General features: G+C 54.6%; 1 protein-coding gene, 1 long non-coding RNA gene and 1 other non-coding gene across 15 annotated transcripts; 1 reads left to right on the forward strand and 2 right to left on the reverse strand.

Moving 5' to 3' along the window:
• Nucleotides 1-5,751: 5,751 nt before the first annotated feature.
• Nucleotides 5,752-7,540, reverse strand: LOC140699492 (uncharacterized). Its single transcript, XR_012077714.1, has 2 exons — nucleotides 7,120-7,540; nucleotides 5,752-6,502 (listed from the first exon to the last, which is right to left on the reverse strand). It is a non-coding gene; the product is annotated as an uncharacterized lncRNA (long non-coding RNA).
• Nucleotides 7,541-9,005: 1,465 nt separating this feature from the next.
• Nucleotides 9,006-38,429, forward strand: LOC102542137 (uncharacterized). 11 transcript variants are annotated; one of them, XR_012077709.1, is made up of 7 exons: nucleotides 9,006-9,329; nucleotides 15,476-15,965; nucleotides 21,419-21,515; nucleotides 27,251-27,416; nucleotides 27,809-27,921; nucleotides 30,780-30,850; nucleotides 37,751-38,429. It is a non-coding gene; the product is annotated as an uncharacterized protein (transcript). The 11 variants fall into 11 exon arrangements; XR_012077712.1 differs by having other exon boundaries at nucleotides 37,810-38,429; XR_012077705.1 differs by lacking the exon at nucleotides 37,751-38,429 and adding an exon at nucleotides 34,861-36,688.
• Nucleotides 38,430-43,300: 4,871 nt separating this feature from the next.
• On the reverse strand, nucleotides 43,301-54,070 carry BNIP3 (BCL2 interacting protein 3). 3 transcript variants are annotated; one of them, XM_072972134.1, is made up of 6 exons: nucleotides 53,863-54,070; nucleotides 47,287-47,437; nucleotides 46,856-46,940; nucleotides 45,768-45,907; nucleotides 45,546-45,695; nucleotides 43,301-44,285 (listed from the first exon to the last, which is right to left on the reverse strand). In XM_072972134.1, exons 1-6 carry the CDS (start codon nucleotides 53,906-53,908, stop codon nucleotides 44,240-44,242), a joined length of 618 nt encoding a protein of 205 aa, XP_072828235.1. In that variant the 5' UTR covers nucleotides 53,909-54,070; the 3' UTR covers nucleotides 43,301-44,239. The 3 variants fall into 3 exon arrangements, with proteins under 3 accessions (XP_072828235.1, XP_072828236.1, XP_072828237.1); XM_072972135.1 differs by having other exon boundaries at nucleotides 45,768-45,874; nucleotides 53,863-54,066; XM_072972136.1 differs by lacking the exon at nucleotides 53,863-54,070 and adding an exon at nucleotides 52,211-52,411.
• Between the last annotated feature and the right edge of the window lie 15,178 nt (nucleotides 54,071-69,248).

Here is a 69,248-nt window from a genome sequence, read left to right on the forward strand (position 1 = left end):
CTGCGCTCCATTTCTGCCGAGCCCCTCTGTCGGTTTCTTTATTACAGCGTGCCTCTCCGGATGTCCCTGGAGTGGATACGTGTGTCCATTCCCCGCCAGATCGGGCCCAGCTCCTTGAGGGTGGAGACCCCTCCCCACCCGTGGGCTCCAGTGCAGAGCTCGGGCTCAGGTCATGGCAGGGCTGAGCTGCTGTTTGAAAATTCCCGCCACCGCCACAGAGTCACCCAGGGAAGGACCCGCCTCTGTCTTGCACGGTGGGCTGCTCGGGGGAGAGGAGGAGTCTGGGCTGGGGGGAAGAGCAGAGCTGGCACAGAAGTTGAGTGGCTCTGCAAGAAGGGCCTGGGAGAGGCGGGGTGGGGTGTACGCAGCCCCAGGCGAGGCTGGCACTTTGCAGGGAGAGCAGACCAGCCGGGAAGCCCGTGGTCCTCAGCAATCTGCTGCCTCCGAGGGAGGTGACACCCCACCACAGACACACACATACATATACACACACACACTCCCACTGTCACCCCAGCCCACCCTCTGAGGCTGGGAGGACACCACACAGGGGTGCCACCCCATCCACCCAGGAGCCCGGTTACCACCCTGGACCCAACCGTCCCTGCCTTGTGAGCTTTGGCCACATGAGGCCATCAGCTCCTCCCTCCCTGGCCCCAGCTGGCCCAGGGGTGTTGGTCCCCGAGGGTCCTGGTCAGGTCACCCGTGTCCCAACCCTCCCTGCAGCCCTGTCTCGTGATAGGAGCTCACCTGCACCCTCCTTAGTTTTTATGACTTCTCAAATGGTTTTTCAAATACATCCTCATCTTCAAGGTGTCCAAGTTCCACACTGCATGTAATAGAAATGCAGCAAAGAAAAGGGGCTGACATACAAAAGGAATTTTTTTTAACTTAAAATCTTCACTGAAGATGCTCAGAAAGCATCATGGAGGCCCATGCCGCATGGGAATCCTCTCTGCCTGCCTCCCCACTGCCCAGGGCGCCTCTTTCCAAGCTTCACCCAGATTCACACACTCTGCCGGGGTAGCTGCGGTCCACCGGCTTCCTCCTCTGTGTCCAGATCCACCCGTTTCTCTGGATGTTGATCCTTCCCACAGCTGACTCTGGTCAGTTCACAACAGGTCCCAGAGATACAGGACCAGGTCCTAATCCCTGGAACCTGTGACGTGAGCTTATTTGGAAAAAGGGATTTTGCAGGTGTGTTTAAGCTAAGGCTCTTGAGATGAGTCCATCCTGGGTTACTGGGTGGGTCTTAAATGCCATCGCAAGTGTCCATGTTGGGGAGAAGCCGAGGGAGACAGACGCACAGGGGAGGCTGTGGGGGACAGAGGCAGAGATGGAGGTGGGCAGCCCCTGGAGCTGGGAAAAGAGCAGATTTTCCCCTCCAGCCTCCAGAGGGAGCAGGGCCCTAGCGGCACGTGATTTTGTCCCAGTGGCACTGATTTTGGACTTCTGGCCTCCAGAGGCATGGCAGAACAAACCCCTCCCGCTGTAAGCCCCCAGGCTTGTGGCGGTTTGTTCTGGGGCCACAGGACACTCACACACCAACCTGCCTAATGTCTCTGGGCTCCTTCGTGTATTTTGGATACAAGTCCTTGCAGACATGTTCTCCCAGTCTGCAACTCGCCTTTTCTGTTCTCCGAACAGCGTTTTTTCACAGAGTAGAATTTTTTTTTTATTCCAGTGAAGCCTGACTTACACACTTTGCTTTCATGGATTGTGTCTCTGGTGCAGAATCTAGAGACTTGTCAGCAAACCAAGGTCTCCTGCCTCCTCTTCTACGTTATTTTCTGGGAGTTTTGCAGTTTCGTGTTTTGCATTAAGGTCTGTGATCCACATCGAGTTCATTTTGTGAGAGTGTCAGGTCTGTGTTGAGATTCATCCTTTCGCATGTGGATGTGCAGGTGTCTGAGCAACATCAGGCGAACACCGTCTCTGCTCCATGGGTTGACTGCTTTTGCTCCTCCATCAAAGATCAGTCAGCTATGGCTGCGAGTCTAGTTCTGGGCTCTCGGGTCGTTTCCACGGACACATTTGTCTTTTCTCTCACCAGTGCTGCACAGTCCCGACTACTCCAGCTTTATTTTCAGTCTTGAAGTCGAGCAGAATCAGTCCTCCAACTTTGTTCTCCTTCAGTGTCGTTCTGGCTGCTCTGGGTCCTTTTCCTCTACATATAAACTTTAGAGTCAGTTTGTCGATGTCCACACAACAACTCAACAGGACTTTGAATGAGCTTACGTTGAATCTATAGATTAAGTTGGGAAGAACTGACATCTTGACAATACTGACTCTCCCTATCCATGAACATGGACTATCTCTCCATTTATTTAGGGCTTCTGGGACTCCAGTCATCAGAGTTTTGTCATTTTCCTCATGTAGCTCTTGGATATATTTTTTAGATTTATACCTAAGTAGTTCCCCTCCCCCCTCTGGTGCTAATGTAAACAGTGTTTGCTTGTCATCTCAAATCCCACTTGTCATTAATGGTTTACAAGAAAGCAACTGACTTTTGTATGTTAACTTTGTATCCTGCAGCCTGGCTGTAATCGCTTAATATTTTATTTGCTTAATAATACCAAGAGTTTTTTGGTGAATCCTTTCAAGTTCTCTACATAGACAATCGTGCCGTCTAGGAACAAGAAGAGTTTTGTTTCTTCCTTCCCAATCTGTATCCCTTTATCTCCTTTTCTTGGCTTTCTGTGCTAGCTAGGACTTTCACAACGATGTTGAAAGGAGTGATGAGCAGGGCATTCTTGCTTGTTCCTAATCTCAGGGGGATATTTTCTTGTTTCTCACTATTGAATGTGACATTGTCTGTAAGGTCTTTGTAGATGGCCTTTATCAAGTTGGGGAAGTTCCACTGTATTGAATATACACTAAGTTATGATTAGAAGTTCCCATTTTTAGGGGGGAGGGTGTAGCTCAGTGGTAGAGCATGTGCTTAGCATGCATGAGGTCCTGGATCCAAGCCCCAGTACCTCCATTTAAAAAAACAAAAATAATAAATTTTTAAAAAGAAGTTCCCATCCTTTAAATTGATTTTTAAAGTTATTTTCCAGAATTCCTGGTGGAGGCAAGTTTTAGGAAGCACGTCTCCCCACGTTCCCTTACCTCTGCAGATGCTTAGGGACCTGTCCTCACTCCAGGCAGACCCCAGCTCCCGCCCACGAGCCCCCTCCCATTCCCCACAGCCCGCCCTCCACCGCTGGTGCCTTTTCTCTCAGGGCGCCTCTCCAGTACCGCCTGCCACTTGAGCATTTTCTTCAGTCTGGAAAAGCTGTCAGGCCCCTGGAGAAGCACAGGTGGATTTAATCAAACCATCTTTTTTTAAAAGGAAAAGAAAACATTTCCTTTCTAAAGTGGATTTTAAAAATTACGCAGCGTGCTGGGCGTTGTAACGCCTCATCAGGCGCCGACACAAAGGGCTCTGAACTTGCTGCCGCCCGGCCGCGGGGCCCCCCCACCCAACTCGCTGAGCCTCCCGCGTGGCCCTGCCCTGGGGTCCTGAGGGGCCCGTGACACACACGTCCGCACGGGCCACTCAGATGGGCCTCCCACTTGCAAGATGCTTTTGTGGGCACAGTGACCGGCCCCCTGGAGCATCCCTTCTGTCCCTGCGGCGCCCTCCCGTGTCCCCTGCGCGGCCAGCAGAGGGCAGCAGCTGATGAGGAAAGGCGGGCAGGGCCGCCAGTGCCCTTCTGCAGGGCCTCCATGCTCTCTTCCACTCAGACAGTAAGGGCTGGGGGCCCGAACACCATCCCCCACCTCTCTAAAGCTCAGTGATAAAAATTGTTCACATTTAGACACAGGTGACAGTTTTCAGAGCCGTGTGTCTTTCTTTGTGACCTCATAACCCCTCTCTGCTAAGGATGGAAGACCACCCTAGACAGGCCGGGGCCCCTCCGAGGGCCTACACTGGAGGAGCAGAGCGAGGTGTGGAGCCCTGTGACCCACAGTCCCAGCGCCCCGTCCCCACGTGCCCAGGAGGGACATGCGGTCACCAGCACCCACTCTGGACCAAGCACCCTGGTCACCACGCTCCCCAGACAGGGGCTGCCTGGGGTGCACGTTCACCCCAACCGGGCCTCCAGTTTTAAAGTAATTCCCCAGAATTGCCCCAAGTTCATGCCCAGACGCAGGGACGGTTTTTAGAGCTCAGACTGATCTCCTGTGAACGAGCACCACCCGGGCTCGTGGCAGGTGGGGAAGGACATGCCTCGTGCTTTGTGTCTTCAGGTGATTCTGGAGCCTATTTGTCTGCACGTGTGGGCGGGGGACCTGGCAGTGTGCCCCTGAGAGTGAGCCGCTCCGTGTGATGGGTGTTTTGTAGGTGGTGAGGGCACATGCATCCGTGATAAAGGCTCATCAGAACAGTGTCCCGCATGGAAGGGAGATCTGAGCTGAGGACAGAGACAAGAGGAGGTGCCGGTTCTGGGGCGCGGTTGGGCGAGGGGTCCCTTTCTCCCTGGAGAGCCTCCCGCAGCTTCTCAGCGTCACCTGATCAACCAGGCTGACACCTTCTCCCACAGGAGAGAAGGCTCACATTGTCAAGGAGACTTTAAAGAACAAAGCTCTCTCTCAGTGAACTGGGATAAGTGGGGGGATATTTCACATTCCCTGCACGTGATTCAAAACTCAAACCAGCTCCCAGGAAAGGAAAATCACAGCATATTCTGAACTGCGTGCCTTCATACTTTTGCTGACGAAAGGCTCTAAACCGCTTCAGATCCGCCTTCGTATGTATAATCCAGAGAACAAAACTGCGTCGTGGGACATCGTGGCACTTAACGTTTGATTTTTGAAAGGAAGTTATCCCCATCTGTGAATTACTTCTTAAAAAAAAAAAGCTTAAAATGAGCAAGTGTCTTTCTCACTTTTAAATATCCGGTTCGAAAATAAGAAACATCACATCGCTGGTGTTCCAGAACGCAGGGGACCGCCAGCGAATGTCGGGTGCCGGCGAGTATCAAATTTAGGGAAAAAGACTTTCCCCAGGGGTGTGTGAAGGTTTCTTCCAGATTCTACTGCTCACGGATGTGTCTGGATGCCCACAACCTCACCCTGTTGCTCCACAAGTTCAAAGGACAGAGAAGCCCCCGAGTACTTCTGTGCAGGACCATGGGGTTGGGGGGGGAGTCCCCTGCCGTCTCCGAGCCCGGGGGCCCCCGCATGTGGGCTGGATGGACGGGCTGATCCCCAGCGAGCAGGTGCCACGTCTGCCTCCTCCCTCTGCCCCAGGGATGAAAGGGAGAGAGCGGTTCGAGCTCCTGCCAGGGCACTGCCGGGGCTTGGGGGCGCCCCAGGTAGGTCGAGCTAAGGGAAGAGTTTTCTCCTGTGAACTCTTGCTTCGGGGGACCTGGAAGAGCTAAGGAACCCGAGGAGAGAAGAGAGCCATTAATTCCGGCTGTGAGCAGGATGCTGCGGGGTGAGGCCGAGGGCACAGGTGTGAACCCGCTCAGAGGAGAGGCCAGGAGCCCTCACCTGAACAAGTTTCTAAATCTGGTGTATTGCACTCTGACCAGCAGGGTACACTGATGACAATTCTGAGCCGGCTGCTACAGCTGAACGTGAAAACAATCCACATTTAAATGGTATTCAGTCACTGAGCTCTAAATAAATCCAAGAAATTGTTTCTAAAAACTACAGGTCTGCAGGGAAGAACAATTAACAGGGCCTGTTCCTCTGTGACTTCTTCCAAACTTCCAAGACATAAAGTCCTCTTTGGGCTTGGTGAAAAATTAGATATATGGTAAGTCAGGTGTTTAAAATATCAGTTTTATTGAGCTATAACTCATGGACAATAAAATGGAATCTCAACGTTCAACGGTTCGGTGTTGGATGAGTTTTGACAGCAGTATGCACTTGCGTAATCACTTCTCCAACAAGATACAGAACACTCCGTCACCCCAGAATGTTCTCTCTTGCTCTCTCCCAGTCAGTCCCCGCCCCACCCCACAACCACCCCCCACCACCATCAGTACAGAGTCCTTTAGCCTGTTTTAGAACTTCAGGGTTCTCCAGAGAAACAGAGACAATTGAATGTATGTGTATATGTTAAGAGACTTATTTTAAGAAATTGGCTCATGTGATTGTGGGAGATGGCAAGTCTGAAATCCACATGGCAGGCCAGGAACTCGGGCAACAGCTGGAGTTACAGGTTGAGGCAGAATTCCTTCTCCGAGCAACTTCAGTACTTGCTCACAAAGCTTTCAGCTGATGGGGTGAGGTCCACCCACATGGTCAGGGGTCATCTCCTTCCCTTAAGGTCAACTGATCACAGATGTCAATCGAAACTGCAAAATACCTTCACAGCAACACCTAGATTCATCTGAGCTTTAATAACTGTACTGCACCCTAGTCAAGCTGACAAAGACTCACAGTCTTCATGCACTTGGAATCACACAGTCACCCAAGTCGTTTGTATCAGCGAGTAGCAGTCTCTCGTATAAGGACAGTAGACTAGACCCCAATACACACCAGGCATTTCACAGTTTGGCCATGAGATCTGAAAATAATAAAACAAGAAAATTGCCTTTCAATACCCAGGGACTTGTAAACACCAGTTCAAATCCAGAGTAACTCACTGAGATTTCAATTCCCTAGCATCCTTAAAATGGAATAGTTAAAAAATCTCTGGATACCAGTTGATGCCCAGTGGGACACAAGGAAAACAGCTCACTATTTTCAGGAATATGTTACTTTTGTGCTGTTTTAAAGTTTTAACTTAATGGTAGCTAATTAACCAAAGAACACAGTCTAAACTAAAACTGATTATTTTGCTGTCACTTCAAAAGACTTATGGTTAACATAAATTAAAGCAATTGCATAGGAAAGTCTGAGGCCAACTCAGGTTTTCAACTGCTCAGGGAAAGACTAGCCAAATCTATCAGTAAAAAAGGGAAATTATAGCCCCACTTCTCCGCTCCTCTTGAAAACAACGGATTGTTGTTACTACCTCCATTCATCTCCTCTTACTCTTTTTTTTAAAGTAAATTTTATTTTTGTTTTATCTGTTTTTAATTCTATTCTTTTAATGGCAGTACTGAGAGGACTGATCCCAGGACCTTGTGCATGCTAAGCACGTGCTCTTCCACTGAGCTATACCCTCCCCGCCCCTCCTACCTTCTCTTAAACTCTCTCAAAGCAGGTTGGCACTGGCCACTCCACGGTGACTGTTTCTGCCCAGGTCAGTAACGGCATCCCAACTGCTACAACCAAGCGGTCCATCCTCAAGGCTCCTCGTGCAGAGTTTGAAAGCAGACCCCTCCCGCCTGTCTTCCGGGGCGGGGCTCGGGACTCCCTGTGCTCCTGGTTCTCCAGCCCACCTCCCACGTTGCCCCTCCTATGACTCCTTCCGGCTGTGTCCAGGAGCTCTTCCCCATCCGCCCCGCCTCCGGGGGTGAGCTCATCCAGTCTCTTCTGGCTTGAAATGCCTCCAGCTGCTGGCGCCTCTGACTCTACACCCCCAGGCCCGACTTGCCCACGTGCACCTGCCTTAGCAACTGCTCCACGCTGTCACAACTAACCAATCAATCAGCGTGCAGGCCAACTCCGCCCAGCCGTTCCCCCGCGGCGCCCCACCTCGGGCGCAGAAACTCCCTGGTGCCAGGTGCTCAGACCACCAGAGCGCAGGGGTCCCTGAGTCCCTGCTCTTCCCAGGGCATCCACTCCAACGGTCAGTCCCAGGGCGCTCAGCCTTCCAGACTGGCATCTCTGAAACCCGACCGGTTCTCAAGCCCGCTTCCCAGGACCACCTCATCCAGGACCACTCAGCCCTCATCCCTTTCTCTGGATGACCTCAGCTCCTTGCGGTCTATTCTCAGCAGAGCAGCCACAGTGGCCCCGTTAACGGCCAAGTCAGCTGCGACCCTTCTCTGCTTATGACCCCACTGCTTCCTATCGCGCCGGGAGACCATCCCACTTCCTGGCACAGCCTCCTGCAGACGTCCCCACGGCTTGCCCCCTCGTCTTCTTGAGGTCTTCTTCAGTCGCCGTGTTCAAACTGCAACCCTCCCAGTACACGCTGCCTTTCCCTCCTTCCCTGCTTTACTTCTCTACCCGACTCCATCTGACTTACGACATACTCCGCTTTATGCCTGATTTTTACTGAGATGTAAGCTCTGTGAGGGCAGGCATTTTGCTGTTTACCCCGCACCTGCGGGGCCGTGAACAGCATGTGACACATAGCAGGAGCTGACAAAAAAATAGCACTCGTGGAGTGGACAAATGTTCCTGATTTGAACCGATCGTCTTCCAGTGGTGCGATACGGTCACCATCAACTTCGCAATAGCCCTGAAAGAAGTTATGATTTCCCACAAAGGAATAATCCCCTCGTTGGCCACAGAAACCACACCCTCGTATGAAAGGGCGCTGGGCCACATGTATTTCAACACTATTTCCCTAAGATTGTATACTGGGACTCAAGGAACCCCTGAACTAGCAATCTGGTCGACAACGGGAGTTCTGTGCAGGGATGCCTGAGCTCCGGGGCCTGGAGCGGTGTGGGAGGAGAGTGATTTCCAGTGCGGCCACTGGCGGTGGGCGGCAAGGACGCTCTCAGGTGCTGCGCGCTCCAGCTGCGGCCGCGGCCGGGAAGCTCCGCCCTCCAGCCGCCCAGCGCGGTCTCCATTGGCTGCTCCCCTGAAGGACCGCGCCCCCATTGGCCGAAGACGCTGGAGGCGGGCCCCGCTCGGGAATGGGGCGAAGGCCGTCTCCCGCCCTCCAAAACTCCCCAGAAGGGCGGGCAGTTGGCCCGCAGCAGCAGCGCTGCTGATCCTCAGGGGAGCACTAGGCTCCAGGCCCACAGCCGCCCTCCGTCCGCGCGTCCCCCAACGCGACCATCTTTTCCAGGGGGCGGGGCGCGGCGCGGCGCGGCTTTGCTCGCGCAGGCGCAGTAGGCGCGCCCCGGCGGCCCCCACCCTCGGCCGTGCGCCCGGCCCCGCCCAGCGCAGAGGAGCCTCCCAGCGGCCCCGCCCCCGCCCGCGGCCCGCGGGGGCGGAGAGAGATGACGTCATCAAGCGGGGCGACGGGCTTTGGGCGCCATTTTGAAAAGGGAAAAAAAGTCTGGTGGTGGCGGCGGCCTGGCTGAGGTGCTTGGGCGGCAGCAGTGCGGCGGCTGCGTTCTTGCTCAGCCGCCTTCTCGGCGCCCGCCCGCGCCCGCCGGCCCGCCGGCCGGCCATGGCAGGTGAGGAGCAGAGGTCGGGCGGGGCGCGGGCCTGACGCGCCCGGGGTGTCCGCGGGAGCCGGAGGCGGCGGCTGCCCCGCGGGCCCAGCGACTTGCAGCGGTGCTTCTCGCAGGTCAAGGCGGCCGTCGACGAGGACGTGGCCGAAGGTGAGGCCGCGCAGCGGGGCGCGGGGCCGGCCCTGGGGCCTATGGAAGGAGCCCGGTCCGCGCAGGGAGGCGGCCCCGGGGCTGTGGAAGGAGCCCCGGTCACGCAGCCTGCGGCTCTCGGGGCTCCCTGCTCCGCAGGCGGCTGCCTCCTGCGTTCGCTGGGACTACGGAGACGGCCGCGGGAACTGGGGACTCGGGAGGCACACAGCTGGGCTGCTGCAGACTGGCGGGAGTGGAGGGAGCTCGCACAGGCCCGCGTCGCGAGGCTCTGGTCACCTGGCGATGGGGGCAGCCTGCTGTGCCTCAGTTTCTTCTTTGAAAGCAGGGCTGGAGCACTCGATCCTCTGACGTTCTTCAGCTTCACGTCAGTTCTTGCTCCCTTCTCCAGTGATGTATTTTAAAGTTCCTGCTCCAGATTTTACTCTTGAACTTTACGGCGTTGCTTGAAGTAGGTGGATGTTTCCCTTAGTCACAGTCTCAGGTGAGCCACGGCGCAGACTCCAAGGGCGTCGCCTGCCCCAGCTTCCCACGGCGCCGCTGTCATCTCAAAGTCGAGCACTTAGAGGCTTTCCCTCACACACACGAAGGTGGACTCAGAAGTTTAATTAGAATCACATGTGGGTTTTTGTTACTGTTCTGCCGTCTTACTGAACATTGTGAACCTTTCTCCTTCTCTTGAAATTGTCTGTACGTGAAATACACCTTTCTTGCCCCCAATAACTAACAGCCTCTGGCCAGGTGTGTTACACCCTTCCTCCACCTGCCCCCTCCTTCACCCTGCACCTCTCCCTGGCAGTGTGACACCTGGAGATCCTTGGCCCTGAGAGTCGAACAGCGCCCAGGTTATTAAGCAAGTAAAACTGTGCTTTAAGAAGTTTGTAAAGATGTTCATGATTTGAGGTTGAATTCTGTTTCTTTTATATTCAAGATCCTTTTTTTTTTTTAAACTTTGCAGTGCCAAGTCGGTGACCATTCACCTTACTCAAAATTAATGTCAGGACTAAATCAAAACCCGTTTATTTAGAGGAAGGGAGCTGGGAGAGCTTAATGCCTGTCTCAATTTCTGGTTTCTCTCTTTTTAGAAGAGACGTTTTGTTGGCAAGCTGAATGACTTAAAATTTAAGGCCTACTGAAATGTATTTTAAGTGTGATGTTACGTTTTGAAAATGGTGTTCTTTTTAAAAAAATCTTGGCAGAAATAGTCTATTCTCTAAACTGGAACTTTTTGCAATTTTAAACCCCTACTTTAAGTAAAAATTTGAATGTATCTGAGGGTTGGTATTTTAAACTTTTTTGTAAGATGGCTTTGCGGTAGTTACCCGCATACTTTTTGATCGTTGTGTGCATTCCAGGCCTGCTGTCTTACCGCACGGAATGCTCTGGCTTTAGTAATTCACCTTACAACGTTTGTTATGCCGTCACGTAGTTGTGATAGCATTTGTTCGAGATGTGTCATTACCGTGGACGCCTGCCGTAAAGGAGGAGGAAGTAGTTGTTCACAGCTAGTGATTGTTCAGCAAGGATTAGAAAGAAACTGGTCATGGAGCTGGTTGTGCCCCGACTCCACCTTCGTGAAGAAACGTGGATGAGAGGGAGCTAGGGTGTGGGTAGCTTGAGGCTGGTTCCTGTACCCGAATACTCGGATGTAGAACTGAAGTCGTGGTCCGGGGTTGGTTTAGGTTCGTGGCTGGGGAGGTGTTTTGTTCTCGAAGGTTCGTGGTGGCCCAAGCTCTGCCTTGGAGAGCGCCCTGGTGACCCTGAGCTTTGGGCCACCTCTCTGGTTCCCGCTGCGATTGATCAGAAGATGACTGGGATCGCGTGGGCCTCTCCGCCCCTGAGGAAGGACAGCACGTGGCGAGCGTGAGGGTGTGAGGGTGCGCGTGGTCTCCCCGGCTTTGAAGGGTGAGGCGTGAGTACGGTGGAAAGTGGCTTTTGATTTCCTTTTTGTTTTTAAAACTAATAGTTTTGGGAAACTCCTGAAGAAAGTATAGTAGTGTGTAAAATTTGATGATTTTTTTTTAAACAGCAGGGTTTTGCTTGTGGGTCAGGCCAGCCATAGAGCTGCCGGGGAGTCCCATCTCCCTGCAGGTGGGCAGAGAGGTGGGCTCAGAAGGAGATGACTCATTGTCCTCTGGTGACAAGATGTGTACGTGACAGTCACTGGTGACTTGCCCCTTTCTCCGCCCCTGCAGCAAGCTGTTGTGCTGGTAGGGTGGACTAGTCCTGAAGGTGGACTAGGTGAGCTTTTATGCCTAGATGAGCAGAAGTCAAAGTAGCCAAACCAGGCGGAGGCTTCCAGAAGGAAGTGAGAAAGGAGCTGTTAGCGTGTACCTCCAGACACTGAACGCTCTAGCTGCAACTACTCTTTGGAAGTTGTTAACCATTTGTGCAGATTTTTCATGTGTGATGTTTAGCCACCATCACTCAGCCCCTGCTCTCTTTCCTTGGACAGCTTTCACCACGTGAACCTCTTTTACACGACAGTCCTTTGCTTGTCTGTCTTCGGTGGAGTGTGAGCTCTGTTTTAAGCTCGAAGGCTCGGTGCCCCGCCCCCAGCCCCACCACCTCATAGAAGACCCAGCCTGGAGGTAAAGATGCCGACAGTTGTTGTGTGTTCCGGTGTTCCGGAGATTGCTTCAAGTTGTGCCCATTAATTCAGTCTTCAGACAACCCTCGGAGGGAGGAACTCTTGTTCTTCCCAGTTTTAGATGCAGAAGCCAAGGTACACAAGGCAGGTAACTTGGCTGGCGGCCGCTCTGCGGCAGAGCCAGGGTTTGAAGCGGGGCGGGAGTGCATCAGGGACCCTTTGTGGCCAGGCTGAAGAAGCCCCACCATGGCACATGGCTGACCAGCCTTGGGCCTGCTCTGTCCTTGCAGAGCTCGGGAGAGGGCTCACCACCAGGAATTGTCGGACATTACCTCTGAAAGAAGTGAAACTGAGATGTCTTTAAAGGAAGTGCCCGTCAAAACCGTGTAAGACTAGTAACAAGGGAGGAGGGTGTAGCTCAGGGGTAGAGCATGTGCTTAGCAGGCATGAGGTCCTGGGTTCAATCCTCAGGACCCCCTCTAAAAATAAACAAGTAAATCTAATTACCTCCTCCAAAATTTTTTTTTAATTAAAAAAAATTTTTAAATTGGTAACAAGATTTAAGAATTGCCATTCTCAACATATCTGAAGAGTAGATGACACAGAAATGATAAGCACCTGGAACAGCCGCGTGCAGACAAGCGATGTCTGACGGGAAGAGGCTGCCCTCCTGCAGGGAGGCTTTGGGTCTGCTGCTGCTGTTCACTCGTTGCCTTCCCTGGTTTCCTGGAGTCACGATGGGGAGGGGCCGGCCAGAGAGGGGGGTTGTCGTGGACGGTTACCTGGTTTTGCATGCTCCTTTGTACGGGTTGATCAGAGCTGGTCCTTTTAGCTCAGGATATGTAGCTTCAAGTGTCTAGGCTTTTCCTTTGATGATTTTGTTTTCATCAGTTTTTTAGTCCAGGATCTAATCTTTTGCTTTGAATTAGACATTAATCTTTTTCTAACAAAAGAATGTTTAACAAAGCTAAAGGTTGATCTGCTTAACTCAAGCTTGAGTCTGGGGAATTGTATAAATAATGTGGTATCTGGGTAATGGTATGGCCAGCCTTTTTGAAAGAGTTTACGTAGATACCATGAAAGAACGAAACGTTTAAATCAGGTGAGGATAAGAGAAATTCAGAGCACTTGGGCACCAACAGCAGTCGTGTTTCATTGAATATGAGATACAAGTGATTTCAGAGCTGTTAAAATGAGGGAAATGTGCTCTTTGGAATCACTGAAATACCAGATTTGTGAATGCAAAGCTTTCCAGTGTAGTCATTATTTTTAGAGTGCTGTGATAGATTTTTCTGTGTGTAGAAAATGGGCACCCCGTGTTCATCACTGGCCTTTTCAGTGAGGGCGGTGGGGCTCTGTGTCGGGCGTTTGGATTTTGTCCGGTCGGATGCTTACCTGCTAGTGTAGCATTCCCGCTTACTTCCTGTTTATCCCTGTGCTGCCGGAGAGAGCCTTCAGGACGGCATCTTCTGGGGAGGGCCATCAAACACGAAAAGGATCTGGAGACATCCTTGCAGTTTAATTAGAGGAGAGCTTCCTGGGGAGATTCTGCCTTGAGGAAATCAGGTGTGTGTGGCTTTCTGAAGATGAATGTGTTCAGTGTGCCTGCTGAGCCCAGCTGCACTGTGGTGTCTCTGAAGTCAGACTGTCCATTGGAGAAGCGGGACTGATGTTACTTTATACTCAGATGATTTTTTTATTCCTTGATTTTAAAACATCTGTTGTTTCAGTGGGGAACTTGGGGTTCAGTTCGTGTCTGCTCTTTACCATCTGAAGGCCCTTTCTGAACCTCAGCTTGCTTATCTAGCAGTTACGTTATGAGATTTTCACTGAGATAAAGCAGGGTCGGGGCTTCTGCACCTGTAAGGTGGTGGTGAAGTGTCCGCGAATTCTCATGTGTTTTACGGTGTTTGGGCTTGGTTGTAGCTGTATTTAAATATGAAAACAGCAGTTGCTTGTTTTTCCTGACCTCCCCCCAGTCTCTCTGCTCACCCCAGATCCCTTGCGTAGGGCCTGACCTGTTGGTTTTTCCATGCCTGTTCAGCGATCTTTCCCCTCCCCTGATCTTTGCTCACACTTCTTTCCCAGCTTAGAACGCAGGTTTCCCCTGCTGTCTGGAAGCAGAGCACTCCTACAGAACCTTCCTTTTGTGAGCTGAAATGGTGGAAAGGGAGGAAGCAGTTACCTTAGGACACGTCCTGCTGGCAGACGCTCAGCTGAGACGAAGCACAGGCGCTCACAGGCGCAGTTGAGCGCTCTGGTGGCTGGATGCTGAGACGGCTGCGCACTGCCTGTGCAACGGATTCCTGCAAAACACACTGAAGGCTTTTTTCGCATTTCGTTTGTTTGCTTGTTTTGGTTTTGGTTTTTGGTTTTTGGTTTTTGCAAAAGTGAAAATCTTTGGATTTCTTCCAGTTAGCAAAAACAGGTTACTGGTATAGGTCTTTTGTAAAAATGAAGTGGCATAAAGCAGACTTTCAACAAGTGGAGAATTCCTGTGTTTTCGCCTCCTGCCCACCTTCCACCCCTACTCATTGTCTGAATCTGTCTCAGATCCCAAATCCCACTGTCTTTCTGAGCCGCGGCTCAGCCGCTCAGCACCCAGCCCGCCTTAGGACTTGACCTTCCCTCCCGCCCAGCGCACCGTGGGGTCGGCAGTCGCCTGCGCCCAGCTTGCGCTCCAGGCTCAGCGAGCGGCTTAGGTTGTCCCTTCAACTTGCTGAAAATCAAGATACAGTAAGGTTTAGTACAGGTTCCATTTCAACCCTCTTACTAGCTGTGTGTTAACTTGGCAGGTTGCTTACCTTCTCTTCCTTGGCTGTAAAACAGGGTGCTGTTCCCTGTGACCATCACAGGGTTGTTAGGAAGATTCCAGATAACGCCAGGAGGCTTGGCCAGAGTGCTCACAGTAACTGAAAACTGTTAAAGTGCCGGTGTCTTTTTTTTTAATTAAAAAATGTTTACATAATTTTAAAGGTTACTTTCCATTTCCAGTTACTACAAAATAGTGTCTGGGTTCTCTGTGTTGTACGTACATCCTTGAGCCTGTCTTACACCCGGGAGTTGTACCTCCCATTCCTCCACCCCTGTGTTCCCCTCCCCCTGATGGTAACCACTAGTTTGTTCTCTGTATCTGTGAGTCTGCTTTTTTGTTATATTCACTAATTTGCTGTGTTCTTTAGATTCCACCTGTAAGTGATGCCGTACAGTATTTGTCTTTCTAGGGCTGGCTTCATTTAGCATAATGCCCTTGAAGTCCACCCACGTTGCTGCAAATGGCAAACTTTTCATTCTTTTTTACGGCTGAGTAGTACTGTGTTGTGTATATACACCATGTCTTCTTTATCCGTTCATCTGTTCATAGACACTTAGGTTGTTTCCATGTCCTGTGTACTCACGTGGCTTCTACAGTCTCCATCCCACCCCGTCTTCCCCTAAATTCCTGCGTCCATTGCACAACTGTTAGTGATTTTTTCCTTTGATGGTACACAGTAAACGTGGGGGCATTTGAGAGGCTCGTGGAGTTGACTCCCTCTCGCTTTCTTGACTTTTTCCACAGAGTCTCGAGTAATTCATTCCGTCTCAGTGGGACTTCTGCCGGCCAGAACCCACGCATCACTCCAGGGAGCCAGCTAAGGAAAGGGAAGAGTGTCACAGGGGCTGGCTCTCAGCTTAGTTCCTCTGAGTGTGGACAACAGTGTCCTGAAGGGCTGCTGGCGCCGGATGTTGGAACAGAGAAACCCAGCACTGCCTCTCGAGACCCCCAGTTACACAGAGACTGGCAAGCATGTGGGCCATGGCAGCGGCTTGAGAGCGGCACACGTGGACATGGAGGAGCACCCAGGACGCGGACGGCGAGGGGAGAAGGGAAGGAAGTCGGGGCGGGGGGTAGTGTTCCAGATTGAGGGGCTTGGAGTGGAGATTGGAGAGAGCCCGGTGCATCCGGAAAACCAGTCCTGGTGTGCTGGTCTGGCAAAGAAGGGAGTGCCGTGGTGAGGGCAGACTGGCAGGCCAGAGGGAGGAACCAACGCCTTGAATTGTGGTTCGAAGTAAGTGCTCACACGTTTTAGGAGTCTAAGTAGAGGAGTGACGTCGGCGTCACAGTTTTTAGGAAGGTCCCTCTGGCCTTTGTGGGGGGGGGGCTGGGGTGAGAGTGGGGGCAGAAGCGCCCGCTCCGAAGTCACTGCAGTGATAAAGGCTGGGGATGTGAGCTTGCGCCACATCAAATCTACTATGTGTTAACATAACGTTTTTAACGAAAAACACCTTTCCCCAACAAAAAGGCTAAGTGGCATTGTTTTGCACTTTGCAGACCTTCTCAGTGTAGGGCTTGAAGGAGACAGTTGGATTCTCACACCTGCTTCTGCCTTCAGTCTGTTACGACTGTTTTATCAAAATACACAAAGAAAATTTCGCCTCGTACTTACATGCAGTTAGAGAAGGGAGGGCCAGTGTAATAGCCTTTTCATGCAATTATGGATGTTCTTCCTACAGCAGAATTAGACACATGGTGGTTTCTTCAAGTTTTGTTGCACTTTGGAGTCTGAAACCATATTGCTGAATTTTCTACCCCTGTTGACATTAAAATCCGTAGTTCTGTCTTGCGCTTTGAGTGTGTCTCTTGCAAATGCAGGTGACTTGGCGGCATCACACTTGGGGCACTTGGACGTACGTGTTGGCACACAGAGTCACTCAGATCTTCTGAACGCCGATTCGTTTCTTCACACGAGGTCAGGAAAGACCAGTGCTGATCTCATCAGAGAAGCCCTGGTGGAAAACTGCCGGGGTAATAGCGGTAGGAAAGGCTCCCCCAGTCCTGGTCTCTCTTGAAAGCTTGAACTTCATCGTTGGCAGCAAATGCGCTCAGTCAACTGGTTTTCTGTGTAGTAAGGGCTCCATGTGTTCATTTTTAAGAAAATTTTTGCAAATGTCGACATCTAAACAGCTGTAATTGGTCAGTTGTTCTTTCAAATAAAAGTGGCATTCCGTGAGGGAGGGTGTGCTGGGCTGCAGCGCAGGTGGCTGCACGAGCCCGTCCTTGAGATGGCGGGGTCCCTGCGGGGGGCGGGGGGTGCGCTGCGCCAGCCTCGCCACGAGCACGTCGGGGGCACATGGAAGGCTTGGGACTGGGTAACAGTAATTCGTGTGGCTGTTCGTTGAGGCTATTCCTAAGCAGAACTGGCGTTTTTCCGTCTTGTCTCCCTGCACACGCGTGGTATGAGCAGCGGGGCTGCGGGCGCGGTTTGAGCTGCGGGCTTTGTGCTGAGACACCAGCAGCTTCAGCCCCCGTTGCCTTTGCTCATCCACGCAGGTGGCAGCGCAGTGACATTGGCAGGTGAGGTATTGGCAGGTGAAGTAGCGTTAACCTCGTGGACCTCTGCGTGGTTCTTGAGAGTCCCCAGGGGTCTACAGACCACACTCAGAGAACTGCTTTAAGGCGCGCTGTTAGCAACAAGAATGCAGAGCAGGGCAGATCTCGGGATGAACTGTCCCCTCTCATCTTTACTGGATTTCATTGTTTTTGTCTCAAAAAGCAAAAGGAGAGCGTTTATTATTTAAGTCGAACGGTGAGACATGAAGAGAGTGGCAGTGGGAGCCCTCCTCAGGCAGCTGCTCCTAGCGGCTTGTGTGTGTTTTCTAGACCGTTTCCTATTCATTTATCTGTGTGTTTTTGCTTTAAAATTTAGCTTGTGTATAAGCAGCGGTTTCTGAGTTCCTTGCACAGCATGAGCACACTGAACACCGCTTTGCAGCTCGCTCGCCCGCATCACCGTGCAGGATTGGAGGCGTGCGGTGGCCCGGCCTTCCGCTGAGCTGGGCGGCTGCTTGAGCCCAGCTGCCCCTCGCCTTGGGCCCTTGGGGTACAAGTGCCACGGTTACTTTTGTTTACAAAGGAGAGCTTGAGTCTCAGGGAGAGGGAGTCCCTTGTCCAAGCACGTGGAGCTGGTGGTGCTGCAGGCAGGTCTCCTGGCCGCGGGGCCGCTGGGCTCTGGTCTTGGGACTTCCCTCACCGTTGCCAGGATGTCAGATCCCCTGTCGTCTTTTCTCTTGGTTTGTTCTCATCTTGCCAAATTGTATCTTCCAGTTTGAACCCACAAAAGGGTTTTTTGTGGTCATTCTTGCTCTTTGCATGTATGAAAACGTCTTTACTCTACCCTCAAGCTTGACTGAGAATTTGGCTGGCTATAGAATTTCAGGTTGAAAATTACTTTTCCTGCGTCTTACGTGATGCCGTCTAAGTCCTTCTGCGTGTGTGTGACCTGTTTGTTCTTTCCCTTCTGCCCTCAGCCCCGTGGGTCAGAGCGCTGCTCTGGGGCGGGGCCTCTTCCTTAGGGGTGCTGGGCCCCTTGTGCCCAGACAGCCTCGATACGCTCGTGTCCATTCTGGGAGATGTGTCCTACCCTGTGATGGCTTTTCCCTTCCTTTCTTCTGTCATCTTGCTGGAACCTGTTACCGGGGGATGGGCGGCCTGGTCCTGCCCTCTGATGATTCTGGCCCTCCTGTTGCCCGCCTCTTTGTCATTTTCTTCTACCCTTTGGAAGAGGTCTTGAGGTTTTAAATTACCACTGTTACCCTTTGAATTTCGAAGAGCACTCCTTGTTTGTGCTTGCTCGCGCCCTGCTGCTGTCCCCTAAGGGTGTTGCTGGGCGCGATAGCTTCCTGCCCCCATGGCCAAGCTGAGTGTGTGCCGCGCCCAGCGCCCGCTCCGTGGGCTGCAGTGGGGCTCACTGGTCAACACCGCGGCGTGCTTGCTCAGGACAGCAGCTGGCAGGTGCGCAGGCCTCGGCCGACACTGGTGGCACCGTCACTCATTAGGGGTCAGCTCCCTGCAAACAGCAGGCGTCCTGTCTGTGACTTTGCTGGTGCGCTGCCCCCTTCCGTCCAGGTTCCTGCTCAGTGCTGGGTCTTCTGTCCTGGGCCTTTAGATCCTGAGCTGTTGGTTCTTGTTGAAGTTGGAGCCACGTTGGAGCAGAGAGGCAGTTCTGTGGGCAGGGGTTTTTCAGTGGAGGGCTTTCCTGTGGTGGGTCCTTTCCTTGGACCTCAAGTGTTTGACTCCTGAGGCCTTTTCTCCTGGCTCTGGGCATTTTGGAGAGGACCCCTTGTGGAAACATCCACTCCTAGCAGCCAGCGTTCAGGAAGCCATAGTGGAGGAGCAGTGTGTGCCCCGGCCTGACAGGACGGGGCCTGGCTTGGGGGCCCAGCAGTTCTGGGAACAGACTTCCCGCCATCCCCAGGCCCCACAGCTGGCACGGAGCTTGCCCAAGGCCGTTGGTGCGTTGAGACGTTGGCCCCGTGCACACCCAGACTCTCCCCAGTCAGTCTCCACTCTCCAGCCCCTTGCCGTCATCCACAGCGTCCACTGAAGCCTGCTCACACTTGCTGCCTTGTGGACAGATGCCCTTTCAGTCTCCTGACCCCTTAGCGAGCAGGATGGGAAGGGAAGGAGTGGGCCCTGGGCGCCGTCCCACGCATGGCTGAGAGGCTGGGATGTTCCCGGGGGCTGCTAAGCATTCCTCACAGGCTTTCGAGGAGGATCTGAGTGGGCAGTGGTGGGCTCTGCATCAGCCAGGGACCAGCTTGCAGCAGAGTGCTTCATGGCGGGCGGTTCGCACCAGGAGAAGGCGTCTCACTCTGGTGACACGGGCACCCGGTGCCAGCAGCACGGCTGGAGGGGTGGTCTGTGCTGTGCGTAGGGCACCAGGCTCTTGGGCAGGACAGAGGGCAGAACTGGGTTACGCTCTGTCCTTGGTGCTTGTGAAACCCAGCTCAGTGTCCTCTGTCAGCACCACATTTATGCTCCGGCATCCACAGTACTGCCAGATGAAATTCATGCTGGTCGTTTTAATGCTCTTCATCTTGTAGTTTTGTTGGTATTTGGCTTGTATATTTTGATTTCAAAGCTCTTCTAAACTCTACAGAGGGCTTTCTAATTTTAGTTTCATACATACTTACGTAGCTAATGAAAAAAATTTCTCACCACTGGCACTCATAGAGTTTCTCTTTTAAAAGATTCACTCCATTTTAATTAAGTGTGAAAATCACTGACAGCTAGAATTCCATTAATTATATAATATTGTGCACCCCTTGGGTATAAATGACACAGATTTTTAGTCCCTTTTAGTCCAATACAGAATAGTTTCACTTAAGCAAATAGGTTATTTCAGGTAATTTAATTTAAAAAGTGACACTTGTAGCAAGAAGCCTAATTGTTTTCCCAAGGCTAACAGAAGACTAAGAGAAAAAGAAGTCCCAGGCTGTAGAATTTTACAGTGTTTTTAAATGTCAGTAAACAGTACCAGGGCAGTAAGAACTTCATTTGCAGGAGGGATATCATACATTAACCAATAAATGTTTGTGCAGACCTTTGCGAATGGCGTTATATTATGGCCGCTTTTCTGGGGAGTCCTTCAGGTGGTTACAACTTTTGGATCCATTTCTTATTAGTAGGTAAGTTGTTCATAGTAGCCATTTAGCAGTATTTGTCTTAACACTTCCGACCTCAGTGGCACTGTGGCCTGCGCACCACAGAGAGGTCACTCTCGTGTGCCAGTAGGACCCGCCCTTTGAGCCGGGGCGCAGTGACGATGGGTTTGTAATGATCCGTCCCTTCCTTGGAGCAGCCAGAGAGATTTTCTGCGGCAGCTGACTAAGGATGAGAGTCCAGTTGTGGTCAGAAAACCGGCTGCACCAGCCCTTTGGGAAACCAGACCCGTGCCTTTGTTCCATCAGTGCTCAGCGAAGCTGAGCTATCGAGAAAGCAGGTTTCCTCTGAAGTCTGTCGCGGGGTACTTGTCTCTGTCGTAAATCCAGCTCCGGTTCCCCTAACTGAAGTGTTAGCCTTAGGACGACTGAGGACGTTTCCAGGCTTGGCTTTGTTCTTTGAGCCCTGTGGCCTCTGCCCCCAGCGAGCTGACGTCCGGATCTTTGTGCTGCTGGTGTCAGGGATCTCGAGTGTCTGACCGGCAGTGCCCCGCTAGGTAGCAGTGTCATTGTCAGTGACGGTGACGTTATCCAGACAGTGAGGTAGAACTTGTACTGTCTGTGATGTTATTTTGTACAGAAGCCAACCAGTTACCACACTGAATAAAACGTTTCTGCTGATATTATGTAAGAATCAGGTTTATTTTTAAAGGTCTATCAGGCATGCGTTATAAAATGAGGCAGCAGTCTTATTGAGCCAAGTTTTTTTGTTTTTTTTTCCGAAGTTAATTTCTGAGTTTCAGCCCCGTTTCCTTGTCCCCGGACGCCCCAGTCTGGGTGACTCCGAGTGCCAGGGGCTGGGCTTTAGCTCAGTGACCCACGAACCCACGTGGGCTCTCGGCTCCAGAACCAGCAGGCGGCTGCTTCGTAATTACAGGTTTTCCGTGAAAATTTTGCTTCATCCAGGGAGAAAATTTTGTATGTGTTTATCTTTTTTTTGATCCTTTCTGTTGATTTTTTATGTTTGTTGTAAATCCTCTCAAAAATCATAACCTGGTAAGTTGCTTCTGTGTTTTGACAGCTGATACCATCTCAACCGTCGAGTTTAATGACCCTGGGGATCTTCTTGCGACAGGAGACAAGGGCAGCAGAATTGTTATCTTCCACGGGAACCGGAGGTCAGTGATGTGCAGCCCACAGCCAGGCGGGGCCGTTCGGCTGGTCTGTCGCTTAGGAGGAAGGAGCCCAGGTCTCTCTCAGTCTGTGGTTCGGTTTGGAGTCTGTTACGTATGTTAACCACGTGGAACCTTCTGGGATTTATCTCTGGTGAGCGGGAAGACCTGTGTTTCAGCTCACGGACATCCCAGCAGCAAGCCTGCTCAGGTCCCCCGGGCCTCCTCTGTGGGGTGGAGGAGAGTCCTGGCCCCATCCGCAGGCGGGCACAGGTGGTGGTAAGGAGCAGGTGAAGGGTGTGGCCTGGTGGGTTCTGGATTTACGTGCTTTCATCCTGTAGGGAGTGAAAGCGGCTGTGTGGAAGGCCCTGAGCAGCCTGCAGAGGTGCCGGCCTGCCCCGTGGCCCAGGGCTGCCATGCGCAGTGGGGCACAGGGGAGTCGGGATGTGTGCGGGGCCAGAAAGCCTCCCGCCCTCGCTCCGTAGTAGTCAGGGATGAGCACCACCCACTCCCCAGCCCTGGAGGGAGCCCGCACCATCGAGGACACTCCCTCACACACGCTGGTGTTCGGGTCCTGCCTGGGGCCGGGGGAGGGGATAAACCCTTGTTTCTCAGTTATGCGTGGGAGGAGGGTGGGGACAGGGCAGCCTTGCTGGTGAGCCTCCGTGTGTTCCAACAGCGGGGGGCAGGCCCAGGGCAGGAGTGCAGATGCCAGGCCTGGCGCTTCTCTGAAGTGTGTGTCCTGCCGTCTCCCCGACAGACTCATAGGCAGAGTCCCTTGCCTTCCAGGCTGCTCCCTGGCAGGCCAGTGGGCAGCTGCTTTCTCACCTCCTGGCTGTGGTGAGGCTGGCATAGGGCGCGGGGGCCCTGCTCTCCTGCGGGGACAGGGCAGCAGGTGCCGGCCCTGCCACCAGGGAGCGCTCAGGGCCCGAGCACCTCAGCGTTACAGTAGGCCCACTGCAGCTCTCATTCCGATTGTGTCCGTGTAAATTACCCTTTTTCTTCAATTCTGTTTGTTCTGATTTGGGGTGGTAAGAATTCTTCTGTGAATGTTACGTGTATTATCATTAATCCTTCCAAAGCTTCACACTTTGATTTGTTTATAATTCTGCGATCTTATCTTGGAGGTGTATTTTTACACGGTGCTGCTTCGTATACTTTGCCCTTTCCGTCAGAAGTGAACGTGGGTAGTGGTGTTTGAATGTTACTTTTAGCAGAAGGATTACTTAACAGGTATCTGAGCCAAAGCTGGCTTAATTAAGAGATCACTTTTAGCTCCTTAAAGTTTGCTATTTTAATGATGCCCTTACAGAAAATGAAATTTTTAGGGGGATGAGTATAGCTCAGAGGTGGAGTGCATGCTTGCCAGGTTCAGTCCCCAGTGCCTCCATTTAAAAAAAAAAGAAAATGAAATTTGTCTTGTTTTTGTGGGTCATGGTTTAAAGCTAAAAAAAAATTGTTAGCCTCAAATATGGACTAGATCATTTTCAAGCCCAAGCATTCGGCCATGAGATGGTGAGTGCTGTAGTTTCGAGAAGCTGTCATTAAGCGTTCCGTGAAGGTGTATTAAGTCGAGATTGTGACAGACATGTACAACAGCAGGTCCCTAAAGTTGTTTAGATTTGATAAACCTAACCGACTGCAACTTAATAAGCCCTGGGCAGCTTTTTCCTTCATCTTTTCCTTCATATTTTGGTTAATATAAAAAGAGCTTTTGTATTGCATCTGCCTTTAAAGTATGTTAGTGGTTGCTGTGTAATCCTCGTTATGGTCGTGAAGTTTCCAGTGTGGACAGTGTATAAACGTACTATCTTTTCATTCGCAATTGAGAAACAGCTGCTGGTGGCGCAGCAGTGCCAGGGTGGGCCTGGGCCACAGCGGTCTGTCCGCAGTGACGCAGAGGTCTCGGGGGTGGAGACTCGTGTCTGGGGGCTCGAGGAAGTAGGGAGGGTTGCCGACAGGTGGAGCAGTGCCTGCTCGGCTGGGGAAGTGCAGGGCGTGAGGTGGAGAGGGAGCCACTGGCAGCTTCTGGCCAGGCTAGGGGGAGCGTGGGGGCAGAGTTAGCAGTGTGCTTTGGGGGCTTTTTTCCATGTTAGTGGCAGGGCCCTCTGTCCAGGGACCCCAGTGTGAGTCAGTCTGGGGCGAGCAGAGTCACAGACATGGCTCTGTGCCCCACCCTCAGAGCTCAGTCTTGCAGGGCCTATGCATCGGGACCCCCAGGGTCTGCAGCTCCCACCCCTCTGCAGAATGCCTTCTCTCTGAATGGTGCGTCCAGTCACATCAGAGTGTCACAGAGGCCAGCACACCTGAACACAGCTGGGCTGCCCTGCCCCTTCCTCTGGGCACTCAGCTCGGGTGGGCGGCCTCCGCAGCTTCACTCTGCTGTGTCCCAGTGGGCCTTCCTCTGCTCACCTTTTCTGTTCCTACCACTCCCTGGACAGCATGAAGAACCCCACCGCCCACAAGTCCTTGGGAGCCGACTGAGGGCGTGGACAAGGGCGGGGGAGCAGTTGCCTTGGGTTGGGTCTGGGGTGGAGGGGGTTCCCAGGGAGGCTGCAGGGCCAAGGCTGCAACGCGCTTCCCCTGTACGTTCATGTCCTGGGCCTGACTGATGCCACAGAGTGTCCCTTTGCAGCATTTCAGTCTTGTTTTGTTCATCTGTGGGCTAGAAGCATCTGTTGGTATATCGTGCTTTCTCACAGAGGGTGAGGGTGGTGCAGGGGAGAGTGGTCTGAGCGTTAACCACCGACAGAGCATGCGCACGGGGGGCACGTGACCCTGGGCAGCGAAGTGCAGCAGAGACGTGTGGGTGGTTTGGGGGACTTTTCTCATAATAGGTGATCTTCATTCAGACGCGTAAAGAGGTTATGTATCTAGGAATAAATGTGATTTGTCTAGCTCAATTTCTTCAACATACTCTAATGTGTTAAAAATGTACAATTTTAGATACTGGTTATAGAGCAAGAGTTAAAATCCTGGTCTCCTTGATTTTTAATTATGGAATACTTCATAGAAAATGTCATTTTGGACATAGAGAAGATTTCAGAGATTAATATAGATACACTTATGAACCCACCACCCAGCTTTTTATTCCTTTATAAAAGAAAACCCTAATTGAAGACGACATAAACATGGAAAGGTATACTGTGCTCTTGGATTGAAAGAATTGATATTGTTAAAATGGCCATACTACCCAAGGCAATGTGCAGATAAATCCCAAACTGTCAGTGACATTTTTCATAGAGCTGGAACAAAACCATTTTTAATTTGTATGGAAACACAAAAGACCCCAAATGGCCAAAACAGTCTTGAGAAAGAAGAACAGAGCTGGAGGAATCATGCTCCCTGACTTCAGACTATACTACAGAGCTACAGTCATCCACACAGTGTGGTGCTGGCACAAAAGCAGATACACAGGTCTGTGAAGCACAATAAATAGTCCAGAAACAAACGCACGCACTTATGGTCAGTTAATTAATTAACAACAAAGGAGGCAAGAATATACAGTGGAGAAAAGACAGTCTCTTCAACAAGTGGTGCTGGGAAACCTGGACAGTCAGCTAGTAAAAGAATGGAATTAAAACGTTCTCTAACACCATATACAAACATAAACTCAGGGTGGATTAAAGACCTAAATGGAAGATCAGAAACTACAAAAATCCTACAGGAAAACAGGCAGAACACTCCTCAACATAAATGTCAGCGATTTTTGTTTTGAGCCAGCTCCTAGAGTAATGGAAGTAAAAGCAAAAGTAAGCAAATGGGACCTAATTGAACTTAAAAGCTTTTGCACAGCAAAGGAAACCATAAGCAAAACGAAAAGACAACATACAGAGTGGGAGAAAATATTTGCAAGTCACATAACCGACAAGGGACTGTTTTCCAAAATACACAACAGCTTATACCGCTTGATGTCGAGAAAACAAACAGCCCAGTCACAAAAAGGACAGAAGACCCAAACAGGCATTTCTCCAGAGAAGACAGTCAGATGGCCAGCAGGCACATGAGAAGACGCTCAGTATCGCTAATTTTTAGAGACTGCAAATCAAAACTGCAGTGACGTTACCATCTCACACCAGTCAGAATGGCCGTCATCAAAAAGTCTTCAAACACATGCTGGAGAGGGTGTGGAGAAAGGGGGGCCCTCCTACACTCGTGGTGGTGAAAATGGATGCAGCCACTGTAGAGAACAGTATAGCGGTTCCTTGAAAAACTAAAATAGATTCACCATGTGATCCAGCAATAACACTCCTGGGTGTCCATCTGGAGGGAACTCTGATTTGAAAAGGCATGTGCGGGAGGGTATAGCTCCGTGCTGGAGTGCGTGCTTAACATGCACGGGGTCCTGGGTTCAGTCCCCAGTATCCCTGTTAAAAATAAATAAATAAATAAGCCTAATTACCCCCCAAAAAAAATTGAAAAGGAAAGACACATGCACCCCAGTGTTCACAGCAGCACTGTTTACAACAGCCCAGGCAGGCAGCGAAGCAGCCTCAGCAGATGACTGGATAAAGAAGATGTGGTGTATTTATACAACGGAGTACTACTGCTCAGCAGTAAATAAAATAATGCCATTTGCAGCATGGATGGACTGAGAGATTATCATACTAAATGAAGTAAGATGGAGAAAGACAGGTATATGATATCACTTGTATGTGGAATCTAAAAAATGAATGATACAAATTCCATTTGTAAACCCCAAACAGACTCATGGACATAGAAAACAAGCTATAGTTACCAAAGGGGAAAGGGCGGGGAGGGATAAATTAGGGGTTGAGGATTAACAGACACATGTTACTATGTATAAAATAGATAAACAAGGACCTGCTGCGGAGCACCGGGAACTATATTCAGTTTCTTGTAGTAACATAATGGAAAAGCGTCTGGAGAGACTGTATGTATGTGGCTGAATAGCTCTGCTGTGCACCTGAAACTAACCTTGTAACACAATGACTCTTCAATAAGAAATTTAAAAACAACAGCCCTGGGCACACTGATGAAGCCCCCGGTGTGCCCTTCCCCCGTTTTGTCTTTCCATGTCACTCCCAAATCTTAATTCATTATCCCTCTACCTTCCCAGAGTGGGTTGTTAGGTGGTTTCTGTTTTCACTACAGTGTATGGGGGGGGGGGGGGTTGTGTGTGCGTGCGTGCGTGTGTGAATTCCCTCGAGAGGGCGCTTGCTGTGGGTGGGTATCTTGCTGCTCCTGCAGGTGCTGCAGAGTTGCCCGCGCTGTTCAGTTCATCGTCACTGCTGTGTGGTGCTCATTCGGGACTGCTGGTTAGCCCCCTTTGCTGGTGGTGCGAGCGTGTGTTGGCTGGCTGGCACAGCTGCTGGTGACGTGTGTGTCCCCATGGCTCGCTCCTGGAGAACGCTGGCCGGCCAGCACGCTCTCCACGGGGCCGGCCTGCAGCCGTGCCCACCTCTGTGGGCCCTGCAGCCTCCCTCAGAGCCGCCCCACCGCGCCCAGGTGGCGCAGAGGCGGCCAGGGCCAGTGCGCCCCCCGGGGAGGAGCCCCGCCTGTCCCAGAGAGCGGGCGCCCAGCAGTGGGGGGGCGGGGCTGGGAGTCGGCTTCCTTCTTTGTTTCTTCCCAGTAAAGTAATTCTGAGTGTCCGCGCGACAGTTTTTGGACTGAGGATTTTTGCTAACTTTTAAAATTGTGTGATTTGATGCTGAAATTGGTACCATATGTTTCTCTGCACCGTGCTTTGTTTATTAAAGCAGTTTCATGTTTCCTTGCAGAATAAAAGCCGCCCTCACTCTATGGGAGAATTCAAAGTCTACAGTACCTGTCAAAGTCACAGACCAGAGTTTGACTGTTTGAAAAGTCTAGAAATTGAGGGAAAAATTAATAAAATTGGATGGTTACCGCAACAGAATGCTGCTCACTTTCTGCTTCCTGCACATGGTAAGAGGTATTTTTTTCCCCAGTGGCTGTTTGGTTTAGCATTTTATTTTTAACTTTCTGTGTGTAGATCCCTTCTTACTTTAACCCTTCCTGGAAGTTATTTCTGCTTTGAGCTTCGGGGTGGGGGAGGGTGAATGACCTGCTGGGTAGCAGGAGGTAGGTTGAAAGCTCAGCGCATGCACACGCACATCCTCGCAGCACTACGTTTCTGTGTGTTTCTTCGTCTTTACTGACTGCAGAAGACAGTATTTGTAACTGGAAACACTAACGTGCAGATACTCCTGGCCTGGGAACCGACGTGGAACCTCAGAGTTCTTAGCAGAATACTCAGCTGATAGTGGAACATGATGTGGTTTTTCTTTTACTATAGAGAAGGAGGTTTCTGTTTTCAGATAAAACTATTAAATTATGGAAAAGAAGTGAATGGGATAAAAGAGCAGAAGGTCACAACTTGAAGGATGAAGATGGACGACTTCGAGACCCATTCAGAATTACAGCACTCCGGGTACACGCCAGGTTTTCTTTGCGTTGTCGGTGCTTTTCATAAATTAATTAGTAATCACACTCATGTCAGCTGTTTGTAGAATCTGTTAAGTTCAAATACTGTGAAATCTGCCTTCTGATCTGGGAGGTTATTTGCATTTGATGTGTGCTTGTTAATGAAGCCTGAGTCCCCGGATTCTCACAAAAGAGAACGTCAGTCACGTTGCTGTCAGAAGACATGATGATACTAAAAAGACTCAGGCTTAATTCCACAGCAGATCTTTCTAAACGTACCAGCTGCCTTAAAGGTTCAGAGTAGCACGTCGGCAGGGTTGAAGTCCAGACGGGACTCAGATCACTTCTCTGGAGGAAGTAGCATAGGTTGGTTGAAAAAAAGGCAAGTTTGGATGTTTCGGGGTTCCTTGCCTGTCAGGCCAAGAGCATCGTCACTGCCTTTTTGAATTCCTCACTCCCTTTTCGGTGCCCCGACAAACAGATGAGGTGACCAGGTTTTATCCGTTCTAATACCTAGATTTTTTTCACACTTTAACACCTATGAAACTCAGTAAAACTTAAAATCTAGTGTCTTGTAATTGGCCTAGTGTTGCTGTGGTGTCTTTAGTAAAATGAAATATGTGAAGGAGGTTAAACAAGCTTGCACCCTGCCAGATGCGCCGCAGGGACACCAGGAGAGCTGCCCCGCCCAGGCAGGCCAGCCGCAGGTGACCTGCACCAGCGTCACTTCAGAGGTGCTCCCTGAACCAGCTACCTGGTTCACTTGAAAACGGTTGGCTGGTTGGTTGGTTGGTTGGTTGGTCAGTGCGGTTTAAAGACTTTGTTAAAGTATTGCTTCTCAAGTGAAGGCCGAGTTGGGAACACATTCTGCATTGTAGCTGCGGTATTGCAGAGGGGGCACCACTGCAGAAAGCTCCCCCATCCCTCGCCCCGCTGCGGTGGCCCTCGAGCTCTCCCGTGCTGGGGGCACGCAGGGGCTGTGGTGGTGGGTGCCCAGGACGGGTCGCAGCCCAGCAGTGAACGCAGTGCTGCCCACAGTTAGGAATTCCTAACAGTGGGATGGGCTGGGGCAGAGTCGCCATCAGACCTCATGGGCCAGTCATGTCCCCATATTCCTGGGAATTTGAGGCCAAGAGAGCTGTGTAATTTGCTCACACCTGAACCCTAACTTGGACCCTGATGTTCTGGTCAGACGGTGGTGGTGTCCGTACGCCACGCTAATGCTTCCGCATCCATGAAGTAGTGGTAGTTTGCAGATAAACCACTGCAGGTGACAGTGACACTAGCTTTACAGTTACAGCATGTAAACTGCCCCACTGAACTGCAGGTGCGATAGAGCCATGGTGCTGGGGCCCGGTGGGCTGGTTTGAGTCCTCTGCCTCCCAGCCCGGCACACCCTCCGCAGGAGCCCCGAGCTCCCAGCCAGGCCTGCTCCCCATGCCGGGTGCACACGTGCCCAGGCCAGGAGGCCTCTAGGTCTTCAATGCGAGGCCCCTTTCCTGCCTGCAGCCTCAACAGAGCCGGCCTAGAGGGTGGCCGGAGCAAAGCCCATGAGAGGCGGGGTGTCACCGTCGTCACAGGGCCATGGGCACGGCCACAGGCCGGCCTCTGCGTGGACTCTGCTTTGTGAGTTCATGGACTACTTTAAACTGTAAGAGGAAGACAGTTCTTGAAGGGGAACAGAAACTTTGCTGTCCTCTTAAATTCTTTTAGTGCCAGAAAAGGGATTTAATTGTAAGAAGGACTCTCTGTTGTCGATGTCACAGACAGAATGTGTTTTAATTAGAGACTCGATAGAGGGTGTGGCAGGCTGATCTAGTCCTGGCGGAACCAGCACTCCCCACTCCAGACGATGCAGTTAACTGCTTCAAAATGAGGGGGGTGTTTCATACATATTTCCCCAAGTTCATTTTTACAGAATTTTGGCCCGAGAAGACTGAAGAGATTTCCTCCTGCCCTTTCTAGATGCTCTTTCTTTTGGCTTTTAATTTAAAAAAATAACACTGTCACTAGTGTTTTGTTACGAGTGTGAATCTTCTGCCTTCCTTGCTGCCAGATGTCAGTTAGGTGGGCCTTTGTCCCTCCTTTCTCACATGTGACACTGCCACCCACGACGGTGTCCCCAGCTTTGGCCCCGTGTGTGCGGGGCCAGCCCCCTCCTCTCGCCCTTCACCGGGCTGGGCTCCTCTCCAGCCCGTCCACTTCTGTGCGGATGTCCCATTCCTGACCACAGCGCTCACCACAGATAGGGTTTGGGGGCCTTTTCTAAAAAACCTTTTATTGCGGTGTAATATACAAACCAAAACACCCCACCTCTGCCGTGTAAGTGAAAAACTCCACCCTGTTCACAGGCTGAACAGTGCCCAATCAGCGAGGGCTCCTCGTGGCTCCCTGCCCCACCCCGGCCCCGAGCTCTCCTGCAGTCCCTGCACCCCCACCCCCACCCTGCCCTGCACACCCGGGGTGCTGGGGTGTGCACTGAGGTGCAGGCCTCACCGAGGGGTCGAGGAGCTCCTGCACCCTACTCTCACTCTGAGGCTGCAGGGAGAGAGGGAGGGCCTGAGTCTGTCCCCCAGGAAGGCTGGCCATGGCCACGTCACTAGGCGTCAGGGTCCGATGGCCACTTGAGCTTTTCTTCAGCACCAGTGCAGCCCCCATGGTCCAAGCAGCGGCTCAGGGCAGCCTGCCCCCCCCCCCCCCCGCTGGTCTGCCTCCACAGCCCTGCTGAGCGCGTGCTTGGGTGTCGCCTGCACATACGCTTCCTCAGCTGTGAATGTAGACTTGCTCCTTGTTATCTTCTCTAAGTGTTCTTATTTTGTTCTGCTGGGGTCTTTGTTTTGAATTCCTATTTCCTTCCGTTTTTAGGTCCCAGTATTGAAGCCCATGGACCGTATGGCAGAAGCCAGTCCATGCCAAATTTTTACAAATGCTCACAGGTATTATACAAATTCCATTTCAGTCGTGATCATGAAACATCTTTCTGCAGATGACCTGAGAATTAATCTGTGGCACTTAGAAGCACACACAGAAGCTTCAGTGCCCTTCGGCCGCGTGTGTCCAGGCCCTCCCTGGGGCCAGTCTTGGGGAGGCGCCCCCAGCTCGCTCTCCCCATAGCCCAGAGTCTCCCCTCTGGGTGAGGCTCGCCGCGTGGTAGCTGGCCTAACGCGCCCGTTCTTTGTGATTCAGAGTGTTTTTCCCTAAAAACAGAAACTTGTACCTTTGGGAGTAGTTCTCTGGTAGTGGCAACAGCCTCAACTCCTGCCTCCCCAGTTGAGTCACAGGCATTTTTAAACCCAACCCAAGAAGCGACTGACTGTGTGAGAACTCAGCTTCAGAAGACAGGCTGTTTAGTCTCTTAGTTGGCCTGACGGTGCTGCTATTCGGAAGATGGAGGTGTGACTAGCGCTGGCTCACTGGGCATTTGGGAGTCACTGGTCCCTCCAGGAAACGAGGGAGCCCCACGACAGCCTGCCTCCCGGGCGGCGCCCTCCAGGCCTGCGCTGAGGCTGACGCGGAGCTTTACTCACGTGACTCTCGGGGGTTCCGGTGCTAGCGTTTCACACATAGCCTCTGTTACTGGTTGTCCTTCCACTGGTTCGGTGACTTACCTGACTTGTTCACTCGCTGTACCGAGAGGTGCGGAGGCCCTGTCCCACGGGCACCCGGAAGCGGCCGGGGCGTCCCACCCGGGGCCAGATGCTGGAGGTCACTACGCTCCCCACCCTGTACCCCTTCTCTCTTCAACTTTGCAGAAACCACGGCCCCTGCTTTCTCTTTATTTTCCTTAAACCCTCATATTTTTAATAATTCTTCTGCTAATATATGACAATTTTAAACAAAAATAATACAGAGGAAGGTTCTCTCCGCAGTCCCACCCTCCGGGGACAGCCAATGAGTGGTTGGATGCATCTTCCTCCAGGCTGTCTTTGTCTTTACAGACAGTGTAAGTTTTTGCAGCCACTAGGATTGTCCTCTACGGGGGACGCAGTATCCCTGCGGTAGGAGGGTCAGGAGGCCCAGGTTCAGCTCAGCGGCCGTACCATCGGGTCGCTGGGCATCTCCCAGCCTTTCTCTTCCTCTGTGAAGTTGCAGAACTAAAACGTGCCTCCTGGGTTACCATGAAAGCCGAGGCTGCGGAGGTCTTGGCAGCTACCTGGAGCATCGCCTGAGCCCCCGCCACCAGCCTCATTCTTTCTTAAAACATTCTGTGCATCTTCCTATCAGCAGGAATGCAGATTCATCACTTGCAGGCTTCGTTTTCTTTCCACTGTTGGAGCTGAGGTCACTTCCAGCCCAGGACGTGGACATGGTGCTGCAGCCGTGACTGTGTTCTCGCACCTTCGTGTGCTTGGTTAGCTGGGCGCGGCTGGGCGGGGTCTCCCCACAGTCTCTAAGAACTTGTTTTCAGCAGGACATTGGCTCTTTTAAAAAACAGCTTTCCAGTTCTGTGAAACCAGGACAGTTCTTAATTTCTTTGCTTCTTGCTGAATTAGGGTATCTCCTATTAATTCGGTGTTCATTTTTGTGAAATCTTTTACCATCCGTTGTCATTTCTTCGTGTCGGAAGCTCACGTTTCTCTCAAGGTCTGTGAGGCTTGTTCGTGCGGCCACGCCTCCCCTGTTCTCCTTCCTGAGAGTTCTGCCCCGCCGCCGCGCTGCTGATGTCCTTCCTCGCGGCGGGGACCTTAAAGCCCAGAAGCCGTCGCGTGCTCCCTTGCGTCTGTTAGCACTCTTTGAGGTGTCTTGGACCCACTCCCCTGGGCGAGGTGGGGGTCCCACCACCTGCACCCTGACAGCCACCCCGTGTGTCTGGGATGTTCTGACTCCTCAGAACGAGCTCTTGTGTCCGATACTTACAAGAGCAGAATCTTGCAGTCTGGCGGTCTCCGTGCACGTCGCTGTGTTGGTGTGGGGCCGCTGTGCGGCTGGGCACCTGCTTGTTTTTCTTACTTCCATCTTTTAAAACGTGTTACCTTGCGTTTTTCATTGAACACCAGTCTTTTCATTAAAGTCTTCATTACATGCCAGCAGCAGCAGGATCGGCACTCGTGTCTATGGATGCAGCCCCGCCAGGCAGGCCAGGCACGTCGCTAAGTCTGGTCACCGCACTGACGTAGACCCTTTTCGTGGCCGCGCCTCCTTCCCACCTGATCTGGTAAATCCACTGTGTGCGCTGCCCCCTGCCTGCGATCCTGAGCCTTAGCCCAGCGCCCTAGACATCACACCGGGGCATCACACCGGCTGACATGGAGGAGCTGGCGGAGGTGGTCACGGTGGCCGTGTTCCACCTGTGCCGCTGCTGCGTGCTGGGCTACAGCAGCAGCAGCAGAGGGGGACCGGCAGGCTGTGCAACCGCTGTTCCGAGTGTAAGTGCCCGGCAGGCTTAAACGCCTCCTTTAGGTCGTGTGGTCTCCAGTGCTAGACAGTGGTTCCCTGTGCTCTGCCTGGGCCCACCAGCACAGGCCCGGCCCTGTCTCCTGAGGCCCAGCGAGGCTCTGCCTGGTGCTGAACAGAGCGGGGCGCGAGGCCGAGCTGTCATGGTGGCACCTTTGCACCCTGCCACGCTGCATTGGGGCCTCTGCCAGGGCCGCAGGACGCCCTTGGCCGTGACGTCTCGGTGGTGGAATGGGCTCCGCGCACAGAGGGCTTGCAGGATGGAAGCCCCTTCCCTCAGGTGAAAGGCCAGCACTTTGACCTGCTGGGCCGAAAAGTCCCTCCCAGGCGAGGAACGGACTGGTTTGGTTCCTATTTTTAGCCGTAGCGAACAGGCCCCGGTTTCTACTGGTTTTGTAGAAAATCAGTGGTCCGTGTGTCACGGACACGCATGTGCCGTGTGTGCTAGAAGCTTGGCCCCCGCATCCCAACACTGAGGTGGCACCGTCCTGGTGAGAGCGCCGGACTTCGTGTCCCCACAGGAGGCCTGTCCGGTGCCTCCCAGCGCAGCGCGGGCGGCCCCAGCGCTGCCACCGCGAGGCGTGCTTGACGGCTGGCTCTCGGTGACCTCTCTGCCGTATTCTGTCTCTCTGAGGCTGAAGTGCGTTTTAAAGAAGTCTGTACTTCTGGTAGAATTCCCGCAAAGGAAAATGAGTCTTTTACAATGTTTGGCCTGTGTTTTCAAGGCAGCACTCTGGCGTAACCAGGTTTAGATTGCAGCGGTTGTTTTGTCAGCACATTTATTTGAGTAAATGCTCGGTATTGCCACCAGCTCGCTTTAATTAACTTCAGATGCAGAGCCAGCAAACATAGGTTCCAACATTAAGAAAAAAATCAAAAGCAGCCGAAAATGAAAGGAGGTCCAGACCTCCTGGCCCAGAACTGACCGAGCCAAGAGCGCGGCAGAGCTGGGGCACTGGTGTCAGTACGCGGTGGGGGCCTCAGCGCAGGCGGCGGGCTGTCGAGTTACTGCTGCAAAGGCAAGGTTTGCCAAGGGAGCGTTTGGAATCTTCCCGGAAGCGGTAACTCGATTTTGTTAGCGTCCATCGTGACTGCTGAATAGCGAAGAAAACCCCTTCCCTGGCGGCTATGACAGACGAGCTGTCCTGGTGGTTCAAACCTGGACTGCGGCGTTCCCGGCTGCGGGTCCCTGAGCAGCTCCCGGCCTCGCTGGCCCCGAGCGCAGCTGCATCCTCACACGATGCCCTTCACGTCTTTCTGGGGCGGGACCTGGCACCAGTTTGGCAGCAACAGCATCAGGTCAGTGGCCTCGCCAGATGTGGTCTGACGGTCGCAGGGAGCAGTCTGGTTCTGTCCAGGGCCTCGTCCGTGGAGATGTTGGTTCCGAGCCGGGGCGAGCCGGGGGCCTGAGCTTCAGAACAAGTGGGGGCGGGAGCAGTGTCGGGGCCAAGCCCTCTGGTGTCTCGGGTTGGGGGGCCTGAGTCCTACCTGGACTTGAAAAGGATTTGTTCTCAGGTGTTTAAACAGAAGCTGAGAACGCTGTGTTTTCCAGTTTTTGAAGAGCCGGAAGACCCCAGCAGCAGGTCCTTCTCCTCAGAAAATATCTCCTCCGTCTCCGACGTGAAGTTCAGCCACAGTGGTCGGTACGTGCTGACCCAGGACTACCCGTCGGTGAAGGTGTGGGACCTCAACATGGAGAGCCGGCCCGTGGAGACCCACCAGGGGAGGCCACGACGGGGCTGGCCCGCGCTGTGCCCACGACCACCCCGACCCTCCTGTGCTCCCCGTCAGGGTGCACCGGCACCTCCTACGCAGCGGCCGGCTGTGCTGCCTGCACGAGAACCACTGCATCTTCGACAAGTTCGGGGGCTGCGGAGCGGCTGCGACGGGGGAGGCCGCCGGGGCTGCGGGGGGCTGCGGGCTGACGGTGGGCACGTCCAGCGTCCGTCTGCCATGACGGCTTTGAGGGGACAGTGGGACATGTGGGCGGGTTGCTCAGCCCGCTAGTGGCCACCCTGTGCAAACGGCAGGCGCGGTGCGTGGTTTGCAGGGGCCGCATTCAAATGCTCAGTGGATGATACGCTTTCATTTTTCACTATTTCCAACGTGAGTGACGTGGGAGTGAGCGGGGAAGCACCACGTACTGTGAGTGTGGAAGGGCCACGTTCCCGTTTGCCTTTGCTGTCGGGGAGCAGCGGAGGGAGACGCCCTCGGCTGGCTGTCGCGCTTGGACAGAAGCGGAGGCGGCCGGCGGGAGCGTGGCCCCGACGCCGGGTATTCCCCGTGCACGTTCTTAGAGGTGCCGCTGAGACCGTGGTGCTTAGGGCTCTGTCTTCGGTGCCCCACGGAGAGCTCGTCCCCCGTGGTGGGGGCTCTCGCGTCGTCGGTCGGGTCTGCACAGCGTCGAGCCTGCCCGTCGTGTGGGCCACAGAGGCCTGGCCCCTGGCCGCGGGGTGGGGACGGACGTCCTGGCTCAGACACCAAGAACGTCGGATGTGGCACGTGCACCTCCTCACGCGCACAGCTGAGCTCACGGGAGCTAGGAGGGGCCCTCGGGGCTGTGGGAGAGGCATCCGTCCAACGTCCACACGGAGCCCGAGGGAAGCTTGTCTTCTGAGACTTGGGTTGGGCGGATAAAAGTCGTCTGGGATAAGACACCAGAGCCTGCCTCCCTCGCCTAGAAGTCTGACTTAGGGCAGGTGCGCCAGGCAGGCAGCTCTGGGCAACGCACGGAGGAACCCTTTCAGGTCCAGGCCTCTCCCGTTCTCAAGCTGGCGTGCCACCTAAGTGTCCCCTGGATGCTGGCTGAGGACACGGAGCCCCTGTCGTAGACGGGACTGCACTCCTCGCGGCACAGCACAGCAGCACGTGCGCCACAGACACCCCATGGGCGGGCACGGGGGCCGGGCAGGGGCCACTCGAGGGGGTTGGTGCCAGGGCCACGCAGGCTGGGCCGGCAGCAGCCACAGCCGAGACACGATGTGGCCCGGGTGCAGCCAGAAGCTTTCTGGTGACGTTCACTTGTTGATTCACTCTTGCCGACGTCCCCTGCCCCCCTGCCCGGGACGGCACTGCCGAACAGTTCCACTTTGTCCTGCTCTGGGTTGTATAAGCAGACGTGGACACGGCCACTTCCTTGCAAGTCCACTTCCCCTATGTTTGGCAGTGTTCCCACCTGGGGAGCAGGGGACACCTGGCCAGGTGCTCAGGAAGCTTCTCACACTGAGTGGAGGAGCGGCCAGTGGGGACACCCCCTCCCTGGCACGTGTTGTCCGTCAGGAACTCTGAACTTGTAAAGTTGGTCGCTTTTATTTCTGTTGTGTATAGCCCTGTGGTCAATGTTGATAATAAAATACTCCATCCTGGGGAAAAAAACCTTTTATCAGTCTCTGTTCTGAATAACTGTTGTGCTGGAGTTTTGAAAACACAGAGGTGAGCTGCGGGTCAGCACGTTTCTTCCTTGTCCTTCGATGGGCCTTGTGTTCCACACGGAAGCTGGCTGGGATGCGCGCTGGTGGCAGGCAGCCGTCCAGACCCGGCAGCGGGCCTCACGGGGTCCCCCGCACAGTTCCCATCCACACCCCTGAGGTGCGGGTGCTCCAGGTTGAGACCGTGACGCCCGGAGCACCGCGAGTCATTTTTCTTTTCTGAGTTATCTTTTTTCCTGGCATGAAGTTGTAGATGAGATTGGTCAGACCCTGAAGGATCTGCACACAGCCGGGATCAGCCCTGCACCGTGCACGGAGCCCCAGGCCTCTCGGGGTGCCTGCCCGAAGGTCAGCTTTGACGAGGCCCGACGGCCGGGTGCCCCTGGGCCGGGGCGGGCGGCCGTGCAGGAGGGGCGCCGACTTCCCTGCCTGGTGGCCGCCAAGACAAAACCAGGCTGGCTGCGAAGCCGCGGCTCAGACCCAGCAGCGCTTGCCGTCGGGTGGCTGTGCTTTGCATCCTGTCCTGGGGCGTCGCGTGGGGCTGCGGCCAGACTCCACCGCGGAACGGCCCCGTTTCTCCACACTCGTCCCAGGGTTTAAGGCCTTCCCTAACTTTGTATACACCTGTTACTTCATGTGAAGAAACTTTTATAAATTAAAATAAATTTTAAAAGCTGTGGTCAACTCAGAGTGAAGGTGGCGGCAGGTCTCACTGGTGTCTGTTGAACACAGTGCGTGGCGCCCGACTTGGGGTCCCGGACGGAGGGCAGGAGGTAAATAGACCGCTGGCCTCGACCAGACAGGTGACCGCGTCCAGGCTTTTACCTTCTTTGAAAACACACTAATGGTAATGAAAAGTATAGATCCGTTACTCTTCTGCTTTTTTATTCTGTGGTGTTTATTTTTATGGACATGATTATATACGAAATTCACTAGGAAATTCTCACTGCCTGTCTCTCCTGACCGTTGTGGTTTTTCATTTATTTCTAAACCAACGGGCGGTGTGGTGTGCAGAGCTGGAGTGGGCAGGCCGCGGGCCTGGCGGCTGAGGCGTGCCTGCTTGTCCCGCGCAGCGCCGTCGTGACCGGCTCCTGCAACAGCTGCTTCAGGATGTCCGAGAGGAACACGCAGAGGGGCGTTCCGCTGGAAGCCTCCAGAGAGAACAGCAAGCCTCGGGCCAGCTTGAAACCTCTCAGTGTGTCCCCGCGGAAAGCGGAAGAAGGACGAGGTCAGTGTGCACAGCCTGGACTTCATGAGGAAGGTCCTGCACACAGCCTGGCACCCGGCGGAGAATGTCGCTGTGGCCGCCACCAGTAACCTGTACGTATTCCAGGACAAGGCCAGCTGAGGGCGGAGAGGCCGCGGGCTGTGCGCTCTGCCTCGGCAGGGCCAGCCCGGGTGTCGCTGCTCCGGCCAGGAGCCCTGCGGGCTGGTGGACAAAACTGATGGGGCTTTGTTGGGAAGGGCTGTACCTCAAAACTGATGTTACTTATGTATTTAAGTCCGACCTTTCCCTCCAGTTCATAGACCAGAACTTAACATCCGAGGGAAAGGTTGTCAACTGCGGTCTCTCCTCAGCTCTCTCCCCTCTGACTCGTGGTCCAGGCGGGCCCACCCCACACGCTGTGTCTGCCGTCGCACTGTCTGCTGCAGCCACTTCATACAACAACACACTATAAAAAGTTTTAAAATTCCAAAATAAGTATTGTCTTTTTATTTGATTTAATTGCATATAATGAAATCATGCAGTCACACTTCGGAGATCTCCCGTCCTTCACTAACAAGAGCAGTGGGACGTGCAGTACTTCAAGCTCTGAACGTCCGCGTCCCCAAACGTCTGCCCCTCTGTTCTGTTTCCATAGAGATGGTCCCTCTGACACACCAGGTCAGGTCTCGGACAAGCCTTAACTGCACCACCTCTGAGAAAGGAAACTGCAGGGGTTAGGACCAGAATCGCTGCTGGGAAATAATGTGGTTTATGGTTTGCCTCAAATTCACTGCGATTGAAAACACGTGCTTTTTAAACCTTTTTTAAAAGTCCTTGGGGTGGGAGGATAATACACTTTTTTAAAACTACTAAAATTATATGCATATTGAATTTCATATTGTATTTCAAGCCAGCAAAATTAAGTTTTTATGTGATGCCACCAGTACCTTGGTGGCGTAATTTGAAAGTGGGATCTTTGATGTCAGAAGTCAGGAGTTCCCAGGACAGAAAAAGACAGAGGTGGCGACACTAGGTAGCTGACCGGAGCTTGCCGTCGTGGGCCCCTCCGGGGACGGGCCGCGCAGGCTCGCGGGCTGCTCTTGACGTGAAGGCACGCTTTGGTCACTGGTGACACACACGTGCGACAGCACGTCTCATCGTCTGCCCTGACTGACGTTGGCAGGATGCCACTTCAGTTCACGCTGAGTTGGAAATTGAGAATCAAGAAGTACATTTATTTTAATTTCAATGTAATTCTTCTACTGTGTCGTCTGCGACACGAGTGACACCTGAGCCGCAGAGCAGTTGCTTCAGCATCAGCCCGGGTCCTAGTGAAATGGGTCTGCATATACTGGTTCAGCCGTTTTGACCAAAAAGTTTAGTAATTTCAGATGTTTTGCTGGGTGTGTGCTGTGTGTCTTGGACAGCTTTCTTCATCGTTGCTTCAGGGCGTGCTTCCTACCGAGCAGAAGAGCAGCCTCCCGGAGGGCCGGGGTCTCCCAGTGGGCCCCCCCCCCCCACAGTGCTGGGCTGACCTCCTCAGAGCTGCTTTGGAGAATCAGTGCTTTGAAAAGCATCCCGGGATCTGCCCCGTCCTTTCCCAGGAGGCACTAAGGGTTCCGTTCAAGCCTTTTCCTCCCCTGACGAGGTGCACGTCCTGTGGTTCTCAGACTTAATGTTTATCTTCTTTATGAAAAAAATCTCGTTGTTCTTGTCCCTTTAAAACTTTACCCTTTTCCTCCCATTTTAAAGTTAGAGGACTGTCATCTGTTCCTGAAGGATCATTCTGTGAATTTTTGTTGCTCAGAATCCTGTGCTCCTGTTTGACTGGAAGCTGCTGTGCTCTCTGGGCCGATGACCTGGGTCACGTGAATAAGCTTCATTCGTGTGTGGATTTGGATGTGCACTTTTTAAAAGAAAAATTGAAGTTTCATAAGCCATTACCAGACAGAGCTCAGAGTCTTATTTTAAACTGGCCACAGGTCCCGGGCATTTAACAGCAGGGTCCTGCCTGCCTTCTCAGGAGAGCTACGGAGCCAGGAGCCGTCCCCAGGGCTGTCCCCGGGTCAGCCTAGCGTGTTCCAAGTCCCAGCCAGGCGGAGCAGAGGGCGGGCTCTGTGCTGCTACGGGGCTGTCTTAGGAGGAACTGTCTGCAAGTTCTGCTTGCAGGGTTGAGGAGGACGTCAGAGTCAGCACTTGGACTTCTCTGAACCAGCCCCTGGCCCCCAGGCCGGCAGCCTGGGCATCGCAGGGAGGGACAGCAGGGCCTGCTGGGTGTGAGGTGGGGCTCTGCCCTGGGTTGGACGGGGGTGTTGAGCTGAGCAGGGACGGCTGCTCCCGTCACAGACTGCCCCTCCCACCAGGTGCTGTGCCTGGAGGGCCCAGGAGGCGGGTGGGAGCTTTCACAAGAGCGGGTGTGAGAGGCAGCCCAGAGGATGGGGCCGCCTGCCCTCCCTCCCTGCAAAGGCCTGGCCCCCTGAACCGTACTTCCCAGGGTCCCTCCTGCTGGGGACTGGCTCCAGGGGAGCTGCTGGAGGGGGCTGAGCACCTCGCCCCAAGGGCTTGTCCGTGTAGGGGGAGGGGAGACCAGCTTGGAGACCCCTGCCTGCCCACCCACCCACCAAGGGCTCTCACAGGGACCGATGGGGTCAGACTGGTGTGGATGACAGCCGGTGACAGCCCTCTCCTGCGGGGCGTTTGCCGCACAGGCACTGGCCAGGGGTCCCCCAGACCAGCCGGGATGCTCACAGGGAGGCGCCCTGCCACTCACCCGCCCCTCACCCCTTGGTGGAGACCCGGTGACACACAGGACGTGGAGGCTGCTTGGAGCTCAACCTTGACCTCAGAAACCACGGCACAGTGGGTGTTGCAGGAAAGGAGGGGCTGGAGACCTGGTGGGGTTCAGTTGTTCCTCCCTTCGCGCTGAGACCTGGGGCCCGGTCACGCGCCCTTCCTGAGCCCGGGGCAGGGCCAGAGTCACATGGGCGGACTCCGCCTCTGCGGCCCTGGCCTTGGGTTCCACCCTGCCCTCCCCGCGCCCCCAGGCCCTTCTGTCCTAAGAGCGGTCTTCACCCCCAGCCCCGCTGTCTGAAGACACTGGACTAGGGAAACTGATTCCTCCGAGTCCAGTCTGTCCGGTGAGTGAGCGAGTCGAGGTGACTTGTTCGGCTCTCTTCTTCCACTGGGCGGTCGGAGGTGGGGTCTGATAGGTTATGATTTTCAGTTTTTAGATCTCACCATCTGAGGCTGAACCCTGAACACCCTCCAGACGTCTCTGACCTCACAGGCTCTGCTCCCCGACCAGACCCTGGGGTGGGGACTGTGTCTGCAGGGTCCCAGGCCCCACCTGGCCTGCACACCCAGAGCTGGGTGCAGGCCTTGGGACGGCAGGCCCTCATCAGACTGCACCGTGTTTCTTTGGGGTGTATTCTGTGTCCTGAGACAGTTTCCTTGTTTGCCCCAGAGCTGATTTTCAGTAGTAAATTATCATTGTAAATCTTGGGGTATCTTTAGATTTTTACTTAAGTGTAGTTAATTTACAATGTTAGCTTCAGGCAGGTGTACAGCAGAGTGACTCAGTTATACATACACGTGGGGTTTTTTTCAGATTCTTTTCCATTATGTTATTACAAGAAATTGAACACAGTTCCCTTTGCTGCATAGTAGGTCCTTGTTTATCTATTTTATATATAGTAACTTAGTGTGTCTAACTTGGAGTGTCTGTTAATCCCCAACCCCTAATTTATCCGTCCCCACCCTTTCCACTTCAGTAACCGTAGTTGTAGTTTGTTTTCCATGTCCGAGTCTGTTTTTGGTTTGTAAATACTTTGCGTCATTTTTTTTTAGATTCTGCATATAAATGATACCATGTATTTGTCTCTCTGACTTCACTCAATATGACAATCTCCAGGTCCATCTATGTTGCTGCAAATGGCGATACTTTATTCTCTTTATGACTTAGTACTCCTCCATTGTATGAACACACCACATCCTCTTTGTCCAGTCCTCTGTTGACGGCCCTTTGGGCTGCTTCCATGCCTTGGCCGCTGTGCATAGTGCTGCTGTGAGCCTTCCTCCAGATGCATGTCCAGGAGTGGGATGCTGGATCAGAGGAACCTCCATACTGTCCTCCATAGAGGCTAGAGGGGTATCTTTTAAAGATGTATGTTCCATAACGGATGGGAAACATTAATTTTTCCAAGTAGCAGCTCTCAGGGGAAAATCTGTTTTCCCACGTCTAAGTATCTGAATGTAGTGTAGCTCTGCAGCTCTTACTACAAAGTTCTGAAACGTGCAGTATGGCCAACGTCACTGTGAGTGTAGGGTGGGCAGCGTGACTCGGCGTCTGTCCCGAGGCGATCACAGCAAGTCTAGTTAGCATCCACCACCACACACGACGAGTTGCTTCCTCTTGTGATGAGAACTTTTAAGATCTCTCTTAGCAGCTTTGGAACACGCAGTGCAGCATCACCCCCTCTCGCCACCACACCGTGCGCTCCATCCCGGGACTCGCGCGTTCCATGACCGGAGTCTGTGCCTTTTCACCTCCTCACCTGCCCTAGACGACTGCCGGTCTGTTCTCTGTGAGCTTGGTTGGGTCTGTGTCTTCAGATCCCACGTATAAGTGACGTCATACTGTGTTTGTCTCTGACTGACTTCGCAGCGTAACACCCGCGAGGCCCCCCCACCTTATCTGAAATGGGCAAGACCGGTGTTCCTCACGGCTGAGTAACGCCGTGCTGCACGCACACGTCTTGGTCCGCTCGCTCACCCGTGGACCTTAGGCTGCTTCCGTAGCCTGGCTACTGTAAACAGTGCTGCTGTGAACACTGGGGTGCGTGTACGTTTTCAAATTTGTGTTTTCGTTCTTTGGATAAATACTCAGAATTCAGAATAATTGGTTTTCCAGGAGAGAAGGGGGCAGATTGACAGAAGAAACAGCTGAGAATTTCCCAAACGTGAGGAAGGACCTGTACGTCACTGTCCGTGACCCTGACAGAACACTGTCACCTCAGTGCAGAATGGCCTCCAAGACACGTTCTAATGAAGGCCAGAGACTCAGGCCATGGCCTCTGTCTCGGCCGCAGTCGCCGAGCAGTGGGGGACTCGCTGGCTCTCCGAGGGGGTCTCACTGAGGACACCTGACCTTGCTGGGAGGTGCCAGGTGCAGTGGGGCCCGTGACAGCAGGCGGCACGCACACCTGCTGTGACGCAGACGGACCCTGGCGGCCTGCGTCGGGGGCTCCAGCTTCCTTCTCGTGGGTTAAGTTACATCAAGGATCTGGATGCCTTAAGTCAGCTGCCTCCAAACACAAGTGCCTATACTTCCAAAGGAATTGTTTAAATAGAAACCAAGATTTTAAAAATTAGAACGTTACGTTTATTTTAACACAACTGAATTCAGTGTGGAAAAGTGGCACACACACACAGTAGCATTTATACAGCATATCAAAGGGGCAGCCTTTACAAACCATGCAATGGGGATGCGCCTGGTGTAACCAAAAAGCTTATATGATGTTTGGTTTTAAAACACATGTAAGTACAGTAACCAAGTATTTGGCAAATATTTATTTTTTTCCATTTCCAGCCTTTCAAAGTAGACACAGAGCAGCTTAGAATGAAGCCGATTCCATGAGCACACAAAAACCGACCACAAACCTGAAGACTGAACTCAGCAATCCAGAGACGAGGGGAAGGGGCGCTGGCCGTCCGGGCAGTTAGGTAACATTCTCAGCTGAGGGCCCCGTGCTGCAGGGCCCCGCCGCCGGGGCGCTGCCCGGGCAGGCGCGTGTGCAGCCTGCGCTCCGCGCGTCTCTGGCAAAGAGCCACCAGCACAGCCAGAGCTGAGGGGCGTCCACGTGAGGGTTGTCTGCGGGAGCGAGTGAGGCCGCAGCGTTACTCGGGATGAACCTTCCTGGCAGCGGCGTTCCTTCCAGATAGCGTCTGACTCGATTAAGGTTGCAGATAATTTGTTAAAACACTACATACGCTGTGACTGGGTATGTTAAACTGCCTACACGTAGGTACTTGGAACACCCCAAGAAAGGTTCCCACCAGACGGTGACAGCAGACAGTAATCACTGACATGCGTAGTACTTGATCCCTAACTGTGACTATGGGCGAGCAGGGACTTAGTGTCTTTACTGACTGAACAAGCAACGCAGCATTTGCAGAAGAAATGACACAGTGGTGCAGCCACCCAGTGACAAAGACAGCGGCTTCTGGAAGCTATGCTGCGAACTCCAGCGTCTGACCCCCACCACACGAAGCAGCTGGATCCCGCGCCCAGCTCTTCCTCAGAAGGTGCTGGTGGACGTTGTCAGGCGCCTTCCGATGTAGATCCTTAACAGAAAAGGGCAGGGCGTTACTGCGGTCTGGCGGCTCGGGCGCGTGTGCACAGCCGGGACGGGGCAGCAGCCTGGGTCTCGCTTGTTGATGGCAGGAAGGGGACTGATTCGTACCTGTCAAAACTTTTGTGATGAATCCATATGCAGGCCCTCATCAGTGTGTATTTAGTAACATAATTTAGGAAATCCCAGCTGTGCGCTAACTGGGGTGCAAGGAGTGCCGGACGCCAGCACTGAGGAGCCGCTAACCAAGCTGCGAAGCCTCTGCTCCCTGTGCTGCTCCCTCAACTGATCACGCTGCCCGAGAAAGTCACCCCGGGGCGGGTTTATCAGCACCAGCCTCACAAAGACCACAGCTGAATGGTGAAGCCCCTGCCCTGCTGCCCCCCAGGAGCCCACATGGGGCTCGGGCGTCCCTCAGGGTGGGCGAGCAGGAGACGGCAGGGGGGTTCCTCAGAGGAACGCAGGACAGTGGACTTTATCCTGACGGGGGTGAGGCAGGAAGGGCAGAGACTGGGTGGGAGCTGGCTGCAGAAATCCACGCTGAAATGAAGGGCTATAAACCAGGCAAGCCCACGACACCCGACTGCCAGCTCTGCAGAAAGCTCCAGAAGTCAGCACCTCCACCTCCCGGGGTGAGGCCAGCAGAGTCTGACTCTGCAAGGGCTGAGCAGAACCGACTCGGCGGGCCGTGCCCCGAGAGGGAGACGGGACCCAGCGGGCGAGGGGCCAGGCTTCAGGATGGGGCGTCATCTGAGACCCACACGCCTCCTTCTGCCCCTAGACTGAGCAGATGTCTCCTGTGCCACGTTCACGGAGCCTGGGGAGGTGACCGTGCGGGGACGCCAGCCCCAACCAGTGGCACCAGCCTAAGTCGGAAACCCGTCCTGACGATCTCGCTGCCCGCCCAGTGGATGGGCTGCACCACAGAAGCCCACCCAGAGCGGGACCAGGGGCGCAGCCTCCCCCCGGGCGCCGGCCCCCAGCTGCACCTGTGTGTTCCGCACGGTTTCTCCTGCTGCTGAGTGAGCTCAGCCAAGGAGCTGCGGCAAGTGCCTGGGACCAGCCTCCTGCAGCCGAAAGGTGTGGTTCCCACCCACACCTGCACACAAGCGTCCAGGCGCAGCAGCCAGACAGGCCCCCGGGTCAAGAGACGGAAAACCAGTCTCCGCCAGCAGACGGCGTCCAGGCCCCGGGGTGTGTCTCCGAGACCCAGCTGGGCCCCAGGTGCGCCGGCCGGCCGGGGGTCACTCACCCCAACCCGATGGCCAGCAGGTGGGACAGCAGGAGAGACGGAAGAAAGACTTTAAGAAACTCGGCAGAGAAGATGCCCCCTTTCTTCATGACGCTCGTGTTCCTCATGCTGAGTGTGGCCGAGCGCTTCGGGTGCTTGAAGAGGAACTCCCTGCGGGCGGAGAGACGTTTGTCAGTGGGGGGTCCACGCCCTGGAGGCCCCGCCCCAGAGGAACAAACTCACTTGGGGGGGATGTTTTCTGGCCGACTTGACCAGTCCCAAATCCAGTCTGAGTTCTTCTTCAGGATGCTTTCGACTTCTCTCCTCCTCTCCATGTAATCCTCCTCAGACTGCGGCGCAGTGAATGGTGAGAGCAGGTTACCCTGTGGCATCCACACCAGAAAGTGCCTTCCCGCCCGGGCAGCAAGCTGAGCTCGGAGCTGGCCAGGTGGGGAGGGGGCTCAGCTCCCCAGCTTCCTGCCTCTACTCCACGCACACCCCCAGGGAGAGAGTCCCCACTCGGACTCTGGGAGTCCCAGGAGCTGCGGTCACTGCCCCCAGGAAGCAGCGCCGAGTAATTACAACACAGATGTCCAGAGATGCCAGCCACAGTGCCAGGCAGAACCATGTAAAATGGGGCCCAAAACGGGATGTGGCTAAGTAAACAGAAGACTGCATCGCCAGCAGTTTGAAGGGGAAAAGAACCAAAACCTTATGTCAGCCTGTGATTAAACCTGTTACACACTCACTACAGGAACTGGAGAACTTGAACACTGGATCATGGGTGGTGGTCTCCCGCTCTGCCTTCTAAAGGTTCTGTACCTGGTCATCTAACTCTTCTCTAAAATCGAGGGAAAACCTGTTTGAAATGTTGGAAATACTCTAGACCGTGGACCAAAACCAGCCTAACGCTGGGTGCACGAAAGCTGGACGTGGACCCTGGACATCTGGGTGCAGGCCAGCCACTCCGGGGCCTTCCCGTCGGGGGCCCCTGGGGTTCTGGAAGCGCTCCCTGGGAAAGCCTGAGCACCAAGCCTCCAGGTCACGTCAGGCTCTCCCGTGCACTGCCCACTGACAGGCCCGCCGCCCCGCTCCCAGCTTCCCCCCACCCCTGCTCCAGCCTGCCCTCCCTGTGTCCCTGGGGGGCGGGAGGCAGGAGGCCCGGCTACATGTCCTAAACCAACCCGAGCTGGTGCCACCTCGGAGTCCCCTCAGTGCTGGGGGTGCCCCACCCCCTACTCTACAAAAAGGTAGCAATCTCCACACTTGGACTCGATCACACTGAAAACTTCGTACAAACAGATCACAAACGTGACACCCGCACATCTTACCTGAGAGCTGTTTTTTTCTCCAAGACTGTGCGTGTCTGTTTCAGAGGCTCTGTTAATATCTTGTGGAGTCTGTGAGCGAGGTGGACTTGGGAATGAGTAAGAACAGAAAAAGAACATGTTAACCTTCTCTCCATCATGAGAAGCCACCCACCACCCTGGCAGGGAGCGTCTCTGCGGTGAGACGAGCTCTCCCCTTCTGCCAGGGCTGGGCCGCACTGCCGCCCCAGCAGCCCCGTCTCTCAGCTGAGACAAGGCAGAAGCGGGCGGGCCAGGGCAGTTCCTCCCACCAGAGGGCAAAGGGCCCGCTGTGTAAGGGGGGCTGGTAACCCACTTGGGACCGTGGCCCGACCTGAGGTTGGCAGGCAGGCATTTCCAGCAGGGGCTGACCGCCCCCCCGTGTGTGGCCGTCAGCCCGCGTAGTCCACACCCACCTGTCACAGTGAGAGCTCTTGGAGCTGCTCCGTCCAGACTCATGCTGCGCGTCCAGCAGTATTTTTTCCATGTCGCCGTTATAAATAGAAACAGAGTCTGGAACGCTGCTCCCGTTCCCGTTCCCACCGAAGTGTAATTCCACCCAGGAGCCTGATGGCGACAAAAACAGCACAGAGCTGCAGCTTCCTACCCTCGCTGGAGTCTGGTCCTCACAAGAGCCATCTCCGGGGATCATGCCCTAGCAGCCTTCAGGCCCACCTGTGGTGCCTGCTGCCCGGGAGCCTCGCCCGGACGTGGACCAGGGCGAGCCTGCGGGAGCCTGCGGCTCCTAGATTCCGGCAAGATGCTCGGTCAGGAGGCCGAGTGGCCAGGGTGCCCTGCACTCAACTTTGACAAGAAAAAGGGCCTCGGCAAAGGGATTTAAAAATGAAAGAAAGGTTTCAACTCTCTTATCAACCTGTTTCCACATTCCAGCATCACATCCTGACCCTGAGGCCCCACAGAATTCAATTAAGACTCCCTCTCTGTACGTATTTACATCAGGAGCCAGATGAATGTACTCAGAACACAACAAAGGTGACTTCTGACTAAGTGCGATTAACCAGAGCAAACCATCCCTCAGGTGTTCCCCTGACCGAGGCTTCACCGCAAGTAACCCCAGACCTCAGCTCTCCTCCTCGAGCTGAAAACTGGCAGTTTCATCTCCGAGACAGACAGACTCCGCACAGACATCGTAACTCCCGACAACGGTCTCAGCTCCACAGGCATCCGCTTCCCCAAACACAGCCAGCGCCCAGAACCCTACAAGCCAGCATTTTAGGCCGAGCTTTGTCTCTTGCCAGCCCCACCACTTGGACCCGACAAACTCACCAAGTCAACAACAGCTGCCTGGGCGGGCTCTCCGCCCGGGGCTCTGGGAGCAGGAGTGACGGCGGGGCCCCCCATCCAGGGGACACCTGAGGGCGGGTGCCCGGCAGAGTGCGCGGCAGTGTAGGGCCAGAGCTGGGGCAGCGCTGGGCACCTGCCAGCGGGGGGGGGGGGGGCTGCTGCTTTTGCCTTTTGTCTGTTTTGGGGGCTGATAGGTCCCCCCAAAAGAGCTGGAAGATGAGAAGGATGTTGGCAGGTTCCTCCACTGTGATCTTTTACCAGACAGAGGCACTGGAGGGACAGAGGGACAGGTGTGAACCCTAACAGAGGTCCTGAAGTGCTGAAGATAGAAGGCTCTGTAAGGCTGGGGCAGAGCACCCACAGGCGTGGGGGCAGTGGAGGCCAGGCGGGCGCCCAGGAGCAACTCCTGGGGGGTTGGACTGGAGGGGCCACCATCCTTGTGGCCTGACACCAGTGCATCCTGCTGCCGCTGTACAGACTCCACTGGGTGGCTCTGCCGGGTTCTACCACTCAGGTGTGTGATACCACTCCGATCAGGCTGCTGTGACTGTATAAACACCTGCAGCATCTCATGGTGTCCGTGTGCTCTCACTTCTGAGCACACCCCTAGGAGTGGGGTTCCCGGGTGAAGAAGTCCCAGGTGTACTTCCAGTGTCATTAAAACATCACTGCTTTCCGACGCGGCAGGACCAGGGAGTTTCTGTTGCCTCCCGCTTGGTTTCAGCCTTTAAATTTAGCCCGCCTGTGGGGTGTGGTGGCAGCTTACACAGTTTACTCCGCGTTTCTCATTACTGATGAGGCTGAACGTTTTTCCACACGCTTCCTGGCCATCTGGAGAGCTTCCTTTCTGAATCTGCTCCTTTTCTGTTGAGCAGTCCATCTTCTCCACAGAGCCCAACATTCAAGACACAAGCCTTTCTTCATCTGAGTATGTTGCAGGTAACTTCACTGGGGACTGCCTTTCCACTCGGTGTTTTCTGGGAACCCAGAAGGTCTTGATTTTAATTCAAATTCTCCAGCTCTTCCTTACCAGACACCATGAGGACACCCTGCTGTACTGTTTCACTCATTCAGACGCAGGTTTAGTGAACTGAATTTATTTAATCTGCACGTGTGATCTGAACCAGGGCAGGTCACCCCCTGCTAGGCATCGCTCTTTGGCAAGGCTGCCTCTGCTCCCCACTCTGCCCTATCCTGGCGGACATCGAGCTGGCCACAAGCACAGGTCTCTCTCTGGGCCCAGGACAGTTTTGCTACTTTGTGTCAGAGGTCCACACCTCTCCAGTGCACCTGTCTGGTAAAAGATCACGGGGGTGGAACCTGGAGGGCAGCCGCAGACGAGGGGCCCAGAGGCAGACCACACGCAGCCGACTAGAAACGCAGGCCCGAGGCGGGTGGCCCCCTCCTGCTGCTGCGGTCAGGTTGGCCGCAGGGCGGCACGGGCCCCACCGCAGCTCCCCGCGGCTCCGGGCCGTGTCGGCTGGAGGAGCTGTGCCCGCTGGCACGGGGCAGCCGCCTGCAGCAGAACCAGCCCGAGCGGCAGGGAGAGCAGCAAAGCAAAGGTCCGGGAGTGAGACGCGAGCTGGGGCTTACCCGTCGCCAGGCTGCACTCGGCTGCTGCTCACAGAATGATCACACGTTTTCAAATGAATGCACTTTCCAGCCTCAAGTTCATGTTGGCCGGGCCCACACAAGGAAGGCAGGGTCTGTCTTGGAGCCCAGGACTCAGTGGACAAAGCCCAGGCCGCTCAGCCTCTGCCTGTCAGTGGACTCCGTTCCTGGGACGCTCGTCTTCCCCAGCTGCACCAAGGCTGGGGCCGCTCCAGCGGGGACGCAGGCCAGGCGAGCCCTGGAGCACCGCCGCAAAAGAGGCTCAAGTGTGCAAGTCCTTCACTAGCCCGCCTTCCTTCCCAGGTGGGGCCAGGTGACACTCAACCAGCCAGCTCCGGCCCCGCGGCACGGACAGAACCGCAGGCCCTGCTCTGGGCCCGGCTCCGTCCTCCTAGGCTCTGGCCCGGCAGCCCAGGTCACTTTCACGTACGGGTCTGACACACGTGGCGTCTGAAGGCCAGTATCTTTCCTGACACCACTTCTGACATGAAATGGGGGCCAGGGGAGGTGGGGCGACACCAGTCACCGATTTTCCAACACCAACTGGCTGTCCAGCCATTCAGTTTTGACGCTACCTGGGGCTAGTGTCAGATCCCAGGAGACTGGCCCTGATCAGATGAACTCAAACACCAGTCCAGGCTACTCTCGCCTCTGCCCGCAGCCTAGGAAATCAGAGGCCCCAACAGCCCCGGCTCGCGTCAGCAGTTCACTGGAACAACTCACAGGAGATAGGCTGCTTACACGCACCCACTCTCAGAAAGAACTCAACTCAGCAACAGCCCGCTGCAAGAGCTCACGGGCACGCCGTGGGGACGGGCACCGTGCCCTCCCCCAGGGCTTCGGTGGGTTCAGCAACCGCGTTCAAACCCATCTCCAGCCTCCTCCCCCTCCAGGGGGTGGGTGAGGGGAGTGGGTACAGACTGCCCACCCTCCTAACTGTCTCCTCTGTCTTTCCCGCTCCCAGCCCGAGCCACCTCCTTAGCACAGACTCGAGTGTTTTCCAAGGGGGCTTCTTACACAAGGGGCTCTTAATGAGTAACAAGCTGCCCCCTTCACTCAGGACATTCCAAGGGTTTTAGAGCTGAGCTCTGGGTCAGGAGCCAGGGACAAAGGTTAAATCGATATGTTGTGTTTATCTGGACATAGTGGACATGTAACATTACGTTCCAGCGTGTACGTTTAGTTTACCACAAGGGCCAAGTGAGGAGTCTAGGAAGACAAACACACGAGCTTCAGAATCACCTCACAGAAAGTCCCAAGCATCCTTAAGGGAAACCCCATTCTGGTTATCACGGCAGAAGCTGAGTCCAAAAGCTGTATTCCAAGAATGATTTACTAAAGGACAGGTTTTATTATTAACCTACAGCAGCTGGTCAGGGAGGCAGCTTCCTGGAAAATGAAGCCCAGGGGGGCTGTTGATCTGCTTCCCCCTGCACTGAAGACCCTCACCTTCTGAGCAGGAAGGACGGGGGTCAGGCCGCCTCACACCCTTACAGCACCTCCCCAGGATCGCAAATAACCCAAATAACTGGTATAATTAGGCCTCAGAAAACAAAACCAGGTGGTGAGTTGCCGACCCAGGCCAGCCTCACCCTGATGCAGGTCCCTGCCCACACCGCCCTGTAATTTACGCTAACAAGACACAGGGCCCGGGAGTAAGGCAGACGGGTGGAAAGCCTGGGCCACCAATGTTGTCGTTTTACAGGAAAACTGACAAGCTTTAGACTTGAGTTAACCCATTTCTTGTGGGTTAACCCTGTGCTCCCCAGCTTTTCTAAGTCCCCACCTCCACTGTGAGACTCCAGGGACCAGCCCCAGCCCCACGGCCCTCTCTGTCCCAGGGCAAATACTGCTCTCTCCAGCCTCAGCTGACAAAGCCCCACCCTGTCTGGGGTAGTAGGCCTCAGCCCTGGCCATGTCACCTGTGGTGCCTGCCCCTGGTCTCCACCAGTCTCACTCACCGGTCTGAAAATCCAGACTGGGAATGCTGCGGTGGGACCCTGGGGCATTCATTTGGAAAAGCTCTAAGGTGCTGCTGGCAACCAGGGTTGGACCCTGCTAGTGGAGGGACCAACCAACGACCTACAGCACAACGGATTAGTCACAGGACATCTCCGGAAAGCCTGGAGGGACTCCCACCCAAGCCACAGGGCTTCCTCCCTGGGAGAGGGGGAGAGTTTAAAAGCTTCTCAAGTCAGGTGGGACAGGAAGTGTGACTGACAAGGGATTTTGAACAGAAAGTCAATCCGGTAGCATTCAGGTTCCTGGAGCCTGACAGGAGCTTGGTAACCCTCTGCCACCTGTCTGATGCACCCGTCACTCAGGCTCCAAGGAGCCCACCAGCTCTCACCAGAAGCCCCAATTTCTCCTTAACTGCTGCTGCCTGCCTGCCTTATTTTCCCCTCAGCCCTGAGCCTCACTGACCAGCTGTGACGCTTAGGGGCTGGCTGGGATCTAGCTGTCCGAAACCCCTTCTCAAGCTGCAGGATACAAGACCTGCCAGCTATCTTCCTCCTCATGCACCTTGGGCCACGGTGGGCTGTCTGTGACAACCGCCATCTGACCGCTGCACGCGGCGTAAGCGCAGGCGGGGCTGCCTCAGGGTCACGGGCGGAGGCGCACCGCCCTGTCCCTCAGAAGTGCGGGGAGGGCTTCCCCTGGAAGGCAGCCTCCCACCCGCCCCATGATGCTGACAAAGTGGCACAGAACCATCTCCCCCCGCACACTCGCCCGGGCTGTTTATCTGAGGGAAGGAAGTCAACAGCGTTAACTAGAAGGGACAAGGGAGGTGGGGCGGAGCAAACAACAGCCGTGGACGCCAGAAAACTCTTGCTCTGAGGACCGCGCAGCGGAGCTCAGCTCCCAGGGTTCTGGTCCCCGGTTCCCCGGAGGTAAACAAGGGGTAATCAAATCAAACAAGAGGGGAGCACAAGGGCCACCTCAGCCACCAATCGGCCGGACTCACGTTTCTGGGGCAGCCCGAGGCCCACGTGACTCGGGCGACTCCGCCCACCCGGGCCGGGGCCCGATTGGTGCCCCGCAGCACGTACCCAGGAGAGAAGGGGCCCAAGCCTTGACAACTCAGCGTGTAACTGTCTTTTTATAGAGTAAACAAAACAGAAAAACAAATCTTTTAACTCATGAGCTGGCATTCCGCATTGCCAGTGACTCAGCAGTCTGGCTTGTCAATCAAGGAACGGAGGTGCAGGTCGCTCAGCGCTCGCCCAGACGCAGACCTGAGCCACCAGATAAAACACTAAGCAGTCGGGTAACAGGAGTGACCGTCAGCCGTTCACAAAACAGCCCCTGTTAGAAAAGACGGAACACTCAATCCTCCTATTTCAAAGCGTCGTCAATGTCGAGACCTAAAGAGAATTACAGGATTTTAAAAATTTTTTTGCCTAGGAAAATCTTGTTTTAAGAAATAAGAAAAATTAGAAGCTAAAATTCAGACATTAGGGTTTTTTTTTATATTTATGAAACTTAAAAATTCACTCCCGAAGGCTTCACGGGTCCTCTCCAAAACTTATTTACGAGCTCCTGTTGCCCGCTGAGCTCTCGCTTCGGGGAAGACAAAGGTCGGCGCCGCCGGGCCGGAGGAGAGGTCCCGGGAGGCGGCCCCGCGGCGGGGCTCCAGGCCGCCCGCAGGGCCCCGGCTTCCACGAGGGGCCGGGGGTCCGCACACGGACGGCGGTGGCCGCGGGGTCCTGGGATTCCAGCCGCAAGTCAACCCAGAGCGCGGCTCTGGGACGAGGCTCCCGGACAAGAGACCGTGAACGTTCAAAGACGTTACCCGGCACAGACACGGAGTCGCGCCCCGAACCCCCGGTCCTCCCGACAGTCACCCGAACACGGTGCGGGCGCCTTAGCTCCAGCCCGCGAACCCGGCCCGCGCTCCAGCGTCTGCCCGCCGGGACCCGCACCGGGCTGCACCGCTCAGACCAGACCCCGCACGGGCTCGGGTCGGGGTCCCGCAGCCGACCCGCCGACCGCCCCGCGAGGTGGCTGCAGCCGCCGCGCCCCCGCCCCGCCCCGCGGCCTCCGGGGTCCCGCGCACCGCCCCCTCCCCCGCTCACCGTGCAGGCTCTCCTCCTGCAGCCCGGGGGTCTCGCTGCGGGACATGGTGTCGAGGTGGGGCCGGGGCGGCGGTCGGGGTCGGCGGGGGCTCCGAGGCGATCGGGACCCGAAGCCGCAGGAGACAAGGAGCGCGAGCGCCGGGCCAGCAGCTGCAGCCGTCAGCCCGCGGCCCGCACTGACTGACGCCGGCGGCCGACGCACGGCGGATAAGCGGCGGATAAGCGGCGGCGCCGCCCATTGGCCGCGGGGCGGGGCCTGCGAGGGCGCGGGACGCGTGCGGCGCGTGCGACGCGTGCGCAAGGCGGGGGACTGGTGGAGGAGATGCCTGCCAAGCGGAGCGCGCGTGCGCGGGGAGGGACGTGAGGAGGGGGTGGGGCGTGCGCAGGCGGGGGCGGGGCGAGAGCCTGGGGCGGGGCGGGGCGAGAGCCGGGGCGGGGCGGGGGAGACGTGCAGGTGAGCTCGCGATGTGCGGGCACAGCCCAGAAAGTGCGCGGGCGGAAGGCGGGCCTGGCGGGTGACTCTTTGTCTCTGTGATGCTGCCTGAGGACTGACTGCTCTGCCTTGAACACAGTGAGGCTGTGGGCAGTCAGGCCAGGGCCAGGCCGCCGGGGACGTGACCAGCATCCGGCGGCCACCAGGCGGGCCACCCCTCACCTGCAGGACCCGCCTGCTGGAAGGCAGGCTTGCGGGAGTCAGACCAGTGTCCAGAAAGTCTCTCAACAGCCTTGTAACATTTGGCCCCAAATGGCCAAGACCTGATCAATAACAGACAGCTGCCCCGATTTCTGTCCCTGCCTCCAACTCAGGACCACCCAGAGAAAGCCAAACATAACCAATGTCTGCGTCCCCTGACCGGTCCCCTGAGCAGCCCGTCACAAGGGCGCTGCCCTTCCAGTTGCCGCCTCCATCCTCCTGGCCCGGCCTCCACGGGGCACACCTGAGCCCCCTTCCACTAGGAAGTCCCCCACTCCTCTGCCTGACTTTGGGTCTCCACCAAACGGCAGTGACAGGGGCTCCCACTTCAGCACGCCCTAAGAGCCACTGCTGTTCTCATTCGGGGTCCTTGCTTCCTTTCCGGATAAGGATGCTCTCAAGGAGGGCATTCATCTTAGCTTTCTCTCTGGATGCAGAAGTGCTGGCCTTTCTTTCCGTTTGATCGTCAGTCCTCATTCTTACTTTTTCAACAGGCATTCATCCGACACCATCCCAGTCCCAGCAGTGTTCTAGTTGGGAGACACAAATTGCAAAGCCTCCCAGGGAATATTCCCACCCCACACCTCCCAGGCCCCCTTACTGGGACAGCTGCCTTCCCTGAAGAAGCTGTCGGTGTGGAGTCTTCGGTCCATGAACGCCGTGTGTCTATCCATCATCTCAGTGTTCTTTGATCTTTCTCAGCAGTGTCTTGTAGTTGTTAGGGTGCAGGGCTTGTACATCTTTTGTCAGATATATCCCTAAATAATTGTATTTTAATGTCATTACAATTACTATCATTAAATATCACTTGATTGCTTATTAGTAATTTGTGGAAATATAATGGGATTTTGTGTATTGACCATCCTGCAACTTGCTAAGCTCACCAAAACGAATAAATGTTGTAAGTCCTCTGAAGTCTCTGTAGGCAATAACCTGAAAGTGTTCACATGGAAATGTTTCTTTTTTTTTTTTTTGGATGTATTAGAAACACCTTTTATTTCAAGTAATTCACAAAGAAAAGTCTAGGTCCAAACATAAAGCAGAACATATTTCATAGAATAAAAAACTGAAATGAAAGTCTATATAGCTAAGCTTTTCTTTCCTTTTACAAATATATTTTTATTGAAGTTTAGTCAGTTTACAGTGCTGTGTCAGTTTTTGGTGCACGGCACAGTGCTTCATCATACATGAACATATACATACTCATTTTCATATTCTTTTTAACCATAAGTTGCTGCTAGATATTGACTATAGTTCCCTGTGCCATGCAGTGTAAACTTCTTGTTTATCTATTATATATACATTACTTAATATCTGCAAATCTTGAACTCCCAATTTATTCCTTCCCACCCCCTTTCCCCCCTGGTAACCATAAGTTTGTTTTCTATGTCTGTGAGTCTGTTTATGTCTTGTAAATAAGTTCATTTGTGTTTTTTTAGATTGTACATATGAGTGACATCATATGGTATTTTCTTTCTCTTTCTGGCTCACTGCACTGCACTTAGAATGACAACCTCCAGGGCCATCCACGTTGCTGCTGTAGAAATGTTCTTGACTGCACCTGTTTTCCCTTCCCATGTGGAACCCCTACGACTCCCACCAGGTTCCATTACTCAGAAGACCCCACTCAAGGGGGAGACCTGAGGCCTAACCTTTTGACACCATCACTATAAAGGAACCTGCCTTTGTGAAGGTTCCGGGGGTGGGGGTGCAGTCTGCCCAGGGGAATTCCAAGGAGTCCCAAGTCAGGGTTGGGGGTCCAAGGAAAACAGAAGTGGGAAATGGGAAAGAAACCTGGGCGACTTGCAGGTCTGCTCCACTGCCCTGCCCCACTCTCAGCTTCCACGCCCTGAAAAAGCAGTCCAGGTTCTAAAGCAATAAACATGAATCTTTTTCGTTCCTGTTCCCTGAACACATTTTGAAAAACTCTTCCTTCCACATGTCAAGCAGACATCTAAGTTTTGCATCATCAATGCAAACAGTTGTAAAGGATTTTATTTCTGGCAAACTGTATTATCTTTTCAGTCAAACTTCGTAACACTTTGAAATGCACACAGTGTGACTAAGCACCAAAGCAATTTGATACACTCATCGTCCAATTAAAATGCGCATTAATAGTTACCCTTCTTTAACAGGAAATTTTGTATCTTCATTTTTCTTCTCGAACCTGTATTTCAATCTCACGTTCTCCTTATAAATACACCATAACGTCACATCTTTTTGGTTTTGTAAGTCTTCTGTTGACCATCCTATCACTTTTGTCTGTCAGAGGACGTGGGTGCACGTTTAAATGTGATGACAGCATCTCCTCAGACCCAAGGCTCCTGAAACTTTTCTTTCTGATGGGCTTGCCGTTCTGACGATCAGCATTTCCCAACTCAGCAAAACTACAGATCTCAAGTGTTGGTAAGTAGCCATTGAGAGTGAGACAAGGCACAACCTCATTCAGTTCATAGCTTTCCTTCCTGCAGCTGTAGATCCTGGGGAGCCTTGGTCACAGGAGTAAACAGGTGAGAACAGGCAGCACCGTGGGCCTGTGTGGCTGTTAGGAGCCCTTGCGGCTCAGTTCTCTGAAGCCGGGAGTTACAAGCCAAAAATCACATGGTGATCTTTCACCAAAACGTTAGAATGCCAAACCAGCTGACAGTTGACTAGGTGTCTCTTCAAGTTTGCTGAAACGTGAAGGATTAGAATTTGCCTGATTTAAGGAAGGATTTATCAGTTCCCAAAACATTCTCATTCTCAGCAAAACCCACCACATTCCAAATGGTGCCTGGGCAAGCTTCCGGAGGTCTGCAGAGCCCAGAGCAAAGCCCCGCGGCATCCTGTGGGGAAGGGTGGGGGGAGGACGTGGTGGGAGGGGCGTGAGAGAACCCTCCCCTGGCAGGTCAGTCTTAGGGAGAAACCGACTTCCTTCCGACAACCCTGCCTCTCCCCTCCTGGAGAAGTCTTCCCGTGTCCCCAGCTGCGCCCCAGCTGGGGACCACTGTGCTGAGGATGTTAACAGAAGTCCTCCTCGCCCTGGCACCGGGGGAGCGGGGAGGAGGCGGGCCGGGCAGGCCTCCCCGTCAGGCACCCTGACGAGGGTGGAAGACGAGGGAGCCGGGAGAGGAGGGCGCGGGACTGCTGACGCTGCTTCCTCAGCTGGGAGAGCAGGCCCCGCGAGGCGCTGTCTGGAATGTACAGAACCAGAAACAGGTATTTCCCATGGCGGTGGGGGGAGTCTTTCTCCGGGGTAGAGCGCGTGCTTGGCATGCACGAGGTCCTAGGTTCAATCCCCAGTGCCTCCGTTAGAAAAGCAAATAAAGAAGTAAACCTAATCACCCCCTCAAAAAAATTTTTTTCATGGTTAAAAATGGCTGCCTCTCAGGAGAGCTCCACGTCTCATTTTGTCACCTGAATTATTTTGATTTCAAAACATCCACCAAAGCCATAGGGATGAGGGGACATTGAGAGGACGCAGAGCCAACTGGGGACACCCCCGCCCCCGGCCAAGCTGCAGCCCTGGGAGCTGCCAGGACACGGTGGGGGTTCTCTTCAAGAATCAGATTCCCACGGGTCCGTGTTAACATAAATACATGATTGAGTGAGTAAGTCACCGAGGGAGAAGAGACAAATCTGCCACACAGAAAAATTCCAGGGATGCCATGGGGTGCTGTGCCCTCAGCAGGCGGGAGTGCAGCCCTCGGAGTGCGGGCCGTGCGGGCCGTGCGGGCCGTGCGGGTGGCTCCCCCCCAAGAGCCCGGCATGAACGGAGGAGAGGCATTGGCAGTGGAGACCCCTGGGTGACGCCCCCTCGGCCAAGGGGTCAAGTCCACACCAGCAGCGACAAGTCGCACTGAGAGCCCGCACCCTGTGGGAGTGACCAGAAGGGCCCTTCCTCCGCGGTCCTCCTGCTAAAGACACACAACCCAGTCCCGCCATGAGAGACGCCGGCCAAGGCCCAGCAGGGGGGGCCTGCCACGGGACACCGTCCCACACCCTCCCCTCGTCAAGTCACCAGAGTCACAGCAGGACTGAGAAACCGCCACAGCCGGGGTCCAAGGGAGCCCCGAGGCGGAGCGGAATGTGTGTCTGGGCCACCTCCTGGGACAGAAAGGGGACTCCAGGTGAAAACGAAGAAGACATTGTGGATGAAAGATACTGCAGCCGTATGAGTAGACAAAGGATGCTGCGGCCCTCAGGTCATCAGCCGCGAGCCCAACCCTGGACAGCGAGCGGAGGGGACTCAGGACAGAGACAGGCAGGTAGCCCGGCCTCTGCAGCCACCCCAGCGGTGCCCCCGAGGGGACTCAGGACGGGAAAGCACAGGACACTGGCCCCGGACAGCTCAGGGGCATCTCAAAGAATAATTTCAGTGAGCCCAGACCTTTGTACTAGATTCCTTAACTTGAGATATGTTTTTATTTTTAATTAACAATCATCTTTTCATGATCCAACTACCTGGTCTTTGTTGCCGAAACTCATGTATATCCTGGCTCCTCCCCGACCTTTCCAGAATAGTCTCTTGGAGCAATCTGAGAGGCCGCCTCCCCGGCTCGAGTCCTTAGGACGTCCCCCAGTAAAACACAGCTCTCAGCTTTCAGGCTGAGCTTTTTGCTTCAGTTGACAACAGGAGTAAAACACAGACTTTAATTAGTCATAATACGTCAGTTACACAGACCAGGGCACAGTAATGACCTGAAGGCCAGGGGAGGACATCCTGTGAGTTCTGAAGTGATCAGAAGTCTCAGGTGTGGTTTCGCCGGGGGCAGGGCAGGGGGCGGGTGTCTGGCGGTGGGGAGGACAGGGATTGTTCCCCTTGTGCCCTAGGTGCCCCCTGTGGGGAGACAGTCAGATGAACGCCCAACACTGACTGCCGGGGCCAGGACCTTCGGGGAGGATCACCCTTCACCTTCTGGGACTCTAGACTTCTAGGACTTGGGCGACCTCGTGGAAATGCCACCTGGAACGCCGTCTGTTTGCTGTCCTCTTCCAGGAAAACACCAGCTTTTCCGCAAGTTCCGGGCGATGTCTGCGCGCCAGGCTGCTTTTAGGAGCCGGCATGACGTAATCCTCGGAGCGGAAAACAGAGTGTGTCCGGCCAGTTCCAGCTCACATCCCCAGTGGTGGAGGAGCGGGATCCTTTCCAAGGAAAGGGTGCACTTTGATACGAGCCTCGCCCGCACTCGCCTGAACTGTTCAGAGCTGGAAGGGGCTCCAAGAGTGGAGGCACGTTCCTGCCAGAGTCTGGGCGGCGGTGCCAGGAGGCTGGGCAGGGCTGCTTATTTGCCCTTTTTCCATGAAGCAATCGCTCAGCTACTCCCCAGCTTGCTGTGTGCAATCACAGGCAAGGTGGCAAGGGACCCATGGGCAGAGCACACGGGGCCACGTGGTCCCACCCTGCTGCCGGCAGGGAGGCTGGCTGGCGGCCCAGACGGCAAGCTTGGGTCCAGGAGCTCAGCCCCAGGCCCCAACCCTGGGCCCACAGCACGTCTGGGACCCTGGGAAAGAGGCTGCCGGGGCTGGGCTGCCCTGTGGGAGCTGAGCTGCTGGCTCCAAATGCCCTGAGCAGCTGGGCTGTGAGCAGCCGCAGGGCGGGGCCTCTCTGCGCATCCTTAGCTGAGCCCCACCAGCAAGGAGAGGACTTTGGCTGATGCTCTGTCCTTAGGCAACGGTGGGGGGAAAGGGCCCTTGGCTTGAGGGTCCTCATTTTACAAGGAGGAGCCTGAGGCTCCGGGAGGTCCAGTGATGAGATGGGATTTGAAAGCAGACCTTCCTGGCTCCAAGGCCTGGTCTCACCACATCTTGTTAACCTACAAAGAGAGTGGGGGTCAGTGGGGGCGATGACGGGTCTGAAAAGCCGGGGAACCGCTTGCTGGGGAAGTTGAGGCTGCATCAGGGGCCAAAGGGCCAGAGTGGGATGGGCCTCAGAGCAGCGGGTGGGTCCGGCCACCAGGCAGTGGGAGCCCCTGGCTGCACCCAGGGCGGCAGAGCTCTCACCCAAAGCAGTGAGTGCCCCAGGGCCTTGCCCTGCTGAGCCACGCCCGGACCCTACCTCCCGGGGAACTGTGGGGCTCTTTCTGGGACACGCCAGGGCTGGAGAGGGTGGCCAGGTGGGGCTGTGCAGAGAAGGCTGCGATGACATTGCTCAGTGGAGGATGTGGAGCCCAGGTGGCAGTGCAAGGGTTGGCTCGGGTGACGGGGGCAGGGGCTGGGGTGGGGGGTGCTACTTGCCGGGTATGGAACACAGAGACAGAGCCCACTGAGCGGGGAGGGCCTGGGCGGGAGGCTTCCCTTGGGGCTGTGGGAGACGCCATGGCTGAAGCACACATCCAAGCGCAGGCTGGACGGAGACTTGGCTGGACAGGAAGACAGCAGCACGATGCTACTAGTGTAGGTTTGCCCAAAACACGTGGGGGGCCAGAGACGGGACAGGGAAGGGTGCTGTGCCCAGACACGCGCGGGCAGAGGGGGGCAGGCTGGAGCCCCCCAGCCGCCCCCACCGCTGGCCAGAACTCAGCTTGAGGCAGGGCACTGAGGGCCCTCCCACCCCCAGCCACAAACCAGCACCGGGCTTGGATCACCCACCCAACCACCCCAGCGCTGCCCGCCATCCGCCCTCGGTCTTTCCCATCTCACCCCACCTGCCGTTTGCCCACAGGGAATGGAGTCAACCCTGGAGGCTGCTCCACCCACCTGCCCAGGGCTCCGGAAGCCTTTGCTCTGGGGGCCTGGCCCCTCCCTGCTGGCCTCTGGGACCAGCCACCAGCTTTGCCCCGAGGACTCACTCAGCTCTAAGCCACTTACTGCCGTGCCCAGAGCCTCAGGTCTTTGGGGAGATCTGGGCTGGTTTGGTTGCCCTTCCCTCCAGATACACTCTTCCTGTGGGCACGGCTCAGAGGGTTTTGGGAATTTCAAACCTGCCTGCACAGGACAAAGAAAGAGGAAATGCAGAGAGAGAGTGGAGTCTTTAGCCCCCCCACCCCATTCTCACCTGTAATATGAAGACAATTGTAAGAATGCCGGCTTCACAAAGCCCTGGTGAGGATCAGAGACAGTGACACAGGTCCTTGCTGGGGACATGGTACCAGGCAGTGATGGTAACGCGAGGGGGACTGAGGACCGCCTGCGACCAGCCCACCCTGGGCTATTAGATCTGACTCAGAGGGTCTGGATGCTGATGGTTTTAGAAAGACACATACGAGCTGGACAGGCCCCCGCCTCTGCTGGACGCTCCGTCCAGCGCAGGCTTACCCCCCAGTGTGGCTGCCGGCCTCAGGTGTCCAGTAAGGTATCTGGTCACATATCTGAGCAGGTGTCTGGTAAGGAGTTAAGTACGCAGCTTCCTCTGTGTTTCAGATCTATAAGCTCACAGACCTTGGGGGAAGCCTGGCACTGGGGACGTTGTCGTCATGGCGCCCAGGTGCTTCTCTGTGTCACTGCGCTAGGGCAGGCTTCACTGGTCTCAGTGTCCGAGTGCCTCAGACACTGTGTGTTCCAAGAGGACAGCCCCCTTCCCAGGCCGCAGCCTTCACCCCAGCAGCACGTGGGGACTCCCAGGCCCTCGCCTGCCGGCAAACCCGTCCCCACCTGGCGGCCCAGGAAGCACCTCGCTGTCTCGGATCACCAGTCACCGAGACTTTCAGGAGAAGCTGCCCTTTCCCACGCACGGCACCTATAAAGCTCCACCTGGGCCGCCGGGAGGGAGGCGGCACGGAAACTGAAGGTGGAGGAAAACCTTCCCCCTTCTGACGTTTCTCCCCTGGAGGAGTTCCTCCTGCAGCCTCCTGCCTCATGCCCTTTTCTGGGGGTGGGGATTGGTTTGTTGGCAGGTGCAGGGGCTTGTGGAAGGAGACAGAACCTGCACGGCAGCCCTGCTCCGCCCGTGTCCCCAAGACACAGGCTCTGGGCCCCAACAGCGGTGCGGGTGTGGGAGCCCCGGTCAGCGCGGCCCCGCCCCGGCGGGGAGGTCAGTCCTACCGACCTGCCTCTCAGCTTAGCCATAGCCAGTAACAAGTGCAACATTTTAGGTTCCCTCTGCCTTTGTTGTCTTTTTCTGTCCAATACCCTGGCAGGGACAAGGCGTCCTGTTTACGGGGAAGCCTGAGATCCCAGACGCTCGCAGTTGCGATGAATGTGGAGGAACTACCTAAAGAGACACGGGTGGAGAGAAAGGAGCCCTCCTACACTGCTGGTGGGGGTCCCACTCCTGGGCATGTATCCAGAGGGGATTCTGATTTGAAAAGACACCTGCACCCCAGTGTTCACAGCAGCACTATTTACAACAGCCAAGAAGACATGGAAGCAACGTAAGTGTCCATCAATAGATGACTGAATAAGGAAGTTGTGGTATATTTATGCAATGGAATACTACTCAGCCATTAAAAAGAATAAAATAATACCATTGGCAGCAACGCATGGACCTAGAGATGATTATGTTAAGTGAAGTATGTCAGATGGAGAAAGACAAATATCATATGATGTCACTTACTTGTGGAATCTAAAAAAAAGACACACATTTTATTTACAAACAAGAAACAGACTCACAGATATAGAAAACAAACTGGTTACCTGGGGTAAAGGGGTGGGGGAGGGATAGATTAGGAGTTTGGGATTAACAGATAAACATTATTATATATAAAATAGATAAACAACAAGGACCTACCATATAGAACAAGGAACTATATTCAATTTTTTGTAATGAGCTGTTATGGAAAAGAAATCGAAATATATATGTATGTCTGTATGTATGTAACTGAACCGCTTTGCTGCACATCTGAAACTAACATTGTAAATTGACTACACTTCAATTAAAAAAATAAGAATTAAAAAAAAAAAAACATAGAGACACTAAATGCAGATGAAGCCAGGTTTCCAGCAGGAGGTCCTGCCCCAGAGGTGGGGTCTTGCCCACAGGTGTGATCAGGCCTCACCGTCTCTTCTCACTCAGCCCTCTCCTCCTGCCCGGCTCTCTGCTGCCCGGGCTCTGCCATCTCCCGCCGTGTCCCCCGGCTCTGTCTCCAGGCACTGTCCCTGGGCTATCGGGCCTTACAGCACTCAGCCCTGGCGCTCATTTGGATCCTGTCCTCACCTGCATTTCAGGTGAGAGCCCACATGTGCTCTCAGGTGGACTGTGGTCCACACGGGACAGATTCCTTTCTTCCCTGTAAGGCTGGCTAATAAAACACGATTGATTCCTTTTGTAAAGGAGGTACAGGGGATTGGGACCAGGACCTCACACGCCCTACCCCTGAGCTAGACCCACGCCCCCTTTTTTAAACTGAAGTGTGGTCAACTTACTATGTGTTAGTTTCTGGTGTACAGCATAGGGATTCAGTTATACACATATATATTCATTTTTAGACATGTTTATTATCTGATCCCATTTTTATTTTTAGTTCTTCTCATTCAAGAATACAAAGACTTAATTTTGAGGGGGTTAATTAGGTTTTTATTTACTTAATTAATTTTTAGAGGCAGTGCTGGGGACTGAACCCAGGACCTTGTACATGCTAAGCATGTGCTCTACCACTTGAGCTACCTGCTCCCCGCCCCATATATATTCTTTTTCGGATTCTTTTTCATCGCCATTTACTACAAGCCATTGAATATAGTTCCCTGTGCTGCACAGTAGGACCTTGCTGTTTATCTGTTCTGCACATAGTAGTGTGCGTCTGTTAATCCCAAACTCCTAATCTTTCCCTCCCCTCTCCCACAATGGATGCTTTCTGATGATCCTTTAAAAAACACTCGTGTTTATGTATTTACATTGCGTGGAGTTGCTGCACAGCTCTAGGTAAGTTGCAGGGATGCCATGGCGACCCCCCACTGTGAAAGTTAGACGCTTTTGACGCCTGAGTCTGCCCAGCACTGTGTGCTTAGTTGGCACTTTGGGATGCTGCTCCTGCTCATGAAATTTGGTGCCCCCCCACCCTCGTGCCGCCCATTCTGTTGGACGCCCAGGAGGCTGTCGCACTGTTGTCCCACAGTGGCCATCGTGGCTGCCTTTGCATGAGGACTGGGGTGAGGACTGCAGGGGAGCCCGCAGAGCAGTGCCGAGGAGTAACCACCACCCCCTCACTGAGCATTGCCTTCCTGCTGCCCAGGGGGAGGGGTGTGAGGGGACAGGAGCTGGGGGTAGGACAGCCAGTGCTCCCACTGCTGAGACAGCTTCTGGACGTCTTCTCAGGTCAGACCAGTGTGATTGGCCAAGCCCCGGCCAGGGCCTTTCCTGCTTGGTCACCTTGGAAATGGGGATCCCAGTGCCCAGGAGTGGGCACTCCTTGCTCACTCTCATGCCCTTGGAGATCATAAGGACCTTATAAGGTTGAAGCGTTGCTCGGGACCCGACACTGTCCCCCGGCCCACTCCCGCCAGTTCCCCAGACCAGCGGTCTCCAAACCCGGCAGCCCAACCACATTGCCTGTGAGCCTTCCAAGGGTTCCGTTCCTGGTCCAGCCCAGGCCCACTGAGTCCTGGGACGGCACAAGGATGCAGCCTCTGAGACAAGATTCCTGGTGATTCTGAAAGACGCACTGACTTTTGGTCAAAATCAGAATTCCTGTGTCTCACTCCTTCAAGCCTCACCCTGCTCTCCTGGCTGCATCTGCCTCCAGGGGCTTCCAGCACGTGATGCATCTCGGGAGTGACAGGGTGGACAGAGGCACACCCAGGTCACGCTGTGTGTGAAGTGCAGAGGTCACAGGAACACCACGTGGTCGCACTGGTGGCCCAAACAGTGACTCTGAGGGCTTCCAACCCAGAGTGAGCCAGGAAGGATGCACGTCCCAGGGCCTCAGATGACACAGGAGGGCACGCCCACTCCAGGTCCTGGGGGAACATGCCCACAGGTGAGCGAGGGGCGAGGGGCCTCCGACCCTCTCTCCTCCCCGGACAGTGAGGAACCCGCCTCGCTTGGCGCACTGGTGATAGCCACTGCGAGGGTAACTAAAGTTTGTCTTTCTGACAAATTCATTGATGTGCAGTATAGTAACTTCGCCGTGGGAGTGAGGAATGGTGCCTCCTTCTGAGAAGCTGGTCTGCATCCCTCGGCTGGAAGACGCCCCCTGCTGTCCAAGATGCAGAAACCTGCGCATGCCCGAGGTGGACATCAGGCACAAGGGTGTGGATGGCGTTTTTTCCATGAGACCCACAGTGGAGAGAGCCGCGGTGGTCCTCAGCAGGAAGCTGCAGAAGCGAACCGCGGTCGGTTCACATCCCCGGAGGCTGTCCGGCAGCACAGGGACCAAATGCTGACGCGCGCAGTCGTTTGGGAGCCTCACGCTGAACAATCCCATTTGTGCGAAGTTCCGGGCTGAGCTGATCCACGGTGAACCATGCCCGGAGGGCGGCGGCCTCTTGGAGCATGGGCAGTGCCGGCCGGGAAGGGGCCCTGGGTGCTCTGGGGAGGCGATCACGTTCTGCCCCCTGAGAGGGGTTTGGGTCGCACAGGAGCAGCCCAGCGGCTAAAGGCTCCCCAGGGGATGGGTGTGATCGGTGTGCATCTTTAGAAGAGGCCTGGAGTGCGAAATGACCAATGGTCCAGAGCGGAAGTGGAGGAACAGGGGGGCAGGTGTTTGTTTGTCGTGGTCCTTGTGGGCGTTTGTCCTGCTCCGTGACAGGCACTGTTCTGGGCCCTGGGGAGACAGCACGCGCAGGAACCAGCTGCCTGTGCCCGCGTGAATTTTACAACCCAGTGGAGAGACACGTGGAAAAAGGCTCAGATGGACACATCTCGGGGTGAGACTGTGCAATGGAGAGGACACAGCACTGTGAGGACAGGTGGGGATGGGCGGGGTCTCACCTGGGCTATCTCACCTGGGCTGCGGGGGTAAGGCCGCCTGAGGGGGTGGCACATTCACAAGATTTGAAGGCAGTCAGGCAGCTGCCTTGGGGAGAAGTGTCCTCCAAAAGGGAACAGCCAGTGCAGAGGCCCCGAGGGAGCCAGCTGGGTGCGACAGGTGTTCGGCAGGACCCAGTGTGTCTGGAAGAGGGAAGGGGTGGGGAGACAGGCGGAGAAGGGGCAGGAGGTCAGACCAGGGTGGGGGGTGCCTGGAGGCCAGAGGGATGCCAGCGGGTGGGGCTTGGGCAGAGGCATGGGGTGACCTGCTCCCACTTTAGGGCTGGCAGTGGGAGTGGGGCACTCCTTAGGGAACGGCGAGAATCTGGGGTGGTGGCCTTGTCGCGGGGGGAGGGGGAAGAGGAGGTAGAAAAGACACAGACTGCCAGATCTGAAGGTACAGTTGTTTTAAGATGAAGCCACCAGCATTCGCTGATGGATTAGACACAGCACGTGAGAAGGGAAAGGAATTCAGCGGGATGGCAAGCTTGTGGTCTGCACAACAGACAGGCAGAATTCAGAAAGACTGCCGGAGAGCCAGGCCGGGGAGGCAGGGAGTCAGCCAGGGCCGGAGCTGGGGGTTCACACGGTGCAGGCCCTGGGCGTTCGGGCCTGGGTGGAGGGACTGGTGAGGTGGCAAAGGCTGAGGAGACACGGTGGTGACAGAGGTAAAGACTGAGGGACACTGGTCGGGCAGGTGGCCGGGAGGGAAGCGGCCATGCACAGCGCACCGGGTACTGAGGGGCTCAGACCGCGGGAGCAGGCAGCTTGGACCCGGCAGGGAAGGGAAGGAGCCCAAAGTGCCCCGTCCTCCTGCAGCAGGACGCAGACGCCCGGAACTGCTCCAGGGCCCCACAGTGTGCCGCTGCTGCCCGAGAGCTGGGGCCCAGATCCAGGGGTGCCTGCAGCTCACAGCTGTAACGGCTGTCACACACCTTCTCCGGACCTGCGGGTGGTTCCGGGACGTGCAGTCCTGGGCCCCGACCTCTGCGCCGTTCCGCCCCGGGCCTCGGCTGTGCTCGCACGCACTGGCCTTCCTGGGTGGCGCTGGCTGCCACAGCAGCTAGCACTCAGCTGTCTGCGCTGCGCCCCGGTGGGCGCGCTCTGCCCCCAGACACCTGTGCGGCTCCCTCTTCCTTCCCGCTCTCTCAGATGTGACCATATCGGGTCAGCTGGCCCCCCTGTAAGAAAGAGAAAGCCCCGCTCCCTGCTGTGAACCCCAGGGTTTCCTGACTGGCTCCGCCCTGCGGCAGTTCTCCTCCAGCGTGCCTGCCCAGCTGACACCTTCAGCTGGTCTCCCTATCTGTCTCTCCCTGTCGGACAAGCACTTGCCAGAGGTCTGAAGGACCAGACACCCAAGTGTTTTCGCTTAGAAAGGGGGCCTCGTGCGTGGGGCCACCAGGACCTCCAAAGCGGCTGATTCAGTTAATGCTCAACCATGTTGATCACGGCAAATTACACTGAAAAGCAGACCCTCCAGAGCCACTGAAACCTGGTTCTGGGACAGACGCAGAACTTGCGCACAGCTTTCCATGCTGGCCCTAGTGGACGCCTGTGGTCCTGGCCCCTCCTCTTGGAGGCCCCTCCCGGATTTCTGCTGGAAACGCTCCCTGCTCTGGACCCGAGTGCTTCAGCTGCGTTTGCAGGTGTCCAGGACCAGTGGGGAGAGGGGTGGGCTTCGTGCTGCGTCGTCGAGCGGTGGGCATCCAGCGTTGTCGTTCCTGCCCCCAGGAGACCCGACCTGGACAGGAGCCGGGGGGGCCAGCAGAGCCGAGGGGGTGGGAGGGGGACAGCGTCCTGAGAGCTTGGATTCGGCCATAGTCCATCCTGCTCATTAGCCTGCTGCCAGCCTGTTTGCTTTTTAATCAGAACACGACTGAAAGCGTCCAACCACACGGCTGCTTTGTCCAGCTGTTTGTGTCCCCAGGTCCAGGAGTCCAGGGCCCGTGGGAAATGGTGAGACCGGTGACCTCACATCATGAAAGCACAGCACCGCCTCCACATCCTGGTCAGCTCTGTCCCAGGCGCTCCTGGTCCCGGACGCTTCTCCCAGATGGCATGGTTCTCATTTTAAAAAGGCTGTGCTATATATTTATACAACGGAATACTACTCAGCCACAAAGAGGAACAAACCGATGCCATCTGCAGCAACATGGATGGACCTGGGGATCGTCATTCTAAGTGAACTGAGCCAGACAGAGAAAGAAAAATGCCATATGATGTTACTCATATGTGGAATCTAAAAAAAGAACAAAAGGAGACACTAATGAGCTCATCTACAAAACAGAAACAGACTCTCAGACGTAGTAAACAATCCTATAGGTACCAGGGGAAAGCAGGCGGGAAGGGATAAACCTGGGAGTTTAAGGTTTGCAAATGTTAAGCACTTTATGGAGAAATAGATTAAAAATTTCTTCTGCGTAACACAGGGACCTATATTCAATATCTCGTAATGACCTTTAATGAAAAGGAATATGAAAATGAATATATGTGTGTATATGCATGACTGGGACATTGCGCTGCACACCAGAAATTGACACATTGTAATTGACTGTACTTCAATTAAAAAATAAATAAAATAAAATAAAAAATTAAAGACACTGGCATTTAGGCTAACAGATTTCAGCAAGTTAATTCTTCACGACAAGAAATCAGTCCTTCCTGCATTTAAGCCCCTGGCCTGGGACTCAGGAGCGCCATGATGTACTCCGCGCTGGAGGTCAGTCAGGGCTCCACGTCTGGGAAACGAGGTGATGGGGCTACTTCTAAACTTCCCTCCGTTCTGGCGATTCTCTGCTAATGTGGAAGGTTCTGGTTTTCCACTGGCATTCCAAATAATTGGCCTATTTAATGTAATATGGAAAAGACTAT

The sequence above is a fragment of the Vicugna pacos genome, chromosome 11 (assembly GCF_048564905.1).
Source record: "Vicugna pacos chromosome 11, VicPac4, whole genome shotgun sequence".
NCBI classification, from domain to species: Eukaryota; Metazoa; Chordata; class Mammalia; order Artiodactyla; family Camelidae; genus Vicugna; species Vicugna pacos.

What these genes read in the sequence shown, in the direction of transcription:
- BNIP3 (XM_072972134.1), bottom strand. Translation starts at nt 53,908, where the DNA reads ATGTCCCGCAGCGAGACCCCCGGGCTGCAGGAGGAGAGCCTGCACG. An exon ending in GCAGGAGGAGAGCCTGCACG is followed by an intron (nt 47,438 to 53,862) that starts GTGAGCGGGGGA and finishes TGTCGCCATCAG; the next exon opens with GCTCCTGGGTGGAATTACAC. An exon ending in GAGAAAAAAACAGCTCTCAG is followed by an intron (nt 45,908 to 46,855) that starts GTAAGATGTGCG and finishes TGGATGCCACAG; the next exon opens with GGTAACCTGCTCTCACCATT.